General features: G+C 44.8%; 1 long non-coding RNA gene across 1 annotated transcript; it reads left to right on the top strand.

Annotated features, from left to right (window-relative positions):
• The first annotated feature begins 26,414 nt into the window (after positions 1 to 26,414).
• LOC123364654 lies at positions 26,415 to 39,722 on the top strand. Its single transcript, XR_006577194.1, has 3 exons — positions 26,415 to 26,513; positions 35,879 to 35,997; positions 37,692 to 39,722. It is a non-coding gene; the product is annotated as an uncharacterized LOC123364654 (long non-coding RNA).
• Positions 39,723 to 64,234: the final 24,512 nt, after the last annotated feature.

Below are 64,234 nucleotides of genomic sequence, written 5' to 3'. Positions count from 1 at the left end.
GAGCATCGGTCTGGCTCTAAATACCCAGAACAAGCATGTTTTAATAATGCAGAGTGAGATTGTCAATCACCCTAAGTGCCCCTGACGAGGAAGAATTGAGATTAAGGTGCCCCTGTTCTCCCCTGTGATAAGTAGTGACATGGGAGGGAAAGCAGCCTCCGCAGAGTCCCTGCTCTCCCTCCCTTCCAAGATGGGCAGGGAGCAGATGGAGCCTTGGCTCCTCCTCTTACAACATACCAGCCAGTGCAGCTGAGTTAGCACACAGGGGCAGTAATCCATGTCAGGCTGGCACATATGACTTCCCTCCCACACCTTCCCAAGAGCAAGGGAGGAACCATGGACCAGATTATGACACTCTGAGGCTAAAACCAGGTCTAGACGTACAGTGCTGCAGCCGTACCACTGCAGCACATCTGGTGAAGACGCTCTATGCTGATGGGAGAGAGCTCTCCTGTTGGTATAATAAAACCACTTCCACAAACGGCAGAAGCTGTGTTGACAGGAGCTCTCCTGCCAGCATAGTGTTGTGCCCACGAGCGCTTATATCAGCGTAATTTATGTCACTGGGGGAGGGTGGTTTATTCATATAAATTATGCCAGCATAAACTGTAGTGTAGACATAACCTAAGCCTTAATTCCTGGCCTGCAGCTGGGGCAGCACATCTATGCCTGCCCCACACACAGAGTCTGTGGCAAAGTCACAACCAAGTCCCTAATGTGGAAGTGTTAAAACAGGAAAATAATGCGCTGACCCCCTATCATGCAGGTGGTGAGACAGGGAGCATACTATCCAAGTCAGATATGTTAAACTTAGATCTACATCCTCCACTCCACCCAGCGTAAAACCAGCTTAACCATGGGGAACTAACTGCAAGGAGTCTGAGTGCATGTAGAAGACAGCGAGTGCTTCCTCTTCCTGTTCTCTAAACTCTCTGAATTGTCAGACAGGCAAGCCTGTGGTTGTAGAGTGTGTGAGAGAGTGTGGGGGAGTTAATAGGGATTATTGGAGCAGCACTGGGACAAGAACACATTCACTGTACAACCACAGATGTATACAAATAACATGCAAGTTTTACACCTTTTTCATCATAATTTTTCCATTAAACTCTCCATAATGAAAAAGCTGACCTGCTTGTCCAGGTTCAGGGGCAATATAACTAGCATAACTAGTCTGATATTCGGTGGTGCGTAAAATGAGTGTAACATGCATGCTGAGAAAGAAGAGTGTAGCAGGAAAAGCAGGAAGGTGTAGGATAAGATAGAAGAGTGGGGCAATGGGTCTGAGAACAGTGGCAACACTTCCTATTCTGCTAGGCCACAGACTCAATGCTGGCTTACTCTCCTCATATTTTATATTAAAAAATTAGGTTCTTGTTTTTCCTATAAGTCTCTATGGACAATTAGAGAGCTAGTAGGTATGTGACTCCACAGATACCCAAGGCAGCAATAGGTGATTAATTGAAAGAGGAAGTGATTTTTATTCAGATTATTTAAAACTCTTTGGGGCCTGATTCTACTCTCATATACCATGGTGTAAATCAGAATGAACTCCACTGAAAACCATGGAATTCCATCAGTGCAAAAGTGATACAAGGTAATAGAGTATCAGGCCTTCTGTTTTTTAACTCCTATTTAATTCAAATATCTAACAATGGGAAGAAAAGCTCTCTCTGTTAAATATTCAATAGCCACACGGAGGCACAACAGAGCAAGAAAAGGGAGCTGGTGGGGTAGAGCCAAGCATGGGAAAGCTTTTACTGCTTACACACACACAGGTCCTAGAGTTAGCACCAGCAATGATAGCAAACAGAGGAAGATTAGCAACATTCCTACAGTGCTACTTCTCATCCCCAAGCCCACCATTTGCCAGAGATAGGCGTGAAGCAGCACCCCTGATCTGAATACCTCTGCGCTTGGGGGTGTTGGAAATCTGGATGAGAATCTTGCACCGTGGGCGCACCTGTAATATTTGAGGTATAAATCATATCCCTGTTGTGCAGAGAATTAACTGCCTGAGATCTGAGCTCCACGGTAATATTCACATCACAGCAGGCTGTCTTGGCCCAACGCAGTGAGACAGCCAAAGTCTAGTCTAGTTCAAGTGTTTTCCTCCTTAAGGATCTGCCAAGTGATTTGCTAGTTCAGCTAATCTGAATTGGTGGTGGGGCAAAATAAGCACTTTTCCCTCTTAATTATAGTCTTTATATTACATGATTTAGGTTCCTCTTGCCATTGTTTGTAACTCAGGATAGTACTGCATAATAGCATGTAACTTGATACTGCGGCAGGAGGGGCTGTTCAGCCAAGGCAAGCCCAAGTAGAAAACAGCTCTCCTCCTAGCCAAACAGCTGAGCAGCAGCAGGGAAATCTCCCCATCTCCCCCCTCTTCCACTCAGTGCTGAGCTGTGCTAGCCACAGTAGGAAAGGCCGGTGGGCTGTCCCACACGCGATTCGTATGCAGCTAATTACGGCCAGGAGAATCTTGTTGGCACGATTGAACAAACTTCACACTGGTGTGTCCTGACTGAGCTAAGCCTGTTATGCTTGGCACACAGTCCCTGATCTGTGTGTTTGTTTATTTATTTGCTCTAAGAAAAATAAAGAGAAACTGCCCCCTGCGATTTCGGTTTTCAGTCACCAAGTGCCAAACATTGTAGCCTTCCCTCAGACAAAATTCCCACTTATTTCAATGGAGTGTTGCCTGAGTAGGGCCCAAAAAATCAGGCCCAATGTCTCTCAGCCCATATCTACACTACAGGCACTACAGCAGCACACGTAGAGTAAACGCTTCCTGTAGTGACACAAGGGATTTTTCCATTCAGGTAGGAACTAACCTCCCCGAGTAACAGTAGATTTCACCCCTGAGCACTGTAGCTATGCCGACATAACTTTAAGTGTACGACCAGGTCTAAAATAGGATGATATTAGCATCTTATGCCTGGGATAGTGATCGTTCAGTACTTCACTGGCTACTCGTTGTTCTGAACTGGGTAGGGGGAGGGAGGGGTTATGCCAGACAAAAATAAACTTTGATTTATATATCTACCCTCAGAGGCCTACATGAGGGAATCTGAATATGGAGCCTTGGGACAAATTCTGCCCTCATTGACACCAGTGCAATTCCATTAAAGTCAATGTGTTTGTGCCAGTGTAAAGCCTTCTCTGCAGACTAACTGCACCATTTTACTTTAAACTGGTTTAGTTAAAGCGGTGCAAACCCCTGGGTGGACACTCGCGTTTCAGTTTAAAAGTGATTTACTTTTGTTTAGCTCAGGGCTGATCCTAATCAACTTAAGCCAACCCTAAATAAATGTCCAAAAAGATGTTTGTATTGGTTTAACTAAACCAGTTTTAATCACTCCTTTAGCCAAACCGGTGAAACTCTCCCATATAGTCAAAGTCTTAGGTCGGGTCTACACACACTGAACTAAATTAAAGATATGATTTTAAACTGATTCAGTTAAAGTGTTGCAAACCTCTGTGTGGACACTCCTATTGGTCTAGACCTGATATGTAGCAGAGGTTACCTTACATCCCTCAGTCTACATTAAAAAGTTAGGCTGACCCAGCTACGTTGCTCAGGAGTGTGAAAAATCCATGCCCCTGTGCGGCATCATTAAGCCAACCCAACCCCCAATGTAGGCAGCACTAGGTCAATGGAAGAATTCTTCTGTCAACCTCACTACCAGCTGCCCTCTTGTTGTTTACAAAGTCACCAGAAAGTGAGAACAGGCATTTACATGGCACTTTTGTAGCCAGCATTGCAAGGTATTTACGTGCCAGATATGCTAAACATTCATATGCCCCTTCATGCTTCGGCCACCTTTCCAGAAGACATGCTTCCATGCTGATGATGCTCCTTAAAAAAAAATGCATTAATTAAATTTGTGACTGAACTCCTTGGGGGAGAACTGTATGTCCCCTGCTGTTTTACCCACATTCTGCCATATATTTCATGTTATAGCAGTCACAGATAATGACCCAGCACATGATGTTCATTTTCACTGCAGCTTTGACAAAACGTGAAGAAATGTGAGATTTCTAAAGATAGCTACAGCACTCGACTCAAGGTTTAAGAATCTGAAGTGCCTTCCAAAATCTGAGAGGGGTGAGATGTGGAGCATGGTTACAGAAGCCTTAAAAGAGCAACACTCTGATGCGGAAACTACAGAACACAAACCACCAAAAAAGAAAATCAACCTTCTGCTGGTGGCATCTGACTCAGATAATGAAAATGAACATGCATCGGACCTCACTGCTTTGGATTGTTATCGAGCAGAACCCGTTATCAGAAATGGTGTCCCCAGAAATGGTGGTTGAAGCATGAAGGGACATATGAAACTTTAATGCATCTGGCACGTAAATATCTTCCTATATTGGCTACAACACTGCCATGAGAATGCCTGTTCTCACTTTCAGGTGACATTGTAAAGAAGCGGGCAGTATTATCTCCTGCAAATGTAAACAGACTTGTTTGTCTGAGTGATTGGCTGAACAAAAAGTAGAACTGAGTGGACTTTCAGGCTCTAAAATTTTACATTGTTTTATTTTTGAATGCAGTTGTTTTGTACATAATTCTACATTTGCAAGTTCAACTTTCATGATAAGAGATTGCACTACAGTACTTGTATTAGGTGAACTGAAAAATACTGTTCTTTTTTTTTTTTTTTTTACGGTGCAAATACTTGTAATCAAAAATAAATATAAAATGAGCACTATATACTTTCTATTCTGTGTTGTAATTGAAATCAATACATTTGAAAATGTAGAAAACATCCAAAAATATTTAAAATAAATGGTATTCTATTATTGTTTAACAGTGCGATTAATTGCACGATTAATTTTTTTAATTGCTTGACAGTCCTAATAAATACATAAATAAATAAAAAACACCTGGCTCTGATATAGCGCTTTTCACCAGCAGATCTCAAAGGGCTTTACAAAGGAGGTCAGTATCATGATCTCCATCTTACAGATGAGGAAACTGACACACAGAGAGGTGATGTGACTTGCCCAAAGTCACCCACCCAGCAGGCCTGTGGCAGAGCCAGGAATAGGACCCAATACAGGTACTGATTCTGATTTCATATGGGGATTTAAAAAAAAGTGACATTAAGTTAAAGGAGTTAGACTGATGTGAATTAAATTAGAATCAGACCCCCAGAATTTTGCTCCACTCCAAGTACTCTCTGGTCCACAACTTTCAGACAAACCGTTTGTCTCCTTAATCAGAATTAGTGCTCTGTTTTCTCTGCCACTCATGAACTTTGTCCCACAGAGGGATACTGAATTCTTCATCAAAGAGGAGCGGACTAAGTCCAGTACTGTTCTTCATATTCTACCAATCATTAACTCTGCAGATGTCTTTCTGGTATCTTTCTTTTTTCTGCTATGTAGTCAGGATACCCCCACGCTGTCTTAAAAGCTTTTCTTATTTGTTGAGAAAACAGAATGAACTTTATAATGTTGATGAAGCTTTCCACAGGCACTGTTTGTTTGTGGAAGTGTGTTCTGAAGAGAGTAACACACTGTACCTTACTCCAAGATAACAGCAGAAGAACTCTTCTGCTTGGTGAGAAGTGTAATCCCTCTAAATCTACAAGTCAGACAGGGCACTGATAGCTTTCTGAGAACTGGATAGACATTATTACATGTCTGGTAGTAAACTAGAAGAAGTTGTTTCTGTGTAAGTTAGTTATCACAATAAAGAGTTTCACAAATAGATCTGTCTGAATTCTCTCCAAGACACTGGCTAGCCCAGTGATTCTCAGACTGTGGTCCATGTATCTCTGGTGGTCTGCTGAGTGCTGATTAGTCTCAAGGTACTGGCTTGGCTCCTTTTTTCCAGCTTCTAAACTGCATTAAAAGGCAGCTAAAAACACATTAAATTTTCCTAATAGGAAACACAAGCAGTTACCATATGGTAGGTGCCACAGGGACGTTATGTGATAGTCAGTGGGAGGGGAGATATGTGCTGTTGTGAGGGGGGAGAAAGAGGTCCTTAGTAGCATAAATGGGAGGAAAGGAGGTTCCTCAATACTCTCTCTGTAAAGTTGTGGTCCACATCATGAAAAGGTCTGAAAACCCTAGGCTAGATGGATTTTTCATTGCATATATAAACAATACACTGTAACGTGGCTCATAGCCAGAACTGGCCATTAGAGGGCAGCATGCACCTAGCACACATAGTAACAGTTTTTCTTTCAGATTACAGGATGTCCCAATAAGCAAAAACATAAGGGTTGAGGAAACCTAAAAAAAGGAAAGAACAATCTCCCACTAGAAAAGCCATTCTTAGTTAAGCACCTACTCACAGAGTACAGTCATACAACATCACATGTTAGGAATAAAAATGCTGTAATATCTTATCTTTAGATGAGCCAGCCACCACCCTTCCCCAGCTCCTTGAGATATAAGGGAGAATTAGATCGCTGGCGAACACCGCTGGCTTAATGGCTGAATGGATGTCCTCAGTGAAATATTCACTCCATAGCTCCTTCTCAGGCTCAGGTAATGAAAATAGAAAGAAATACCCTGGCAGGCATTAACTGGGACACTTGTGGCTGCAACTTTATTTGTTTTACAAGAAGCAATGAAACCTGATTGCACCTCCTGCATATAATCTTCATTGCTTTATACAATCCAGTTCTGACACTGACAGCTTGGCTGCTAAAGAGGTGTGTCATGCTCTGAGTACTGTATTAATAGACTGGCAAATAAGTAAACAATTGCATTTTCCCATAAAACAAATACAGACTAATGCTGCTTCTTCCTCAGTTGGATAGGACTGTTGATAGGAGATAAGATTCTGTATGTTAATGTGATAGGTTGTTCCTTTATTCCATCTCTTTTCATCCACTGACATGCAATCCCATAGGTGAAGTGTCTCATGTTATGTATGTAGGATACACAGAGTAGAAATAAACTGGGATTAGTGAGTAAGCAATGATTTTGTTCAGCATTTGCCCAATCACATTACCAACATTTTTGAGAACTTTTGGAGCATAGGTCAGAGATTTGTAGCATAATGTGATATAAATGATTTCAAGTGACAGACACACCCAGAAAAATCTTTTAGACTATGGGTTAAATCCAGAGGCTGTTCACACACCGAGCCAGGAACAAACTGCGCACAATTTAACAGGAACATTGGTGGATGTCAGGCAGGGACCACATGCTGTTCCAATCAAGTACTGGGACACTAGTGAGCCATAGAATACCAGATGTGTTCCATGGTTCTGGCCACACAGTGTGAGTGCGACCAAGAATAAAGGAGGTGTGGCTAGCTCACAGGCCAGCTTCTTCCACAAATAAACAAAAACCCTGGCCTGATATAACCACAGACATACCTCATACTGATAATTCATCACTTACTACAAACCAGAGTAAAGCAGCACACTATGTGCCTGGAATGTCTTTACCTCCCCACACCCCAAGTCTACCAGGTGAGATGGCAGAACAAATGGAAGAGGACCCCCACCAATTTAGGGCACAGCTTGGTGAGAGGCCAGTGAAGAATGGAAAAGATCTCCCACACACCCTGTGCTGGACAGAAGGACTGCTTGTTCTGACACCAAGCCCTCTGCCTCAGGAAGGTGGAATAATTCAACTACACATGTTCCTGTCCCACCCTCTACAGGTCAGTGGATTTTTGCCATGGAAGGTATGTCTACACTGCAATTAAAAAAAATACAGTGGCTGGCTCATGCCAACTGACTCAAGCTTGCGGGGCTCAGGCTAAGGGGCTGTTTAATTGCAGTTTGGGCTTGGCCTGAAGCCTGGACTCTAGGACCCTGTGAGGTGGGAGGCCCCCGGAGCTTCGGCTGCAGCCTGAGCTCAAACAATGACACCACAATTAAACAGCCCCGCAGCCCTAGCCCTCTGAGCCCAAGTCAGCTGGCACAGGCCAGCTGCAGGTGTCTAATTGCAATATAGACATACCATTACTGGCTAGAACGTAGGCCCATTTTTGTGCATGCCTCTGGAGAAAGCTCACTCTGATATCTACTTTACATTCCCTTTTGCATATAATGAGAATTTAGCCGTCACTGCATGTAAGGCACATTTTTTGAATGAGACACCACAAGTTAAACTCTTGTGAACATACATTCTTCTCATAGGAACACAGGACATAGGACTGAGAGGGACCTCCTGCATCACTGAGACCAGTGCCCTGCTCTCACAGGCAACCCCAGCATATAATCCCATTCATAAAATTAAAAAATCCATTTTAAAATTAGTTAGGTTTTTTTGCCTCCACTGCTCCTGTTCTCATGGCAGCCATATTACTTACAATGACTGCAACCTGAATATCTCCTGAAGGAAGATGTTGTCTTCTCTGCAGTCTGTGCCATGGGCTATGTGATAAACAATTTGGTCATTAGAATATCAGTGCTATTTGGTGACTTGGTGACTTGCCTGCCAGAGGCCACAATGGCAGATCTCATAAATAAACTAGAAAAACTGCCACTGAGAGCCCACAGTTATGTTACCTTGGTAACAGTGGGGTAAGGAAGTGTAGGAGACAGGTCCTGGAACCATAATTTCCAATGAATTTTACATGCAAAATAACAGTCTTAGTGCAACAGTAGGGTTGAAATGTTTAAATGTTCAAGAGTAAGGAAAGTCAGAGTTATTGTTCCATAGCAACCATACAATGATTTAAAAGTCCTATCAAGTTTAATTAGGAAAAACCAACAGGGCTATATAGAAATGGAATAGGTGCTATAGAAATTGATGACAGAATTTAAGAGTGCCATACAAGAATGCAGCCAATTATAACCTGTTCATCATCTCCATTTATCTGAAAAATAAACACATTGTCTTTGTCTCATCATACCACATATTGCCTCTGTAATTGCATAATCTTACTAACGTTACTGCTCTCCTTCCTCCTTTACACCTCCCCACCTGAAGGGGTCAACAAACATGTGGACAAGGGGGATCCAGTGGACATAGTGTACTTAGATTTCCAGAAAGCCTTTGACAAGGTCCCTCACCAAAGGCTCTTACGTAAATTAAGCTGTCATGGGATAAAAGGGAAGGTCCTTTCATGGATTGAGAACTGGTTAAAGGACAGGGAACAAAGGGTAGGAATTAATGGTAAATTCTCAGAATGGAGAGGGGTAACTAGTGGTGTTCCCCAAGGGTCAGTCCTAGGACCAATCCTATTCAATTTATTCATAAATGATCTGGAGAAAGGGGTAAACAGTGAGGTAGCAAAGTTTGCAGATGATACTAAACTACTCAAGATAGTTAAAACCAAAGCAGATTGTGAAGAACTTCAAAAAGATCTCACAAAACTAAGTGATTGGGCAACAAAATGGCAAATGAAATTTAATGTGGATAAATGTAAAGTAATGCACATTGGAAAAAATAACCCCAACTATACATACAACATGATGGGGGCTAATTTAGCTACAACGAGTCAGGAAAAAGATCTTGGAGTTATCGTGTATAGTTCTCTGAAGATGTCCACGCAGTGTGCAGAGGCGGTCAAAAAAGCAAACAGGATGTTAGGAATCATTAAAAAGGGGATAGAGAATAAGACTGAGAATATATTATTGCCCTTATATAAATCCATGGTACGCCCACATCTCGAATACTGTGTACAGATGTGGTCTCCTCACCTCAAAAAAGATATTCTAGCACTAGAAAAGGTTCAGAAAAGAGCAACTAAAATGATTAGGGGTTTAGAGAGGGTCCCATATGAGGAAAGATTAAAGAGGCTAGGACTCTTCAGTTTGGAAAAGAGAAGACTAAGGGGGGACATGATAGAGGTATATAAAATCATGAGTGATGTTGAGAAAGTGGATAAGGAAAAGTTATTTACTTATTCCCATAATACAAGAACTAGGGGTCACCAAATGAAATTAATAGGCAGCAGGTTTAAAACAAATAAAAGGAAGTTCTTCTTCACGCAGCGCACAGTCAGCTTGTGGAACTCCTTACCTGAGGAGGTTGTGAAAGCTAGGACTATAACAATGTTTAAAAGGGGACTGGATAAATTCATGGTGGCTAAGTCCATAAATGGCTATTAGCCAGGATGGGTAAGAATGGTGTCCCTAGCCTCTGTTCGTCAGAGGATGGAGATGGATGGCAGGAGAGAGATCACTTGATCATTGCCTATTAGGTTCACTCCCTCAGGGGCACCTGGCATTGGCCACTGTCGGTAGACAGATACTGGGCTAGATGGACCTTTGGTCTGACCCGGTACGGCCGTTCTTATGTTCTTATGTTCACCTCACTCCCCATGCTAAATCCAATATTCATGGTTTTAAGCCCATTGGGCCCTGGAATTCTCAAAGGGGGTGAAGGGGTCACCCTTAGTGCCACATTTGTGTCTCCTGGATTCTGGGATGGGAACTGTTTACAGTGCAATTTAGAACAGTCCCAGGGGCTGCTCTAACTTATGCTCATCTGCAGTAGCCACCTATGGTCTCTAGCAAAATATCAGACCAGCCAGAATGTAGTTCACTCTGGCCACACACCTTCATTCCTCCCCCCAGCACAATCTGTCCTAGAGCCCAACCAAACACGCTCCTACATTGGGGATGCAAGGGTGGGTGACATAGGGCTGTTCCATCAGACTCCACTGTACTACTAGAGACTCTTCCTTTTGCCAGGATATTACCCAAGAGGGACGTGCACCAGCTTTACAGGCTGTACATGCCAGTGGAGTTGGTGTACAGGGGATTCAGGGAATCCCAGAATCAGGGTCCTTGTCTTCTATCTGTATGGGGAGACACCTAGAGCTTTTCTGGCCATGTTAAAATGCTAAGTCATAATGATTAGTTTAATATTTCAAATCTAATATTGCCTCAGACTAGATTTTCTATTGATTTTCTCTAATCCAGAGGTTTGGTGTGTTTGCAAAAGATGACTCCCAGTGAGCACACACTGAAACAGCAGCACCATGACCCTCTGAAAGGAAGTAGAGTGCCCTTCCATCCATGCCCAGCCAGCTCAGCCACTGGTCGCTAGGGCCCACGCTCACAGTTGTTCAGCAGCAGCTAGCAGCTGTGACTTGTCATTGTCCTCCCCTATCTCTCCTCCCACTACTGGCTGCTCCTCTGCCCAGTGCAGCTCAACAGGGATAGCTGGGAGGGAGGCACCGAGAGCTGGTGAAGAGGAGGAGCAGAACCGGTGCTCATTGGAAACCTGGGGATGGGAGAAGAAAAATATGCTGCTACAACCCCTTCCCCCACTAAGTCTGTGGTGAAGATGGTCCATTGCTAACAAGGAAGATTAACTAGCCCTCCACTGTCCCTGACTACTCCCAGGCTTGAGGAGGTAAAAAAGGCCCCTACTCTTTCGGCCCTGCACTGAGATCTGGGAAATGGAAAGGGCTGGCATAGAAGTCACTGGGAATTATGGGTGCTCAGCTCCTCTGGAAAAATCAGACCATTTATGTTAGGTCAGGGGTCGGCAACCTTTCAGCAGTGGGGTGCCAAGTCTTCATTTATTCACTCTAATTTAAGGTTTCAAGTGCCAGTAATACATTTTAATGTTTTTAGAAGGTCTCTTTCTATAAGTCTATAATATACACCTCTACCTCAATATAACGCTGTCCTCGGGAGCCAAAAAATCTTAACACGTTATAGGTGAAACCGCATTATATCGAACTTGCTTTGATCCACCGGAGTGCGCAGCCCCGCCCGCCTGGAGCACTGCTTTACCGTGTTATATCCGAATTCGTGTTATATCGGGTCGCGTTATATCGAGATAGAGGTGTATAACTAAACTATTGTTGTATATAAAGTAAATAAGGGTTTTTAAATGTTTAAGAAGTTTAATTTAAAATTAAATTAAAATGCAGAGCCCCTCGGGCTGGTGGCCAGGACCTGGGCAGTGTGAGTGCCGCTGAAAATCAGCTTGCGTGCTGCCTTTGGCACACATGCCATAGGTTGCCTACCCCTGTGTTAGGTGCTTGAATACAGATGGAGATGCTGAACTTTAGGCACTTACATTTGAATGTTTTCCCCGAACTGACAGGGGCAGGAACAGCTCTTTGCTCTCCCACAAGTAACCCTGGTCAAGGGAAGATCCTCCACATTCCCCAACTTCCTACTCCATAGGCAGAGGTGGCCAACCTGAGCCTGAGAAGGAGCCAGAATTTACCAATGTACATTGCCAAAGAGCCACAGTAATACCTCAGCAGCTCCCCATTAGCTCCTCTCCCCTCTGCTCCCAGCACCTCCCACCCACTGGCAGCCCCTCCGATCAGTCCCCCACCCTCCCTGCACCTCCTGATCAGCTGTTTTGTGGCGTGCAGGAGGCTCTGGAGGGAGGGGGAGGAGCAAGGGCATGGCAGGCTCAAGGAAGGGGGTGGAGTGGGGGCACAGCCTGTGGCAGAGCCAAGGGTTGAGCAGTGAGCACCACCTGGCACATTGGAAAATTGGCACCTGTAGCTCCAGCCCCAGAGTTGGTGCCTATACAAGGAGCCGCATATTAACCTCTGAAGAGCCCCATGTGGCTCCGGAGCCACAGGTTGGCCACCCCTGCCATAAGGGATAGAAGGGTTGCATCTTTGGAGCTGCCAGTGAATGCAGGAGGGCAAGTGAGACCAGGCAAAACCCCACCCCCCAGAGAATTCCTGCTGACAATTTTCTGACACTTTGCTTAACATGGATGCCATCTGGCAGGCTGTACTTTCCCTGGCTCTCTCTCAGAGAGAGCCTGAAATCTGTGCTGTGGAGTGGGCAGGATGAAAAAGAGCATAGTGAAGGACAGCCTATTGGAGCAATAATGATAGAGCAAGATGATCTGGACACCTTGATAGAGGAAAAGAGGAAGGGAAGCAGCATTGCCAACTCTTGTGAGTCCTGCTCTCTTTGGTGGTTTTTTTAAAGCTCCAGATTCTGGAGTATTGTGATTATGCAACAATCTTTGTCCGGCTTGTCCTCGTCCATCCTTCCTGATGAACACAAGTCAACACCACACCATTCCGTTATGTTGAGAGCACGTTCTTTCCATTTCTGGTCATAGAGTTTTGTCATGGAATCAGCCCAGCACGTTTTCGGTCTGCCCAGTGGTTGCTTGTGGTCTCTAGGGTTCCAGTCACTGATGCGGGTTGTCCACCTATTGTCTTGCCTGAGAACTACATGACCCGCCCATCTCCACTTTGTGTCGTATATCGCCTGCACTACAACAGTCACTATTTGTTGCAAGTCACAACATAAGAACACTATCATCTGATGCAACAATCTTAGTTTTCATTTTTTTAAAGTAAGTTTCTGTCCCTCATGATTATATAGAAATGCTTGAAACCATAAACCCAAGAGATTTAAATATCAGAAGACAAATAAAAAGAACCCTAAATTTATTATTTTTTAAAATCTTGTGATTTTTTTAGACGAGCTCACGATTTTTGAAAGCTTTGAGTTGACAATATTGATCAAGGGTAGATGGAAGAAGTAAAAAAAAAATCAAACTAAACAAGATGTGTACCTACCGTCACCTCCAACATTTTGCTTATCTGTTTCTCCATTGTTGGTCTGTCTTGTCTATACAGATTGGAAGCTCTTTGGGGTAGCGACTTTGCCTATCTCTGTGTTTGTACAATGCCCAACACATTTTCAGCTGTAATATAAACAATAATAAAAATAATAAATACAAATAATTAAAGACAACCCTAATTTTACCTCCCTCTAAAATGGGTCTAATACTGTTGTGAGAATGGATTGGTCAATACTGTATCTGCAAAGTACTTTGCAGAGTAAAATTTTTGTGTAAAGTGATAATTATTACAACTTGACAAACCTGGACCAGGGCTCAAGAAGAAAGGGGCTTTGTTTATACAATTATATAACACAACAGTATAAGTTTCAATAAGAGATAGTGCATTGTATGCAATAGCATGTTTCTGTACTTCCCCCACACATGTTCATCTACATACATTGAAACTCAATATATGAGAAAAAATTTATCATCATAATGTAATCCCGTAGCACAAATCAAGATTAATTGACACCCCTCTGTCCACCACAGCTGCACACATAGTCCGGACAGCACAAATGGGGGCTGTCTGCAAATCACTAAGTAGCAAAGAGCAGACCTTGGATTACTGTGGTCTACAGTAATATATCACTTTCCATAAAAAGAAAAGAACATTGTGCTCTTTCGCTTTCTTTCCCACCACCGTTTCACCCCAGCTAATCAGGTTGCCACAGCAAACTCTCTCATCCCCCCAACACTAGCACTGCAGCATGAATACTTTTGAATCCTGGAGGAGTTCTACTGCGCAGTCGTAAAGCAAAACCAATAGGGGAGAGGAGAGGAAAAGACTCTTTAACAAAAACCCCAGGAGGAAAACTAATAAAAGTGTAATGGCCATTCTTTACTAATGGGTTCAAACTACTCTCCTAGAGTAAAGACAGATGCAGGAATACCAATATAAAACTAACAGCCAGTTCTACTAGAGCATGGGTCTTTTCTTAAGTCCCCAGTATTGTCTAGAATTCCACCTTCCACCCTCCTTCGCCAAACCTCACTGAACATTTTAAACATTCTCTGTGAGTTATAGCCCATTTCCAGTGATATTAACAATTTAGGATGTATGTAAAAATTATCTTTCAATACCAAGTCTAACTAGGAAGTTATATGGCCCTCATCACTATAATAACTGAGCACCTCATAACCATTAATGGATTTTATCTTCATGACACTGCTGTGACATTGGAAGGTACCATACCCATTTCATAAATGGGGAACTGAGGCAGAGAGAGACTAAATGACTTGCCCAAGGTCACACAGGAAGTCTATGGCTGAGCCAGGAATAGCACCCCACTCTCCTGAACCCCAGCCCAATGCCAAACCCACTAAACTGTCCTTCTTAACTCATTTTGTACTCATTCTAAGTACTGATTCATAGCAGTAGTAGCATAACTATACACTGCACTGTCTCCTAACATGCTTGCCCTAAAAGGCTTACACATCAGAAGTCAAAACACAGACATATTACAGCTAGGGAGATGGATCTGGTTTCTCGTGAACTTGGAAGAAAATTCAGATCGAGGACCACACTTGGTGGCTCAGACCCATTACAGAAGCCAACGAGAGAGGTGATATAATTCTGATCAGATTATGGACTGCCCTCCCTGTGTATCTCATCTGATTCACAGCATTATTTGTCTAAAAAAGGACAGAGGACCTATTTCTGAGCAAGATAGGCAAGACCAAGAAAGACAACTTTCTGTAGTGAATCCCATAGTAGTTCTTGTGCATTACAGAAAAGGTTTTCCTGTGCTTAGACGTTTTCTGTTTAAACCTCTGTTTGGCTTGATATGTGTGCACACACACACATACACATACACATACACCATCTGTTGTCTCACATTCGTCAAAGTTATTTTAGTTTCTGAATTCAGAATATAACGTGCAGGCTCTCTGCTGTGCAGTGAAAAGAGAATTTTCCTGGCAACTCTACTCTTGTGTCACTCACTACATCTGACCCAAGGCCCTTTCAGACCAAATTTCCAAACATGCTAATCACCCTCAGCACTCTCCATGGATACATCCCTGGAGAAATTCTACATGCAGCAGATCTGATAAAAAAAAAACAGCATGTCAGCTTTAACTCTCAAAGTACTTTTTCCTCCAAGTTCCATGCGCACACACACACACATGCAAATGCCCCAAGTGTCAAACAGTCCTGTCCCTTCAGAACCTGTAGCAGCAGAGAGAGGGGTGGGGATGTATAGCACAAGGTTTCACAGGGTGTAACTCTGAGTCTCAGGGATCAAGGGTTATGACATTTTTATGGTCTTTTTTCTCCCCTCGCATATGAATATGAAGCAACTGTAAGAAACAAACATCTGGTTTCACTTTTCTTTTCTCCACCACTGTTCCCATATGACACAACCTTAAAACTTGCCAGTGTTCTGGTCCCTGACAAAATGAACTATCTGTGCCAGCGCCCTGCCAGGAGCCAAGCTCTTTCTAGATCATCACTGTGAGTGTATGCTGCACTGGAAAAAAAAATACTTCCATCATTACTAGAATGGAGGGGCATCCAGACTTTGTCCAACCAACAGCTGCATTGGCAACTTGCCAGGAAGAAGACCAAGCCCTTCCTTTAATTTCCATAAAATAGAACGTATCGCAACTTTGTGGAGGTGCAGTTTGCAAAGGTCCCAGAGTGCAATGCTTCATCTTGAGCTGAATGGCCTAGCTGTATTTACATTCTGTGACCTGTAGTCTGCATGGACTGCATCTCCGTAACACAGATGAGGACAGCTACAGACCACACTGTGGAACTCCCTGAGGGGTAACCACACTTGGTGTAGCTTTAGAAAAGCAAACTAATAAATACAGAGTGGGTGAGGTCCACCCCTCCTTACCTTTGATTTACGTTTAACATTGCCACAACAGGAAGGGATTCTATGCAGCAACATGTCATGCTTTCCTCATTTCAGAAAATTGTCTGGCAGCCTACGATTTGTGGCCCAGATTCCCTTCTGAGGTCTGCTCTGTGCATAAGGCAGCCAGTTATGGCTCCCTGGTTCTTATTGCATATCTGCACCAGCCTTCACCCCAGCATAGGTTAGAACAGCCTAGGAACTTCTGTAACTTAACCCAGCTGGTAATGGTCCCCAAGAGACCGTAAACCAGCTTGGGCTGGTGGCACTCAGTTGTGCTCTGGCCTTGCCTCCCCAACACCACCATCTCCATTTGGATTTCAATTTCCCCAAAGTTCAGGTGTGTCCGGATGCATAGTTTAGTTCAGGCCAAGTCTATTCAAAGTGAACTGTGATCCAATAGAAAACCTGAAAGCCACTCAAGTGTTCCTCATTGCAGAGCGACATATTGCCATGCAGCAGAATTAGGAAAAGAAACTCAGAAGACTAGAGGCTCTGAGGCTGATCTGTTGAAGGTGATCAAGTTCTTGTTTCCCACGTATAAAAGACTGGTATATTGACATGGCAGAATTTGTTTCCATATGAACATCTTCTTCATCAGTTTAAAGGAAAAAGACAAAACTGAAATATGGGAAAGAATCTCTCTCTTATCCAAAGGAAACACAGATATACATATGATTGGCACATAGGACTGTTAGAGAGATATTATGTTTAGGGGCAGGGAAAGAGTTGGTATAGCAGTCCTGGATGGTTTTGTTGTTTATTCACAGTTTGATATATAATAATAATTTTGTATCACTGTTTTAAAATCAACAGATATTTCTGAAAAACCCCCAGTCAAATGGCCATAATGCTCAAATACAGAGCTGTGGCTTTGTTTGTTTCCTGAGGCTGGCCAGTCATCACTCTCCCCTCTCATGTTCAAATCCCTTGAGCAGACGAGGTGTACTCTTATTGATACTACAATATGACAGGAGTAGGTTGCAATCTTTTAGACAAGGTCTTCAAAGTGAATTCCCCTAACTTGGAAAGTTTACTCTCCAAAACTATCGAAAAGCAGCAATGAGAGGTTAGGCCTATAATATCCATCACATTGCCACCTCCCATGCTCCTCACTTCATTTCTCCCCAAACTGGTGAAAAAGAAATACAGATCTCTCCAGCCTTGAGATAAGCAGCTGATAGATAATAAGTTAACACATTTCTTTTAATTTGGAATGCTCTGTACAGCTTCCTGGTACCTTTGGATTTAGGAAACTTTATCATAGTGAAAAAGTACTTACACAGGGAGAAGATATCCGATAGTAGTGGAACTCTTTCATGTAACAGGCAAAGGCAAAATAAGATCTAATGACTGGAAGGTACAGTAAAAAAAAAATTCAGACCAAAAAGCAGACAACTAAACCATAAGAATAACTGACCATTTAATCAGGAACTAGCAAATTCATCATCACATGGAGTCTTTAAATCAAGTATGAATGGCTTTCTAAAAGATATGCTCTTGTTCAATCACAAGTGCTTCTCTTACATAGTACAAAAGAATAATTCCCTCCACTGTAATAATTATAGAGTGAAAATCTATGGTCAAGAGGTCAGAATAGATTGTCTGGCCTTAAAAAATCTATAAATCTATGAATACAAATGCAAGTTGCCACTGAGATGACAAATTAGTGGGTTTTTTCCCCTGGGATTAGAACAAAGATTTGGTAGAATTTTCAGTGGCTGAGAATAGCCTGACAAGGGCTAACAACTTGAAATGACAGCAATATGCTGAGTATCAGTGGAGAACTGTTGAATACTCTCATCTCCTATTGACACCCCTGGGAGTTGAAGGTCCTCAGCAGAGGTGCTGAACACATTATAGGACTGAGCCAAAATAAAGGAATAATACACTGAACATTAGAAACAAATCCTAACAGCTTGGGCCCATAGCCAATGAAATTATCCTCTGAGGGAGGAGATTGAGGCACTATATATTTAAAGATAGATGATGTAAAACTTGAAGAGCTTGTGCAAAGGGCAATCCTGCTTCATGCTGGGGGATAGAATAGAAGACCCAATGCATCTTTTCCAGCCCCATTTTCTATCTTTGACAGCAAAGCGTCCTTCTTGACTATGCCAGTTAAAAACACCACTCCCTACTCTAATTCTTGTTCTTTGTTTACTTTTTTCCGTCTTAGCAACTGCAGAGAGTTGGATTAATCTGATATTTCCAAGCACGCAAGATCATTTTTCTCTGAAGGCATTGGCATGAATCTTTATCACTGCTTCTCTCATACTTAACACGAGAGTAGTGCACAGCTGGAAATACGGCTGGACAGTCCTCCATTCATGTCAACCTGACCCTCACTCTTATATTTATAAATCCACTGGGTTACAAACAACACTTCATCAGCATTGTGCCAAAGAAAATAGGTGTGCCAGGTGCATTTCTGAAGAAAAAGCTATGGCAAGAGAGGAAAGGGGATAGGGAGATCATTTTAAAATCTCCCTGAAGCCGTTTAAGAGTAAATAGGTGAAGGGAAGTTTGGGAAGGAAATTACTATGCTCAGATACTGTGGTGATGGCTGACAATATAAAATCCTCTGGTAGACCAGAAATACAAGGAGGAAATAGAAAATGGAAAAGGAGGAAAGATGAGTGAGGAAAGGGGCACCCTGTTTCCATTTAATGGTAGCCACTGGTGTCAGAACATTGTATGACTGTGGTAAAGAGACCATACACCAGGAGAACTGGGCTTCCCATATGTCCCAGTGCCCAGAGAACTTATGCCTGAAATGGCCTCATTTTTCATATCCTCATTCAAAATGTTCCCTTCCAGCTATTTTTTTTAACTGCAAAATGTTTGTTCAAGACATATTGCTACGCTGGTATAAAATTTTTTGTTTCATGGTTTGTTTCACTCTCCTCACATAGTGAGCCTGTGTTTCATGCCAACCTTTGTTTAAAGCCAATGCTTGTCATAACTGTCAGGTGACATTATTGCATCATGGGTGAGTCACTGAACCAGTCTAGTCAGTGTAAAACCCTTGTTCTGGCTCCCAGAGAAGGAAGAGGGAGAGTTTATGGTCCCTCTGTCCCTCTCTTATCTCCTCAGCAGAACCACAAGGAGGAGGGAGCACAGAACAGAGAAGCCAGTGCGGAAGAGACAAAGCTCAGCCTTTCTTTGATCTGTTCCCCTGCTTCAGACAAAGGAAGTAGCCAGAGCACAAGCACTTGAGCAATTCACAACCCTTAAAAAATTCCCTAGTTTTTTAAACTGGGGCCAGAAAAATCTGTAATAATTTTAAAACTTCTTTGATGCCTCTGGTCCAGGACCGGTGTAACCACTAGGCAAAATAGGCAGCTGCCTAGGGTGCCAAGATTTGGGGGTGCCAAAAAGTGGTGCCCCAAATTTTTTTTTTACACTATTGCTGGAAAATGAATGAATAAAGAAAAGAGAAATGTTGTAAAAATAAATATTAAATATATGGAGATATACTGATCTCATAGAACTGGAAGGGACCCTGAAAGGTCATTGAGTCCAGCCCTTTACTAGCAGGACCAAGTACTGATTTTGTCCCAGATCCCTAAATGGCTCCCTCAAGGATTGAACTCACAATACTGGGTTTAGAAGGCCAATGCGCAAACCACTGAGCATCCCTCTCGCCCTTGGTTCAGAGAAGGGCAACTAAAATGATTAGGGGTTTGGAATGGGTCCCATATAAGGAGAGATTAAAGATGCTAGGACTTTTCAGCTTGGAAAAGAGGAGACTAAGAGAGGTATATAGAGGTATATAACATCATGAGTGATGTGAAGAAAGTAGATAAGGAAAAGTTATTTACTTATTCCCATAATACAAGAACTAGGGGCCACCAAATTAAATTAATGGGCAGCAGGTTTAAAACAAATAAAAAGAAGTTCTTCACACAGCGCACAGTCAACTTGTGGAACTCCTTACCTGAGGAGGTTGTGAAGGCTGGGACTATAACAGCGTTTAAAAGAGAATTGGATAAATTCATGGAGGTTAAGTCCATTAATGGCTATTAGCCAGGATGGGTAAGAAATGGTGTCCCTAGCCTCTGTTTGTCAGAGGGTGGAGATGGATGGCAGGAGAGAGATCACTTGATCATTGCCTGTTAGGTTCACACCCTCTGGGCACCTGACATTGGCCACTGTCGGTAGACAGGATACTGGGCTAGATGGACCTTTGGTCTGACCCATTACGGCCATTCTTATGTCGTTGAACTTTAATTTTAACTTGTCGTTCTTCTCTCGTATATTACAGCTATAGCCTATGCCAGCTCTGTGTTGCGGGCACAAGCGTACTGCTTCACTATGGTACAAAGTGACAATGACATCATTTTTCTCGTCGCGCGCAGCTATTACCCGTTCTGACAGGCTGTTTATAATGCTAAGTTTACTAGTTTTCGGAGGCTGTCGACAGAGGCTAACTATTTTTGTTGAGTTGTTTCAGATCTAAGACTCTGGCAATTGCTGCTGCATCATTTCGCTAATACTTTGTGTCAATTGTGTGTGTATGTTAAGTATTTGAGTGTATATGTCTATCATGTGCGAATATGCGTGTGTAGGTTGCTGAAATTTGTCATTTTGATATTGTCAGTTGTTGTTGTATGATGGAGTATCTGCCATTCTAATTTTATAAATTTTATTAATAACAATAATTGGATATTCTAAAGGTAGAATAAAATGTAGTAGATTTCGATATGAAAGAATGAAGGAAGGAAGTATACGTGACTAAAAGGGTGTATTTAATTTCATTAAATATGTAGACTAAATAATGAAATTAATAAATTTTCAAGCCGAAAGTGTATTAATTCTAATGAACAATGTCACATTATGCAGTATTCATTTTTGAAAGTTTATAATAAGTGATGCTCGGGAGGGCAGGAGGAGCGTAAGGTGGAAGTTTCGCCTACAGTGCAAAATATCCTTGCACAGGCCCTGCTCTGGTCCCCTCATCTCCCAAACTGTATGCTGACTAGATCAGCTGGCAGAGATTCTGCGTCTTGCCAGCTGATCCACAGAAACCACAGATGCTTCTAGTCCTCCCAGTGGCTGAGCTGATTTAGCGGAGCAGAGAAGTCAGCAGATGTAACCACAGCAAAAACCAGTATGAGAGTTAAACATTGGGTGGGGGGGGGAGGTTTGAAAAAGGCACAGTACTGAAGTCCAGTGGTACACATCAGGAGATGGAAATCAGTACTTCCAAAGTCCTTTCTCTCAAGGTTGTGGCTATAAAAACAATCACTAAAGCACAGAATGAAAGTGGGTAATGGGGATTTCACAAGAGAGAGAATTTGCAAAATTTGCTTGTAATTCAAACTACTCGGAGGTAAGGCAAGGAAGGGGAGCTAGTGGTCTTAATTCATTAGACACATTCAACATTTGGTATTTGCTTGCATTCTTCCCACTCCTCCCAAATAAACTACCGCTCTCAAGCATCATACCCTGGAGAATGACATTAAGACAAGGCATTGTAGAACACAACAGATTACAACCCAAATCCTTTCCATTTCAGAAAAAGTACATCAACAGAACATGTGATACAAGAACCATTTGCACAAGGAACAAATATTTACCATCACTCTGGATGGCTGCTACACTGCATTGTGTTCTTTTTGGCAAGCTAGAGTGGGACAAATGTTCTCGGAAACAGATAAATAGAATTCTGCCCTCACAAACTACTGACAAACACTGCAGGCCACTGAACCATGGGTCCTCCCTGCTTCTCAGAGAGCAGGAGGCCTACACTGGTGAGGACTAAACATAGAATTGGCTTCTCAAGTATTCTGAGAGGACAAAGAGCTACAGTGTGATATAAATAATAGTTATTAATAACTAACACAGATACCCAAATACAGTGAAACCTGCAATAAGGACCACCTCCAAGAGACATTCCCTTCTATTAACCAACCACTTTTAAAGAGCACCCTAGATTTCCATTGCAACATGTTTAACCTTTGGTTAAATGCCACATCTACTAGGCAAACTAATTTTTGCTCGCCTCTTACACTAGGTTTCATTATAGCATGTAAAGGGAACTATTATATGCTGCTCCATTATATTGGGAGTAAACTTTTTTGTACAAGTATTACAGACGGCAAGTAAAGGTTATGTAACTCTGCCATAACCAGGGCCGGCTCCAACTTTTTTGCTGCCCCAAGCGGCGAAGGGAAAAAAAAAAAAAGCTGCGATCGGCGGCACTTCGGCGGCTGCTTTCCTGCACCGCTTCATTCTTTGGCGGCAATTCAGCGGCTGGTCCTTCCCTCTGAGATGGACTGAGGGACCCGCTGCCGAATTGCCGCCGAAGACCTGGACATGCCGCCCCCTTCCATGGGCCACCCCAAGCACCAGCTTGCTGCGCTGGTGCCTGAGGCTGGCCCTGGCCATAAGCACTTGATGACAGCAAGAACCAGGATTTCCTGGTATGCCAAAAATGGGATCTGCTGCTGCTACCTACAACAAGGGGGTGGGGCTGCCAAGGGGTGTAACTGTTCTGGGTCATCTCTGTGCACCTCCATGTAGGGAGCAACAGATGTCAGAGCTGGTAATTTTCCTTCTTGCCTCATCTGCTCTAAACTGCCTCAACTGGATAAATGCCCTCCCAGTTCCTTCTTTGGCTAGTCAACCAAGTATGCACAACATGAGCAGCTGCCAGCTCCACTGGAAAATGGGCAGGTCTAAAGATCACCTGTGAGTGTGCAGCATCTGAATGCTGCATGTCTCCTTCATAGAGCTGTGCTGCTAGATTGTGTTTAAAAATGGTGACAGGAACTGCTGCTTTTACAGAACACAGCTGTTTGCAGTGCAAGCTCTCCAAACGCTGACCGCCAGAAGCTCAAGAGAGGCTGTTCCTCTACAATGCCACATTTAATAGAGAGAGGGGTGCACCAGCTTGGGTAGAATAGGAGACCATCCTCATCCTGAACCTTCACCCATTTTTAGAACCAAACTGTACTAAACTGCCTCCCTCAATACTTTCTAGTTTCACTCCAGCACTAAAGTCTGAAGTGTCAAAATATACCAGGAAAGGCATTCTTGGCCAAATTCAGAGGTGATGTATCAGGTGGTGTTATCTAGACTCTCCTACACTAACTTTGACAGTCAAATTTAGACCTACTTAATTTCACTGTACCCAAGCATATGCTCTTTGGCATATCAATTCCACAACTCTATAGAGTCCCTTAAGCAGCATTAGAGTGCGTAAAGTAGGTGGAGGGGAGTCAAAGCACTGGGGAGTCTCAGGGCTTGTCTACACTTAAAATGCTGCAGCGGTGCAGCTGCACTACTGCAGTTGCACCACTGTAGCACTTAGCACGTCTCCCAATGGCGTAGGTAACCCATCTCCCCCACGGGTGGTAACTAGGGCAATGGGAGAATTCTCCTATTGACCTATCACTGTCTACACCGGGGGTTCAATCGATTTAACTGCGTCAATCAGGGATGTGGATTTTTCACATCCTTGAGCAACGTAGTTATACCAACCTAATTTCCTAGTATAGGCCTGGCCTAATTTAGTGGGTCTACAAGTCACCTCTGAATTTGGCCCTGGAGGCAGAATTACCACACCTTTCATGAGAAAGCCTGTTTTCCTGAGATTTACAGACCAGCTATTCACACTTAAGAAGTCTGGATAGCCTGTAAAGCATCCCAGCTTTTAGCTGCTTATCCAAACTGAATGCGAACTCTAAATCTTTGAGGCTGCCCCATCCCTGGTCACGGCCCAACTGGCTTACGATTTCATGCAAAGAAAACTGATAAACTCACTTAGCCAGAGCTGTGGTTTACTAGAGCTTGGAGCTCCCCTAGTTGCCATAGCAAATCTGAATTGCATGTTCTCCCGCTTCCTTCCCCCTCACTTCTCCACCCTGTCGTCCTGTCTCTAGGTATTCACAAATGCATCTGGCCCCAGTCACACTTTGAGCCCTCACAAGAATGTCTGATTTGCAGGCAGTTTATTCATGTGCCGTTCATTCCAGGGAAAAGAGTAGCATCAATGTCATTATCACATTTAAAAGTTTCACTGAATTGTCCGCATTAATACAGCAAGGCTCGCGGCAATGTGTGATGCTGGAATGTTTTCTGAGTTGGGAGTGGCTAGCCCAGAAGCTTGTTTAACAAAGGCGGGAGAGACTATGTACTCACACCAAATGATTCAGCTAATTTATTTTTAAGTGCTGTATCAACCAGGGAGCCAGAGGAGTGCAAACCGGTGGAGATCTAGAAGCAACAATAATCCTTGAAGTCCTGCATCCCTTCAGTACTACTGTCTGCCTCTCAACTGTCTGTTTAAATGATTCAGCGAGCCTGTTTAATCAGACCCAGTTCCTGCCATCTGTAACATCTGAGACATTATAGGGACTGGGTATTGTACTATGCATAACAGAAATCCATTTGAATAACTGTACTTTTTACAATACATTACCCACTTGACATCATTTACAGAAGGCAAGGGTGATGTTTTAGGGATCTTTTCCCCTGGTGGGTGCAGTGATTCATAGAGATAGATTAGTGTGCTGTGTAGACCCTCTGCTTCTCTCAGCTATGAGTCAGAATCTTTGGGCCATAGGAGCATGCCTAAGATTCCAGACAAGCACTCTTCCAGAAACCTCCTCCCTCTGAACCTCTGCTCTGCCAGTATCTTTGCTAATGGATGCTCTGTACAGCGTGGGAGTGGGACAGAAAGGGGAAGGAAATGTAGAACTTCTGGAGAATCTGCAACCAGGGGCGGCTCCAGGCCCCAGCACGCCAAGCGCATGCTTGGGGTGGCATGCCGCGCGGGGCGCTCTGCCGGTCGCCGGGAGGGCGGCAGGCGGCCCCGGTGGACCTCCCACAGGCGTGCCTGCAGAGGGTCCGCTGGTCCCGCGGCTTTGGTGGAGCATCCGCAGGCACGTCTGCGGGAGGTCCACCAGAGCCGCGGGATTGGTGACCGGCAGAGCGCCCCCAGCGACGTGCCGCCATGCTTGGGGTGGCGAAATGGCTAGAGCCGTCCCTGTCTGCAACCAAACCCAGATGTCTGATCAAAGGCTCTGATCAGTTTGGTCAATGATCCCCATACACACAAAGATGCAGTAACATAATTCCAGGATCTTTAGTGCTGGAAGTTTTTAATATTAATATAAAAATATATTGGCAGCTCATGTACTCTTGTGTTCTCCAAGACTGATCTGTCAAAGATGTATGTCTTTAAGCACTTTCAATGTGCCTAATCACCATAGTCTCCAAAAAGATATGTATTTTACAAATCTTTATGTCTGGCTATTTTATCTTTTTCTTCCGGTGTGTGGGAGAGCATGTGATAATTTCTTGTCTGAAATGGTCCCTTCTGGAGTACGTGAGGTGCAGTAAGTGGTTTTTCTGAAGTCCTGCAGAGTTGTTTAGCATATTGGGAGTAATGTGAGTGGTCAGAGGGTTATAGATGGTGTGACCTCTGGGGATGATGTTTTGTTTCTTGCATTTGCACAGGAAGTAGATGTCACTGTTAAGTTTTGCTTCCTTTTTCTTCATGTTGCAGAGTTTCCATTTCAGATGCCAAGATTTTATATCTTCCGCTGTTGTATGCATGGTCCCAGGATATGAGAGAGGCAAGATAGGCAGGTGAGGTAATATCTTTTACTGGACCAACTTCTGTTGGTGAGAGAGACAAGCTTTCGTCTTACATCAAACCTGAAAAAGGACTCAGTGTAACTCGAAAGCTTGTCTCTCTCACCAACAGCAGTTGGTCCAGTAAAAGATATTACCTCCCCCACTTTGTCTCTCTAACAAGTTAACTTGCTTTTTTTAATAGCCAGCTTGCAACCATATCTGTATATAGAAAAGACATTTCTTGAAAACTAAAGCTCTGTGTGATCTCCACAACAATTATGCTGTTCTTTGGTATCAACAATACATCAATTCACTCTCCCATGTACCCACACCAAAAGTCATATCAATCAACACTAAACCCTGAGCAAAACAATGGCATAAAGCCAGCTAGACTTTAATACCTCAAAATCACAGAAGGGCATTCCATAGCTGCAACTGTAAATAATTACTGCCTTATCGGCAGAACATCAGAACTGGGTTACAGGGGAAAGAAGAGTACAGTTGCTCAATCCAGACAAATTGGAGGAGTATCTGGGACCAAAGTAGTGCTGCATGCAACTGAGAAAGGTACATTTTCTTTTCCTCTTTGAGGAAGCATGATTGATGAGGGGAGCTAACTGACTGATGTGGGGTGGGATTCTAATGGTGAGGGTGATGGGGGATTGGTGTTGCTCGGGATCAGATTGGATCAAGTACCCACCCTTTGGTGAACTGACACCCTAAGGCACTTTCCACAGATCATTTCAAAATCTGTAGACCCAGATATGTGGCAAACAAGTACCTGCAATTGCAAGAGAATCTCTGTACTGGCCTTGAGGTACAAATACCCATGCTGTGCTTGTGAAATATTCTCCTGGTAGCAACCCTGTGGTGTATTTTCAGTGTGCTCCACGGGCTACTGTTGCCTAATACCTCTAAACAGTAATCAGAATAGGAGCACCTTGCACCAGAGTCAGACATCAGCGTCAGTACTTTGAAAGCAAGGAGACTGTTCTCCAGTTCAGAGAGTCAGACACAGACAGTAATAAAATACACTTTAAAAAAAAAAGAGTAGACATCAAAGTGAGTAACCAAAGACCCAGAAACGAATGGATTTCACACTTGGTTAATTGCTTGAATTAATTAAATGGAAGGAGCTGCAGGCATGTCGGTATCAAACTGCTCACCAGCACAGATGGAAGCTCAACAATAAGTGAGAATGTCACATGAATCCGATTTTGTGGCTTGCACTATACATATCCGTCCCTAGCTCAGACTCAAACCCTGGCCGCAAGGTAAATGTCTGGATTTCATTTCTGTGGCCCTCTACAATGTGCTCAAATCCTTCAATATCAGACACGTTTGTGCCTGTTACCGTCCTACTGCTTTTGTTTTCCCTCGGGGAAGGTAGGGGGGAAGAAGAGACGTTGTTGGGTTTTCATTTCACAACTCTCTATGTAAGCCACTTTTCTGCACACATGCCATGGTTCAGAGTCTCTCTCAAGTCACAGTACCGGGAACTGAGTGTTTACACAGTTCATTATCCTCTTTGCAGTTGCTATAGCAACCACAAGGGGTCAGCTTATAGAAGGAGAGGAAGTTCACTTTGGGGGAGTTCAGCTTTCCAACTACAGAATCAAGCATGGCTGAAAAACAAAAGGCCAGACTCTGGAAACACATTTTTAAAAGTTTCCTATGTGTAAAACCACCCAAGCTTTCTAAATCACCAGGAGATGCCACATTCCTTTCCCCTTGGTCAGAGAGATGCTCTGGTATTGCTGATGCAGGAGCTACATTTTCAACAGCCCTTCTCACTCAGATGCCTGCCACCATTTTAGAGTAGTGCAGTAATAAATCAATAGTCTCCGTGCCACAGTTTCATAAATGCTTCTAAATTTGCACCCACAATTTGGTTGGCACAAGTGTTTGTGCCAGCAGGGCAGAACCTGGATGCTTAAAGGCTGTTTGCAGATATAAATGATGTAATTTATGGATGCAAATTATACAGGGCCAAATGTTCTCTGTAGTGGAGTTACACGACTAGAAAATTTGGCCCTTCATGTTCAGAGGTGCGGGTATCTATTGAGGGCCACATTTTAAAAAGAAGACTCACAACAGCGTGACTATGTTTGCACACATAATGATAACAGCGTGATCAAAAACGTATATTTTAATTCCTTCAAAGATCACAGGCTCTGATCCTGCAGTTTGCTACATCTGCATGGAGCCCTACTGAAGGCAATGCAAACACAGGTGCAGCAGTCCTCCCATGTGATGTCAGTTGTGGAGTGGATACATCATTAGGTGCCTAAACTGCCACCAATCCTGCTCAGCTATGTGCACACAGGTAGCTGGGATAAGATGGAGTCCAGCTGCATCTGTAACCCCCATTTCCCACTGTCCAGGTGCTCCAGCCCTCTGTGTCACTGCTGCTGACCAAATGTTCCATTCTTATTTCAACCTGCCCACTCCCGCTCACCCTTCCCAAAAAACTGAAAAATAAAAGGTCCTTGAGATGGTATCTGAGAACTCAATTCTGCCCCAGCTGTCCTGTTCAGCTCCCCACTCCCCATGTCCCCCTGACGGAGGGGAGTAGGTGTTAGGCGGGTCTGTGCAGTGCAGTTCACCCAGCATTAACGCTGCCCATGAGTGGAAGGCAGTGTGCCCATCAGCCAGCGTTCTATCATGGAGTGTGACAGGGTCAGTGCCGGGAACGGCATTTTGATGGGGAAGAAATAATTCTTTGCTCTTCTGTGTCTCCCCCCGCCCCTATCTACATGGGGAAAGTGACCGAGTTCTGAAATCCTTTTCAGCTACTGATTTTAACAGTGGTTCTCACCAGCGTGGCTGGAGCAGCGGATGGACGGCGAGTGGGTCTACTCAAAAGGGTCCTGAAAAGTCTGTTTACCAAAACTCTTTTAAAAGAAGCCCCTCCCCCTCTCCAGCAGCTGGCCCAGCTAAGTGAGCCCAGCCCAGATTTTCATTGATAAGGAAAATGGGTTCATACCTGATGAGTTTTCCAGCGTAGCTGGGCCCTGAACCCTCCCTTGGCCAAGGATTTCAAAGCACATATCCCCATCATTGTTCATTAACTAGCCCTCACACACCCTCAATGAGATATAAAGGGATCCGGTCCCCCAGCCCTGGCCTGGGACACAGCAACTGTTTGAGAGGACAGGGAATGAGGAGGACTCCTGTACTCAACTGAGAATGCAGAGGGCATGGAATGGAATCCCAGAGATGGAGCTTGGCCAGAACACCAGGGTGAGCTGCCAACTCCTGCAAACAGGGTGACTGGAGCTTTAGTAACTGCAAGGAGCTAGGACTTTCCACCCAAAGGGTGATTTCTGTTCCCAGACTTGTGCAAATGCGTCAGCATCGGGGTTCAGGATGGGGGTGACGCTCCTGGGAGGCTCTCATGTCCCACGTGAGGTCTGGGAAGATGCTTCCTCCCTCACACATCTGTGGGGAGCAGCAAGGAGCAGGGACATCAGTACATGAGGCCAAGAGAGCTGGGCCAGTTACTAACAGCCTGACATGTTCCAGCACCGTTCCCCCTCCCTGGAGCTCAGAGCACTTTACTAAGAGGGAGCTGAGGCAATGTAATTACTAGCTCCATTTTACAGATGGAAAATCCAAGATGGAGAGGGAAATGACTCATTCAAAGCTACACAATGAGTTACCAGCAGAGCCAGGAGTAGAGGCCAGAGTCCTGACTGCCAAACCGAACTGTCACCACTACACAAACTAAAAAAAACAACAGTGAGGAGTCCTTGTGGTACCTTAGAGACTAACAAATTTATTTGGGCATAAACTTTCATGGGCTAGAACCTACTTCGTCATGTTCTAGCCCACAGAAGCTGATGCCCAAATAAATTTGTTAGTCTCTAAGGTGCCACAAGGACTCCGCGTTGTTTTTGCTGATACAGACTAACACGGCTGCCACTCTGAAACTACACAAACTGCATCTCTTGATTCTTGCTTTTCTTGTTCTGAAGCCAACAATCTGCATGGTGACCTGGGATCCCACACGGGCCTGGCTGGGCAGATTAGAATCAGTTCAGACCCCACTGTCTCTCATATACCTTATCACACGAGATGATGCAACAATGCTGTGGTGTTAACTGCTCATCCCTGACATACTTCACCAAAGGAGAAGATGCCACAGTACCTGGATGCTATCAGTTCCTGCCCAGTCACTGCCCAGCAGCCTCACAGATGAGCAGAGAAAGGTAAGCTTGGAGAAGCCAGTATAAGTTCACTCAATAACCCACTGGAGTCTGCAAGGACAGGGATATGGAGAAAGCCTGGAGGGACTGCAGAGAGAGGATGAAATGACAAGAGACTAGAGTACAGGGCGGTGTCATGTGCAGTAGAGAGAAAACAAGTGATTGCCCAGAAAGAGGAAGAGGGATGGGAAGAGAATTCCTGGAGGAGAAGCTGTGAGGCACTGCGTGAAAGACAACAGAGAATCATAATGAATCGTGTTGAAGTGAAAAAGGAAAAGAGCTACTGCAAAGGATCACGCCGAGGAGGAAGAGAAGAGACAGCAAGAGCCTGCACAGAGGAGAAGGACAGAGCGTGAGAGAATGCACTGAGGAGGAGGAGGAAGGACCGTGAGGGATTGTGTCGAGAAGGAGGAGAAACCACAAAGGATCACACTGAGGAGGAGAAAATGTGAGGGAATGCATTGAGGAGGAAAAGAAGGACCACAAGGAATCATGCAGAGGAGAAGGCAGCACTGCTGCTCAGAAGAAGAGGGATGAGCATGAAGGTAGGTGCCACCACAGCTGAACCAAGAGGCCAGAGAGCTGGCAAAACAGCCTTCACAACATTTGAAGTCTTCAGATTCCCTGGCTCCCAGGCAGCCTAGTTTTAGCCCTTTTTGTGGGATACAGACTGGTCACATCGATCTCCTCATGGTGATGGAAAAGACCACATCCATGCTGATTCTTTTTGTGCCTGATCCTAAGCCCATTAAAGTCAACAGCAGTCTTTCTATTGATCGCTGCAGGCATTAGATGAGGCACTTTTGAGCCATCAGCTGCCTTTGATCCCAGTGATCATGAGGTGATGGCAATTCTGCAGACCTTGGCAGAGACAGATGTCTCTGCTCTTTCCTCTCCTAGAGGACCCGGATGAGCAGTTGCTCCTCTATTCTGAATTCAAAGCCTAATGTCAAGTGTTGAACCATGGAGTTTTTACTCAGGCAAAATTCCCATTACTGTATTTGTCTTACTGCAATGGGAATATTGTCTAAATAAAATATGGTCCATTGCACAATCCATGTTCACTATAACGAGACACTTCAGTGTTAATGGAAATGTACAAACTAATATGGAAAAAGTAGAGCAATGGTTTAGGAACAGAGACAATAAAATGCATAATTTGATTTAGCCACATCAGGATGGGAATTTTGCCATACTTACTTAGAATGTTGGAAAAATCTTTTCAACGTCCCTTAGTAATAATGTATTAATCAAAACCACCCCCAAACAACCAGGCCAGAAATTGGTGGCAGTTCTGAAGGCCCTAATATCTCATCCCTCTAATCCACCACACAGATACCACCTGAGGGAACAGTGAGCAGCAACCGCCTCACAGTTGCATTCATTCACATCAACAGACGAGTATTGGAAGCATGTCAGACTTCAATGGGACTACTCTCAGCGCATCTCCACTGCACCCTTCTTTCAATGGGGTGTAGTGTAGACACACAAGCAGTTCCCCTAGTACAGATAAAAACAGCAGGGTGGAAGGTGAGACATGAATAGGTGAGTAAATACACACTGGAGGGTATGGGTATGTACTTAAGCACATAACCTACCTGGATCTCTACTCACCCAAGCTGTGCATCCCCATCTATGCTGCTATTTTTAGCAGTGTAATGGCCCTGCCACCTCCCCACTGCTGAAGTCTTTCCCTACCACAGGAAAAGTCTCCAGCAGCAGGGAAAGGCAGTGGGGAAAAAGCACTGGAGCCTTTCCCCCACTGCCTCTCCTCTGCCAGAGCCTTTCACTGACATGTGTAGCTATACACAGCAGTGCGGACCCAGCCCGCTTTCCACACAGTATGTAGCTACACATACACTACTTACATTCTGAGGCATTGTGTACATTTATTTTTAAAAGGTAGTCTTTGGTATAACCCAATCATCCAGACATTTACTTCATATGTATGTAACCGCACAGTAAACGCCATTTATAAAATCATGTCAGCCTGTGCCAAATGCAGGTAATAAAAAAGGACTAGTCAAGATACAAGTAATGATTTTAAAATAGTGTTGCTGCCACTGCTTTATAGGAAACCAATTTTTTTGAGTTTACTAAACTGTAAGGATTATTCATACAGTATAGAAAAATTATCAGATAGGGAATAATAGTGAGACTATTATATCATCATCATATAAATCTGCGTATGCCCTCATATTAAATACTGTCTTCAGTTCTTGTCACCACCTCATCCTAAAAGATATATATATATAGCAGAAGAAGAAAAGGTTGAGAGATATAGGACCAAAGGGGTGTGGAAAGACTTGAGGAAAGATTGTAAAGACTGAAGACTAAGATTGAAAAGAGATGAAATCTTTGACCCATTGAAGTCAATGACAAAACTCCTATTGACTTCCTCCGGGCCAGTATTTCACCTTAAGACTCTTTAGAAAGGATCTGCATAAGACGGGAGAGGATAGAGGATTACAAAATAAAGAATGGTATATATGTCAGTGAGGTGCTTGTATTTGCCCACTCTAACAATTCAAGTACAAGGGGGCATCCATGAAGGCAAAAGGCAACCAATTTAAATCTGATCCAAGGAAATACTTTTTTTTAAGATTTTGAATCGTTAACCTGTGGAACTCACTGCCACAAGATAATATTCATACCAAGAGCTGAGTATGATTCCAAAAAAGATTATTCATTACATTAAATAGGGTCTGACATTGTTATAAAGGATATAAACCCTCACGTTTCAGAGTGTAATTCCAACACAGCTGATGGAGGTTAAGAAGAAGGTCCTTCTATGGGCAGGTTAATCCATAATTGTTCACTTTGTGACTCTTTGCACCTTGTTCAGAAGCATGTGATAGTGAATAGTATACAAGACAGGCTACTGGACTAGATGGCTCACTGGCCTAATCTGGTATTTATTTAATTATTACATAAATACTAGTAATAATTCCTACCCACTAACAAGAGTTAAACCTGCCCTGTCTACACTAGGGTTTTAATATGTGTTGGCTCACAAGTTTTAAAAACACACCTTTCCTCCTTGTCTAGACAAGTGCTTAGTGAGCGGTTTTTGTAAAGATACTTTATGCCACTTTGGATACTTTCATTGGTGCTAGGACCTTCCTGTCACTTCAAATAATCTGGCTTTGGCAGAGATGGGCCACATGCAGGCCCATCTCTAGTTTTGATCTTATTTGTAGGCAGCCTCCAGCTGCGTCCTGGCAAAAGCACTTGAAAATAAAGAACATATATTGGTAATTACTTCATTTACTGTTTACACTTGGCTCGGCCTAAACTGTGAAACTAAACTGGTCCATTTCCCTTTCTGTTTGGAGGCACTTTCTCTTTTTGGCTCTTATACACGGGAACAGTACAGTTATGTTTGGATTTCCAACTCTTAAATAATAAGCCAACAGGCTTAAATAATAAGATGTCTCCATTGCAGTTTTAATTTTTAAACCATTAGAGAGAACATTTATATCATATGAGGTGAGGAACTCACCTTCCTTTATTAAAAAATAAAAAAAATCAACTACATTTCTGCTTGTACTTCTTGACTGTGTCCTTTTAACACCACTCAACAGCTGTTAAATTGGATAATCCCTGGTTATCCTCATGTCACTAATTCAAATGCTAATTGCTCTCACTGCACCAGAGTTTATTCATCCTCTCCAGGGCCACCAGGTATGCTCTGTATGAGAAGGATGCTAAAGTAATTAAGCTCCCTCCTGGGATTCTGGAAGTATTTAAAGAAATGCTTCCCGATTAATTTGGAAAGGAGATAGTGGATAGAAATAAAGGAAAATAAGATGGGGAAGAAGCCAGTGTGGAGCACTTGTGTGTTTTGATGTGTCAAAAGTGATCCATTCATCACTCTGCTTTTTAGACATTGTGCACCAAATTCAACCCTGATGTAACTCCAATAAGTCAACAGAGTTATGCCAATGATGAATTTGACCCCAAATTTGAATTTACTATTTGTGCAGTGGTAGTGCTCAAAGGATGCAAGTGGGGATCAGAGTTTCATTGTCCTACATGCAGTACGCACCCACAGGAAGACACAATCCCTGCCTTGAGGAGCTTACAATCTACTTTGAAACAAGATGCAACTTCATAAGGATAAATCGACATGCTTTCTATTGAGTGGTTAACTACTTTGCTGTAGATGCTCATGTATGCGTCAGGCACGTTTCTCCAGCTGTGCTCACCTGGACCAAGTACTGAGTGGTCACCCTTGCCATGCAGACATTCTATTGGAACTCTGGCACATTTAAGGAATACTGTCATGCTCCAGTGCAGCAGAGAAGAGACTGTGGAAGCCAGCAGCAAAAGCCTCAAATTAAAATGACTTCCTATGGGCCAGATGTTGCAGCTAAATCCCTGTGGATGGACCCCTACACTCACACAGATCCAATTGCCAGATACGGCCCTAGTTAAATATGTTCATTCAGATTTCAAACAGATCACCTGGTAGACTGAGTCTGGCACTGATCCCACGGTAAAATGAACAATTCAAATCACCAAGCAGGACAACCCCAAAATACTCTCCAGTAAAGTTTATTCCTGCTACAGGAGTATCAGGCTACCCATTAATCTTTGTAATAAGCGTTAGAGTGGTGTCTATTCTTGGTGGTTGGTCTGACTGGGCCAGAAGCAAGGGGGACTTGTTTAGCTTTCAATTTGTAAAGGATTTGTCTACACTAGAAAGTTGTAGCCCTTTAACTATACTGGTGTATTAAAGCAGTACACACAATCCTAGTATGGATGCAGTTGTATCAGTATAAAGCTATAATAAAAGGGAAATAAGTCATACTGGTATATGGCTCCCTTATATTGGTATAATTGTATCCACACTATGGGTTGCACTGGTATAACCATAAAGGTAAAGAAACACACCCCTAACTTAAATAGTTGTACCATCCCAAAAACTCTTTCCTTATGATGTTGCTAATAGCTTGTTTTCAAGGTAATACATGGATAGCAAGTTGCTATCTGCTTCATGTGTTAGTTCCTCGCATTACACAGGTGCCACTGGAATACATGGTACCAGCTAAAGCAAAAATCACAGACCATATGGGGCATAACACATCTGTAGATTACATCTGCTGCCACAGCTGGCATTTCAGAAGACTTTACTCCCTCACAGGCACCTCAGAAGACCCCACCAGCCCCAGCCATTCTTGCGGCAATTTGAAGGAGAGTATGCAGATGCTGCATTGCTGCCATTTAACTCTCTAGACAGACACGTGAGAGTGGGATAGGACAAGTCAGTATAATAATAACCTGGAAGGGAAGAAACAGAAGGAGAAGATGGGAGCAGAACAGGCAGTAGAAGAGGGAATTGGAGCCATGTATCATACCATTAACAGGCACATTTTCAACTGTGAGGCTAACACATCACATGGAGGGCTGGTGACTTGATCTTTGCTCCCATGGTTTGATGACAGCCGAACCACTCCATGGGATTACAGCCCCATAGTGTAATTCACAGATTTCTTTTGTTCTGCATATGATTCAGATAGAACCAGGTTGCATGCCAAGGTGATGAAACTCCAGCCCACTCCCACAATGCTGGACAGATGCACTTTGCTGGTGAGCTAAGGGAAAGCGGAGAGTAGTTGAGGATGGGAGGTAAGGGAAGAGCAGTTCTCCCACAGAAATAAAGAGCCAAACTCTTAAGAATCTCAGAGCATTCACTGGCTATTTTCCTACTCCATCTGCAAGGTGAACAAAAAGGACAGAGTGCTAATCCAGTCCGCTGTCCATAGAGAAGACTTGAAGTCACCTGTCGATTTGCCCTTCTTTCGTGTGATTCTGTGGTGTTGACGTGAAGATACGCACGGGTGATTTTTTATTTTATTCTCTATTGCTGGTGTGATAATAAAGGAGGATAGCTTCTTTAGCCCTGACCCCACAATGAATTCCATGTCAGTGGATCCCAGAGCCCACACCGAGAACCACTAACTAGGATCTGTCTGCCCTGGCCTGACTGCAGGAGCGTGAGTCTCAGTTTGTACTGTAACTTGTGCTAGAAATATACAGAGCCAGATTTTCAAAAGCACTCAGGACAAAGCAGCTCCCATTGTGGCACATTGGATAGGTGTACAGCAATTAAACACCCGCAGCTCGGCCGAGGCACCTGACTCAAGCTCGCGGGGCCTTGGACTGTGGAGCTGTATAATGGCGGTGTAAATGTTCAGGCTCAGGCTCAGGGATCTCGTGAGGGGGGAGGGTCCCATAGCTCAGGCTCCTGCTGGAGCCCAAACGTCTACACCACAATTATACAGTGCTCCAGCCTGAGCCCCGCAACCTCAAGTCAGCTGACCTGGGCCAGACACTTAATGGCTGTGTAGACATACCCACTGGGCCAGACTATCGAAAGAACTCAACATCTAAGTGCACCCAATCTACGGAGCTTTTTTGAAAATTTAGCCACTTAACTTGGGTGCCTATATAGGAGCAGAGTTATTTTGAAAATCTGTCCCACAATCCACAGGGACGACAGTATTTTTTTAAGGAAGCCATTTACCAGTACATTCTGTCAATCTTGGCAGTCACTCTCAGTTCTTCCTCACTCTTTGAAAAGATCCTGTATTACAGCATGGCTAACCTCAGTATCGCCACCTCCCTCATTACTTGGTTTTCTTCTAGAATCCTTTTCAGTATGTCTTCTCCACAGTGGAATTATTTGAAGGCAAAACAATTTGTTAGTTGCATATTACAAAATCAGTTACCAGGACAGCAGCATGGGTTGCAGCCAGCAATTTTAGTTGCACTATGTCTAAAATGGTAACCAAGTTGACACCCTTTTTATTTCTGCCTTGGAAAGGAAGTAACACGGTTAGCTCAATTATTAATGCCAGGGCTATCCTTAGGCATACACAGCGTATGCAGCTGCATAGGGCACCATGGAATTTGGGGCACCAAATTGCCCCAGATTTCATGGTGCCCTAGGCAGCTGCCTGCTGCATACGTGGCAGCACCAGCCCTGGCGACCAGCCCTATCCCTTGGCCGCCCCCTCTCTCCCTCCCCCGCAAGGGGCAGGGCCGTCTCTAGTGGGGGTGCGGGGCCCCAGACAACTCCCTCCACCCTGCCTCTTATTCTTCCCCCCTGCTCCGCCCCGGACCGCCAACCATTCCCCCAGCGACCCCGCACTCACCGGCAGCGGCGGGAAGCAGAGCAACCCAGCCCCAGCCCGCTCTACTCCGCCAGCTCCCAGCCATAGTGCTCCACTTCCCCCCGCCAGTGCGTGCGGGAAGGTTGGGGAAAGGATGCTTCCGGTGAGTGGGGGGGGGGGATCCCTTCCCCCAAGCACCCTCCCCCAAGTAACACGGCTGGGGCTGGGGCAAGGGAAGCAGAGTGGGCTACTCCCTGCCCCCCACTAATACCCCAGGCCACTCTGGGCCTGTGGGGCCCCCAAAAGTGGCCCCCCACTGCCTCCCAGACCTTGGGGGGAGGAGGCCTGGGGGGCTGTGTAGGGCACCCAAATGGCTAGGGATGGCCCTGATTAATACTGGAACACTTTTTTTCCTGCAGTTCTGCAGACGACACCCTAAAAAACATGGATTGCCTCCTTGGTGTGGTATATCTGCTGCAGGAAGTGATCCAGTCTCATCTACAAGTTGTCATCAGAATCTGTCTGACAGCATTTAGCTGCAGTCTTGACTTTCTTGTGTCAGGTGGGGGTGTTTCCTACATCAAAGTGGAAGTAAGAATGCTGCCCACAACTCACAGACAAATTGAGGGGCTCAGAACACACACAAAGTTAAGCTTAAATTTGTTGCTTTATCTTCACATATTACACTTTGCAGCTCCCAAGGGTCTTCATGGAATCCAGTCAAATATTAGGTATAGTACAGAGAGGCAGTCTCTTACTCCTTTCAACTCCAATGGCACTTTATTCTTGGGGAGCGGGTATTATTTTAATATTGGGTTTTGTTGCAAATTTAATCACTCTTAGCTTCTAAACAGCCAAGTTTGAAGGCAACGCTTAATTATGAGGAGCTGATTACCAGTCAGGGCAAAGACATAACAGAATTTGAAAACAGAATCTTGAAAGACTAGAAAAATGGTCTGGAAACAAAACAAGACTCAACCTGGAAAAATAAGTAAACTTATGCCTTTGGGTACAATCATCCGAAACACACAACAGCAATGGGAAGGAGTAAAGAGATGAGCAACAAAAGTGGTTAAGGGGTTGATTTACAAGGTGAGAGGAAAACAATTAAATAGTATGTCCAATTTGGCTAAGAAACTGCTAGAGGAAGGGAAGACGTAAGAGTCTACAAATATTTGAAGGGCGTATACATCAAAGAGAGAACAGGATTATTTAGCATATTCAAAAGAGTAAGTAATGCACAAAGTAAATAACAAGTAGGAGTAATGGTATGACATTTTATAAGTGGAAACTTAGGCAGAAGAGCAGGAAAAACTTCCTGACAGAGATGTATTAGCCTCTGGAATCATCCCCCAAAGGAAGTCCTGGAAGCCTCATCACTTGGCAGATATAAGCTGGACTGGATAAAACGGCAAGTACTGGAAGGGCCTGATCCAAAACCACTGAAGTCAATGGAAAGTCTCCCACTGAGTTCTGTGGGGTTTGGATCAGACCCTAAATATCAAGCAGGGAACAATCCTGCAATGGAGAGGAGATGAACTATCAGTAGGTGACTTTACAAAAGGGATCCAGGGTGGTAGTAGCCGCTGCCTGCACCAAATAAAAAGGAAAACAAGTGCAAAATTAAGAACAAAATAAGGAATCCTGCTGCTTTAAGGCAACACCGCTGTCTGTGAAGAGCTGCTCTGCTTGGGCCAACAGAGAAAGAGAGAGAGAGAGAGTCAGGAGGGTTGAGGTTTTCATTAGCCCCTGGGAGAATCATGGGAGAATCAATTGCCAAACAAAGACAACTTCACTTTACCCAGGGCAGGACATGTGTGGGTGAGGGTGAGAGAGAGAGAGAGAGAGAGAGAGAGAGAATGTGTGTGAGAGAGAATGTGCACTGTATTTTTAAATGTGCAAGAAGCCAAGCTGGAGGGAGCTGGAGAAGGCTGGAGCCAAGCAGAGGGCAAGGAAGAATAGCTACACAGCTAATACAGTTTTCCTTATTCTAATAAAGTTCCTTGTTCAGTTTTAGAAGTAACCAACTCTTTGTGATTTTTGTTCACCATAAAAATGGACAGTGCACTGCTTCCTTCCCGAGAGCTCCTTAATCTACCAGCCCTATTAATACCCTTTCTTGGGCTGAGCAGCCATCTCTGGGATGAGACAGACCTCCTGCCTGGTTTTCATTGCATGCAATTAACCCCCTCCCTGCCTTTCTGTGTGGGGTACATACACTCCATCACCACTGTTGAATAGGGATATTCTGTCTCCAGATTCTATGGGCCAAAATCTGTTATCAGCTGCACCGGTGTAAATCTGGAATCGCTCCACTGACTTCAGAGGAATAACTGCATTCACACTGTATAAGAGAGCTGAATTTGGGTCTATGATTCTGTAAAACTTTCCTCTCTGGCAAATAAATATTTAAATTATATTTGTAATTAAAAAATAATTATCAGTTGAAAGTGTGTGTGTGTGTGTGTACCCCTTCCCATACACTCACACATTTCTGGAAGTAATCATGGAATTTGCCTTCCGTCAGTCATCGTTCTGCTTGTATGCATGCATACTGTATCCCTTTACTCTTACCTTTTGTCTGTACTGTCAGTTTAGATTGTAAACTCTTTGGGGGAAAAGACATTCGGTCTCTAATAAACCCATATAAAACAATTGAAAATGAAGTTAAGGTTGACAGTATATTTCAGTAATTTAAAGCCAAAAAACATTATGGGGATGTTGCAATTATTCCCAAACCAAATATTACAAGCCTAGGAAATTCAGAGTTAAAGTTACACTTTAAAAAAAATCCACATAGGCTAAGGTACAGAAATGCACAGCCAACCTTAACTCTGCTCTGCAGTGACACACAACCACACCATTATGATCGGGGTGAAAGTGAGCCGGTACGGGCCGGTACGCCATACCGGTAAGAACCCGCACCAGTCCATACCCAGCCCACATTAAAGTACTGCTGCAGCAGCGCTTTAATGTCCCTGCCCCTTTTGCCTCCCCTGGCTGGGGCCCTGCTGGTAGGATCCGTACCGGCAGGGCCACCGACGGGACGAGACCGGGGGGGGGGGGGCACAGCAACGTGCAAAGTGCTGCCACGGCAAAGGACCCTGAAGTGCTTTAACGTCCCTGTCCCTTTTGCCCCCACTCCCACCTGTCAGCAGCCAGGGGGGGTGAGGGGGCAAAGGGAGCAGCTGCCCTGGGGCCGGCGATTTAAAAGGGCCCGGGGCTCCAAATGCCGCTGCCGCCACCACAGCGGCACAGTCCAAGGGCTGGCTGGGGGATGCTGACCCTCAGCCACACCCCTTCCGGGGGCCAGAGCCACCCCCCCATACCAGTAAGTGTCCTCAGTTACTTTCACCACTGATTATGATTAAGGCAGGTTAGTGTTTGTTGTCCTCAATTAGATCAGCCAATTATTAAAGACACATTAGATTTTTTTTCCATACTTCCTCCCCCATTCAGAGTGTCACTACAGAGCAGAGTTAAGGTTGTGATACTTGTCACAGAACAAAGAAAAGGCCCTTGTCTGGCCTAAGGTTATTCCCCTCACTGAATTTCAAAGGACTCCTGCTAGCTATGGCAACAGTAGAGCTTCTCAATAAGACTGCACAAATTGTATCATGGAAAGTGTTAATCGGTCTACATATAGGTGTTGTTCCCTGCTCACCGTAATAAGTCACATGCCTGATTAAACAGTGCAGGATGGATGAACCAATTGGGCTGAAATAAAAAAAAAATGAACCTTCATCTAAGGTCAAAGGCCCAAGTACACGGCACAAAATCCTTGTTAGCTGAACTTTTTTTTTTAAAAAGTGGGTTTTAAAAAGCCCTAACGTAGTATTGAAAATGGCATTCATAGACATCAGAATCCGGCTTTTTCTCGTACACAAGTCTCACACGAGTTTAAAATGTTTCGGTCCCATTTACACTACAAATGTTCCACAGCAGCCCCGCTGGCAGAGGCTGCTGACGCACCATGTTGATTCAGCACATCCCTGGGTGGTCTGAGCTCTAGCCAGGCCCACTTACTTTGGGGGCTGGCTTGGCCCACTGCAAATCCCTCTAGTGCAAGAGACGACTTAGAGCTGCTTTGTGTGGCCTCTACCTCCCCAGGGTGGACTTTCCAGTTTGGGAGTCCTCTGAGTAAACCCTGGAGGAATAATCCTTCCCCTATCCCCGGTGCTCTTCCAGTCTCTAATTTTATTTCCCAGCTGGTGTTGGAAACTACCAGACATCAGAAGTTAGTATGTATCAGTGCATGTGGCAACGTGGTATGTGTATGACCCATGTCCCAATAACCTGAGCATGGTTATATGTTCCAAGATGAAACAGCCAGGGATACTGCTCAGCCCTACCACATTTAACAATTTCTTCCCCGACAACTACCACACATATCCCCAAATAGGTCTTTGCCTCATCATACACACACACAGTCCTTCAAAGGAGGAAAGACTAGCACCAAGAGAGCCTACTTAGCCTTGCACGCAGTTACAGACGTGTCATCTTTTGGCTGTATCAGAAAAATCCCTCAATTGCAAAATACCTCAGACTAACATTTGGCAGCTCCTGTGGTTTTGCAATGTGTGAAACTCCTAGGTTTAATAGTTAGCTTTGCAGCAGGTGAACATGTATTTTTTGTGGAGGGCGAAGGAAGGGGTTTTCCTCTGACATTTTATGGGGGTATAATCTTTGCTCATGTATTTCTTTTACCCGCCTGTAAAAAACCTGTTTTTAAAATGCACAGAAAATAAAAGCAGAAACAACAACAAAAAATTATCGCATAACCAATCACAGCCTTTGTCAAGGACGAGGGAACTAATCGAGTCCAGATTAGTGGATGTACATGCTCAAATGTACATGCAGTTGTTTCTACTGAGCTAGCAAAAATCTGATCAATATCAAGAGACAATTATGCCTTAAATTTGCCACCTATGTAAACCCACTGGAATAAATGGGGTTGCATGGGTGTAACAGAGGGCTAAATTTGGCCCCAAATATTCAGCTTGGCTGTGGATTTGTATAGCACTGTTTGACCTAGAATCATGTTAAAGTGACTTGTCTGTGCTTCAGTCCAGACTGAAGCAACTCTGCAGAAGCTGTATTTACATGAGAGTGTGGGTGGCCTGAATTGTCATGATGTGTTTAAATATTTGGCACTTAATCACAGCTGTCCGCTTATTTGCACTTTTGCTGCCGGGCAGTGGGACAAACTTGGAATTAGCCAGAATAAAATGTATTAACAAGTTAACAGAGGTTCTAGAGTTGGCAGACCTTTTGTTTGCACAAACACACATGCACAGACTTCTGGTGAAGTTTGCAACTTTTTAAGGACCAGTCTGCACCTTTTTTTCCCAATAGTGTTTCCTGAAGTAGTTTTAACACATGTCAAGCTTAAAGGGGTTGTAGTTTTTGTTTTTACATTTAGTTATAACTTTACAACACTTACAAAATTATACATTTTGCGTGAAAAAAACACCCTGTTCTTACCAGTCTCTAGAATTCAGTATATGTATGGGGGAAAAAAACCCCAAACAAGCTCAGCTTAAGAGAACCATTGTTCAATTATTCTTCAGTAGAGCCAAAACCCATCATCCTCCCATACAGAGATCTCAAGTAAGCATACTACCAAAAATAATTACAAGCAAAGCTCTCCATATACCTAAGGTACTTATATGCCCCCATTACAGTAGTATCAAAGCACCTCACAGTCTTTCAAATATTTTTCCTCACAACACCCTCTATGAGGTAGCAAAGCACTATTATCTCCCATTGTGTAGATGGGATAAGCGAGACTAAGTGACTTGCTCAAGGTCACACAAGCAGCCTGTAGCAAAGCAGGAAACTGAACCTTGCTCTCCTAAGTCTCAGGCTAGCATCCTAACCACTGCACCACCCTCCCTCTCTATCAGTAGGGAAAGCTGATAAACAGTAAAATACACTACAGTTATGATTTAATAACTGCAGCCAAATCCACACACTGCTCAGGAGGGGGAATTTTCCAGAGAAACTCAGACCTGGGCTACACTACAAAGTTAGGCTGACGTAAGCTGCCTTGCATCGACCTGTTGTGCATGTGGCTCCACTTAAATTTGTCTCCCACTGATGTAAACACCCAGTTATGGTGACAAGGTCACACCACCTCCCCAAGCAGCACTGAGACATGGTAAATGTGCTGAGGCAGATGCAGCGTGAGTGTATACACTGCGTTATCTATCTCGACCCTAACAGTCCTCCAGCAGCTGTCCTACAATGCCCGATACTGACAGCTCTTGTCACAATTGTGAACTCCACTGCCCAGGGGTCACGGAGACCAGAAGACACACACCCCACAAATTTTTGAAATGCCTTTTCTTGATTGTCCAGCTTGGCAAGCATAACTAGCAGCTCTCCCTTGTTGTGTGCAACTGCCCAACCAGCCATAATGGCTACATGCTCCAGATGGACGCCGGGTCGGAGTAGGCAGGAGATATTGGATCTCCGGGGCCTGGGGGGAGAAGAAGCTGTGCAGGCACAGCTACAGACCAGCTGTAGAAACATGGACCTCTACGAGGAGATTGTATGGGGGATGCAGGAGAAGGGGACAACAGGGACCTGCAGCAGTGCCCCATGACAGCAAAGGAACTGCGGCAGGCGTATCAGAAGGCCAGGGAGGTAAACCATCAATCCAGTGCTGAGATGCAGGCTGGCCACTTTTCTAAAGAGCTGCGTGCCATACTCAGCAAATACCTCACCAGCACTCTGTAGAGCATGGAGGATACCTCTGAGGAGCCCGAGTCACAGGCCTCTGGCATGAACACCAAGGTCAAGAAGGTGTAGGAGGAGGATGGGGGACATACAGCCGGTGGGTTCAGCTATGACACAAACTCCACCACAGTCTAGTTGGTCCTGGCAGTTGAGCAAGGGCAAGTCAGATGCAGGGAAAAGAACCTCGGGTAAGTGTGTAATTGTATTTCCCATTACAGTACTGATGGTGCCCCCAACTTAACTGGACGGAGCTATCGACTTATCATTAATTTACTCGTACTAGAAGAGATAGCAGTACAGCAAAGAGAGGTAGAGTTGTTATCTGCTTTTGATTCTTCTGGAGAATTAGGTGGGTTATCAGGCGCAGTCTGTTTATGTACACACAGATGTCCCTTGAATCCTCCTGAGAGATCTCGATGAAACTTTCGTGGAGGTACTCTGCAATCCTCTCCTGAAGATTTCTAGCCATGGCAGCCTTATTCCTTCCTCCACAGCAGGACACTTTCCCACGCCAGTCAGTGATAATTTTGACAGGCATCACCCCAGTATGCAGTCTTTGTTACCCTCAGGGGTGAGAGAGCTAAAATCACCACTGCCTGCGGAAAATGGTGCCAGTATTCAGTGCCATTGCCCTATACTTAGAGTTTTATGCAGCTGAGCGATTCCCTCCTCATTTCCTTCACCCCGGCAAGCCATACTCACCATTGCTGGTGCTGTGAGTGGCACTGTGCACAAGCACTCTGAAGCAGAAGTGTCAATAAGCATGTCTTGTTTAAAACTTTACGGGAGCAAGGGACAGGAATTCTGAGTCTCAGCTTTCACTTTCCATTGTGACTATACTGACTATGGCACTTCTGTGTGTTTTATCTGCAGCTGCTGCTGTTGCAGTCTTGAGGGGCCTCCTTTCCACACCTGTGGATCACCTGAGCCAGAAGAAAGAAGACAACTTTGGATGACATGTTCAATGAGATCCTGCAATCCAGTGCTCATCAGACCCTGAGCAGAGGGCCTAGAGCAGAGGTGGGCAAACTACGGCCCGCAGGCTGGATCCAGCCCACAAGCTGTTTTAAGCTGGCCCGCAAGCTCCTGCTGGGGAGCAGAGTCTGGGGCGTGCCCCACTCCGGTGCTCCAGCTGGGGCGCCAGGTCTGGGTCCACACCATGCGGCTCCCAGAAGCCACAGCCTTGCCCTGCTCCAGGGCGCAGGGTCGGGAGCCGCTCCACACATAGGAGCCAGAGAAGGGACATGCCACTGCTTCCGGGAGCTGTTTGAGGTAAGCGCTGCTCGGAGCCCGCACCGCTGAGCATCTCCCCACGTGCCAACCCTTCGCCCCAGCCCTGATCCCCCTCCTGCTCTCCAAACCCCCTCGATCCCAGCATGGAGCACGCACCCTCCTGCACCCCAAACCTCTCATCCCCAGCCTCACCACAGAGCCTGCATCTCCAACTGGAACCTGCACCCCTTCCTGCACCCTTGCCCCAGCCCTGATTCCCCTCCCGCCCTCTGAACCCCTCGATCCCAGCATGGAGCACGCATCCTCCTATACTCCAAACTCCTCATCCCCAGCCCGACCCCAGATCCCTCACCCCCTCCCGCACCCCAACACCAATTTTGTGAGCATTCATGGCTCGCCATACAATTTCTATTCCCCGATGTGGCCCTCGTGCCACAAAGTTTGCCCACCCCTGGCCTAGAGGGTGAACACTTCAGACAGCCTGGAGAAGGAAAGAGCAGACAGGAGAAAGGCCCAGGAGACCCTGAAGAAAAAGGAGAGGGAGATACACCAGGGCATAATGGGGCTTATGTGGCAGCAAACACAGATGCTGCAGCCTCTTGTGGATCTACATGTTCAACCGTCACAGGCTCACCTCCCTTTGCAGTCCATGGAGAACAGCATTACAGCACCTCTCTTCACCCCCCACCCTCAACATTCCATGTGGCATCAGGGGCTGCATCCCTACCCTACCACCCTACTCCTAGGGACATTAGAGACAACTACAGCTTCATATGCGCACTGACCTGTGAAAGCCACAGTTGCCATATGTGTTGCTAAAAATGGACATGAACATTCTTTCCCCTTGTTCTGTTCCATTAATTTATTAAGGTTTTATTGAATTTGCTTTTACATTGCACAGATTTTTCTTTGCACTGGTTTTGTTATTGAATAAAATTCCATTATTTGGGAAATAATTCATCTTGATTACTGTACAGTGTGACCCAACTTACAGGATCAGTGACAAACAGTGTAATAATAATAATAAAATTACAGAAAGCACCTCGAAATTAATAGGTGCATGGACATGGTTATGTTCATCGATGTACACCAAGCACTACACAATTCTTAACAGGCCCCAAAGCAGCAGGGCCAGGTAGAGCACAGTACACAATGCATTACTGTGGCTCACTGCTAGCCTCTTCTGTCAATGCCTCCCTGAGCCTATACCGCCTCACTGAGTTTTTCTAATAGCCCCTGTGTCTGGCTGTTCAAACTCAGCCAACACCCACTCCACCTCCATCCCAGTGACAATTCTCCCCCTTCTGCTACATAGGACAAGCAGGCAGCTATAACTATTGGGATGTTTTTTTCAGAGAGCACCAATCCTGTGAGTAAACAATGCCAGCATCTCTTCAACCTACCAAAAGCACATTCAACAGTCACTCTGCACCAACTGAGCCAGTAACTGAATCTTTCCTTGGTGCTCTCAAGGTGGCCAGTGTATGGCTCCATGAGCCAGGGAGCAAGGGGTAGACTGGATCTCCCAAGATCACTATTGACATTTCACTATCTCCAATGGTAATACACCAGACAGGAAAGGAAGTCTATGCTTGAAGCTTTCTGAACAGTCCTGTGTTCTTAAAGATGCAAGTGTCACACACCTTCCCTGACCAGCCCACACTGATGTCAGTGAAGTGTCCCTGGTGAGCTACGAACGCCTGCATAACCATAGAGAAGTAGCCCTTTCTGTTGAGGTACTCTGGGCAAGGTGGTCTAGTGCCAAAATGGGGATGTGTGTGCCATCTATTGCTTCACTTCAATTCAAATCCATGCACTGTGTCCTGCACGTTGCCAAGAGTCACAGTCCTGCGTAGCAGGAGATGATTAACAGCCCTGCACACTTATATGACAGTGGTCCCCGGAGCGGATTTTCCAACTCCAAAGTAATTTCCCACTGCCTGGTAGCAATCTGAAGTTTCAGGTTTCCACAGTGCAATTGCCACTCACTTCTCCACCGTCAGTGCAGTTCTCATTCTGGTGTCCTTTGCTGGAGGGCTGGGGTGAGCTCGGCACACAAAAACGTGGCCTTGCACATCCAAAAGTTCTGCAGCTACTGCTCATCATCTCAAACCTGCAGGATGATACAATCCCACCAGTCAGTGCTCATTTCTCAGGCCCAGAAGCAGCTCTCCACCATCTGCTGCTGCTCTGTGAACACCACTAACAACCTTCAAATGGTTTTCACTACATCCCACAGCAATCTGTCCTCCGAGGAATCATCATGTCCCCCGCTGATTCTGTTCTTCTTAAGGCTCTGCAAATACTGGAGGAATGTGCATCCTGTGCTTGCAACACTTATGACAACAGGCAGAGCTGTGAATCAGAGATGCCGGACAGTGAGAAGGGCCGCATAGGTTCATGGGATTTTTTAAAAAGGCATGAAAATTATGGGATATAGATGACATTACAGGATAGAGACAGCTGCACCCTAGGAAGTTGATTCCTTGCTCCTAGTCACACCTGCGTGACTCATTTCTGCCCCGTCATGCATTGTCAAAACTTCCCAAAAGACAATGTGCTGGACATTGGCAGTGCACATTAGAATACCTACCTATGGGGCACCACAGTGTGCAATGATACAAGCACTTGGTGTGAGTACAAGGAGCACCACCACAGAGCCAAGCATGCACACACAAGTGATATACTAACTGTGGCAGCTTTATGCTGATGTAATTTGCATTAGCCAAAGTTTGTAGTGTAGACATGGCCTTAGAGAGATAGGAAAACCCCTCCTGTCACTGCAGTAAGTGTCAGGGTGACCAGATGTCCTGATTTTATAGGGATAGTCCTGATATTTGGGGCTGTGTCTTATATAGGTGCCTATTACCCCCACCCGCACCCCGGTCCTGATTTTTCACACTTGCTGTCTGGTCACCCTAGTAAGTGTCTACACTGAAGCACTTCAACGGCACCACTGTAGCATTTTAAAGGTAGACATAGCCATAGTTATATGCATGGAAGCTGTTATATTGGTATAAAGGTACCTTATACCTGTATAGTTATTCCCACCCCACTACAAGACTAAGCTATGCTGCTGTCAGCACTTTTATACTGGTATAATTTGCAGGGGGGTTGTACTGCTTTACCTATACAGGTAGAGTTGAAGTAGTACAACTTTCTAGTGTAGACAAGGATTTGCATTTATGCTGCCAGATTTGCCAACACATCCCATCTGCTTTGCACAGCTCTCATGACACACAGCAGCTGTAAACCTGGTTTAACTGGCCAGTTAAAATGGGTTTTGTGCCAAAGTGATGCACAGTGGTCAGAGGATACCAGTGAATCTGGACCATTAGCTCTTGGCATTGTATATTCTGGTCAAGCTAGTAAATTAGATGTGCTGTGCCATGAACAAACTGTAGGGTGCCTGATTCTGATCTCACTTGTAAGTCAGAAGTAATGTCACTGAAATCAACAGAATTACACCACTATTAAACCTTTGTTAGCTAAGGTCAAAGTCAGGCCTGGACTTTTTAAAAATGGTTTAAATGCAATTTAGTTTCCTGGTGATGCCTAGTCCCTCAAAGAAAAGCAGAACAATAGAACAGCCACAAAGTATGCCCATGTACTCCGTGATTAATTAAAACCTTGTTTTTCTCACTGCATAAAGAACAAACCCAACCCTCTGTGTTCTTCTGGCATATTTAAATTGTGAGTCAGAGACCACAGAGGAGATACTGCTTGCCTAGCCTTACAATGTTTGAGTATCATATGCCAAATAGCAATCACTGTGATTATTGCTCTGTCACTCGTGAGTCCTGTTATTTCCGCCTTCCTATGCATATAGAATATACTGCCTCATTGAGAAGGTACAAGTAATTCTTGGTATATTTTAATTCTGTTTTCTATTTGTACTCTGATGGCACCCAGAAACCCCAGTTGGGATGATGGTCCCTTGTTTACTCTTCAGGGATTTTTGCACCCAAAAAAAATTAAAAATCTGCACACAATATTTTAAAATTCTGCAAAATTCTGCATATTTGGTCAATAAATAAATGTGGAGGCTCCAGCATGGCAGAGGGGAGCACAGGCCACTGGCTGTATGGAGGTGGGAGATCGGCCTGCAGCCCTCCCTCCCCTGGGATACGAGCTCGGTGGTGAGGCTGCACCTAACCCTGACACAGCACAAGGGCCTGGCTTGACTCAAACACATCGGGGCACTGCCCCTCCGGGCCAGGTTCACTGTGATAGTGAGCGAGACGGACAGAGTGTCATACACATGGCCACCTCTGGCCCCCAATCCAGGTGTGGGGCAGGCAGACTCAGCCCAGCAGTATCCAAGTGTGGTGGGGCTTACTGTAAAGGGATCTAGATGTGGGGTGAGAAGATTCTGTGTGGGGCAAGCTGGATGCAGGTGGCTCGGTGTGGGGTCTGAATGCAGGGAGGGATCCAGATGTACAGGGGCTTATGGGGGAAGGTGTTACGGGTGCAGGGGGAATGGGACTCTGCAGGGAGACCCAAGTGAAGGTGGTTGGGGCTCAGCATGGGGGTCTGGGTGTAGGAAGATGGGGCTCAGCAGGGTGGTGCAGGGGGCGCATTGGGTAGTCCAGGTGCAGGGGTGGGGGTCCAGATGCAGGGGGGATTCCAGGTGCAGGCAGGTTGGGTGGACAGGGGAGGAGCTCCCCCCGGAGCTGGGAAGCAATGGGGGCAGGAAGCAGAGAGGGAGGTGTGTGGAAATTCCTGAAGTCAGGGGAGGTTTCTGGGGGTCAGTCTGACTTGGCCTTGGCCACTCCTTGCAGGGGAAGAGAAGTCCCTTCCTCCCCCAGCTCAGCCAGGACAAGCAGCCGAGCCCAGCGCTGGGTAGGAGCCACTGGCTGGGGCGTCCGCAGACCTGCCCCCCTTCCAACCTGGCAGTTATTTACCTCTCCACCGGCTGCTCTGGGTGCCCAAAACGACATGCCTGCACTGCTGGGGAGTGGCACATGACCATTCTTGCAGCTTCCCTTTGCTTCCTTATCGGAAAGTCATTTTTCTGTGGGAAAGCAAAGAAATCTGTGAGGGACATGAATTCTGCATGCACACAGTGGTGCTGAGTTCCCCCAGGAGTACTTGTTCTGGGTGCTGCACAAACACATATGAAAACAAATTCTTTGCTCCAAAGAAGTAGCAATCAAACCAATGAAACTGGAATGAGATTCCCAACAGTAATATTTCAAGGACAGGCCAGAAAAACTTCCTCTTTGAAGGCCTGCTCTAACGCTCAATGAAATCAGTGCAAAGACCTCCACTAACTTCAGTGGACATTGGATCAAGATCTCAAACATAATCATCTTTGGGCTCACTCTTGGGTTTTCTTCTAATAGCTACTGCCTCTTGAGGGGATAGATTAATGACAGTGATGGGAAAAAAAACCTTCCATCACTGTAACAAGGGTCTACACTACAGCACTACAGTAGCACAACTGCAGCACCATTGCTGTGCCACTGTAGCATCTGTCATGTAAACAAGCCCTAAGTGTCATATCTACTCATATTTCTGGCCAAAATAAGTTTTCGCTGCTCTTTTCCCGTTAGCCCTGTAGAGTCAACACAACTAAGAGACAGTGAGCTGGATTCTATTCTTTCTTGTGTGTCATCAGAACAATTCACCAAGTTCCAGTCAGTTCAAAAGGTGGGGGTGACCGTCAGAATACTGAAGCTATGAGTTCAGTATCCCTTTCAAAATATGCTGGTCTGTGATGTTGCCAGTCATTAAACAGGAGAAGAAAATTACAACATCTTCTAACAACAAAACAATGAAGAGGCACAAGTTAGTCCAACGCTACCCAAACTCCTCTTCTGCCCTGAACTTTTTCTTAAAAATTCCCACTGCTGCACCGGTGGGAGGTCTAATGTAATCCAGCTGCCAGGCAGCATTTCAACTACTGTGTCAGCTAGGCCTGCTCAGAGCAGCATTAGGTGGTATAGTAATAAACACACCACCAGCCATTCTCAGGAGTGCCAACTTCAACCATTTAAATATCACGAGCCTTGCCCCAAAAAGCACGAGATTGGCTTAAACATCATGAGATTTAAAAACAAATAATAATAGTACATTTTGGATTCTTTTTGTCTTCCAATTTCTGAGCCTTCGGGGTGCGCTTGCTTCACGTTTTCAACCTCTTCTCTGCAACCATGAGGGCTAGAAAATGTACTATTTTTTTAAATGAAAGCTGAGATTCTAATGCAAATTCATGACTCCCGTAGTGGGGGGCTTTATGAAAAATACCAAATATCACAAGAGTCAAAATAAAATGAGGAGAGTTGGCAACACTGCAATTCTACACTAGCTCTCCTGCTATTGCTACCACCAATGGAGTTGTATGAGCAGGAGGTGCAAGGCTGGGGAAAGTTCAGTGCAGCTACAGTCAAAGATTCCAGCGTTGTACTAGTATGTTGTCTTTGCTGCTTCACTTTATTTTAGTTTAATATTTCCTACAACTAGAATTGCATATTTCTTCCTAAGGTTCATGCTCATACTTTTACAAAGAGATCCCTCCATTGTCTTCCCCACCCTTCAGAGCAAAGGGTTAAGCAGCCTATTGCATCCTGTAACGGGTCGGACTCACCCCTGCGGCGCCTCCTGCTGGTGCTTCTGGGAATTAGCTCAGTCCAGCGCTGGAGCGCCCTCTGCAGGCTGGTGATCCACCTGTCTTTAGGCCCCCGTGTCCCTCCCTGGACCCGGGGCCCTTTTACATGGGGTGCTGCCCCCTGGCAGTAACCCCTTTCTCTTAGGGTCTCCCCTCCTTGGGGAACCCTCACCCTCTATCCCCACCTTGCCTCAGTATTGGCTACTGACAGTCATTGTCTAGCCCCACACTCTGGGGCAGACTGCAGTATCAGCCTACTCATCACAGGCAAGGAGGGTTTGGACCTGCTGCCTTGTCCTACCCCTGGGCTGCCCTCTGCAACCCCCAGTACCTGTTAGCCCTTCGCTAGGCCACAGCCTGGGGCTTTCTAGACAGCTCCTCAGCCTTTCCCCAGCCCTGCTTCACCCTAGGTACCTTGCCTATAGCCCTGCAGCCAGGCCCTTCTTCCTCTTCAGGCAGAGGAAGACTGTCTTGGGCTTCTCTGGCTCTTATAAGGCCCTGGGCTCAGTTTGGGGCATGGCCCCAGCTGCAGCCACTTCCCCAATCAGCCCAGCCTAGAGCAGCAGCTCTCAAGCCCTGCCAGGTTGCTTTTAAACCCCTCACAGCAGGAGCAAGGGTTCACCCTGCTACACATCCCTTTCTGTGGTTTAGACAGTTGGGTTGCAACTCGGTTATGCCTGGTTCTGAGGCATGTGAGGAGGAAAGAGATAATTCTGTGCTTCTAATCTTGCTTTGCAGGAGCACCAATTTTTGCCTCTTTAATACCAGCCAGTGGGAAAGAAACATCAAAAAAGATTTACTCACATCCCTATTGCATGATAGTAAAAATGATATAAAGGAGAAAAAGATGAACAATTCCAAGTGGGCCTCAGAGAACTAATGCAAATGTTACACTTTTAAATCTTTCTGCTTCCAAAAGGGAGAAGGGAGTTAGATTGAGTTTGTGGCTAAAATACAAGATTGAGTCAGAAGATCTGCGATTCTATTCCTGGCTCTGCTGCACATGTTCTATTTGACCTTGGACAAGTCACTTGATCTCTCTGTGACTCAATTTCTCCATCTGTGATGCTGGGATAATGCTTATCTACCATGTTCAGGCCTCCGGGAGGCCTTTTTTCATTAATATTTGAAAAGAGTTTTGAAGTGCTCAGATGGAAGGTGCTATAAAAGCACAGTTTTGTTATAATTATTTAAAAGGTCAATCCCCATGCCCAAAAAGGAACAAAATTAAAAAAATATCATTTTCTAACAGTGTCTCCCTAACTCCTCCAAGCCTTTAAAAAAATAGTTCCTGCAGTTAAAATCACCCAGACATTGATGCAGCAACTCTGTGGCTGCATCAGACATCCTCCCACTTGGGCAGCCTAACTCATGAGCATGCTTATATCTTCCTGAAGGGTGACTTGCTCCATGCCTGCAATGCAAGCATTCATCAACACTTGTGATTATCGTCCTGTTGTTCTAACGCTGATCACAGCCAACTGATGGAGTGGAGTTAACTTTCAGCCCATACCAGTGTTTTGAAGAATCAGGAGGAAAGCAGCATGTGGGGAAGCAGAGCTATAGCAAAGGCTGTGGTCTATACTGATTAGCGAACTGGTAGGAGAGAGGGGTAGATTTCTCCAGGCTTGGAGGAAAGTTACAGATATAGCGAAGAGAAGATGTCAGGCCTGGAACATAACTCTGAGGAGTTAGGCAGGAGGAGCAGACAGAAGGTGATAACCATGACTTCTAGGGGCTGGGAGAAAAGCAGTGGATGAGTGGGGGACTTGAGCCAGGGTGGGTAATTTTGGAAGGGGGCACTAAAAAAAATAATGTATCAGTTGGGTGTAGAGACAGGGGAAAGCAGTCCAGATGGAAATGACTGCCTAGGAAGGAGTACTGCAGAAAGGGATCTGGGGATCACAGTGGATAACAAGCTAAATGAGTCAACAGTGTAACACTATTGCAAAAAAAGCAAACATCATTGTGGGATGTATTAGAAGGAGTGTTGTAAGAAAGACACGAGAAGTAATTCTTCCACTCTACTCCGTGCTGATTAGGCCTCAGCTGGAGTACTGTGTTCAGTTCTGGGCACCACCTTTCAGGAAGAATGTGGACAAATTGGAGAAAGTCCAGAGAAGAGCAACAAAAATGATTAAAGATCTAGAAAACATGACCTCTGAGGGAAGATTGAAAAAATTGGGTTTGTTTAGTCTAGAGAAGAGAAGGGACAGGGACAGGGTAACAGTTTTCAAGTACATAAAAGATTGATACAAGGAGGAGGGAGAAAAATTGTTCTTCTTAACCTCTGAGAATAGGACAAGAAGCAATGGTCTTAAATTGCAGCAAGGGCGATTTAGGTTGGACATGAGGAAAAACTTCCTAACTGTCAGGGTGGTTAAGCACTGGAATAAATTGCCTAGGGAGGTTGTGGAATCTCCATCATTGAAGATTTTTAAGAGCAGGTTAGACAAATAACTGTCAGGGATGGTCATAATAATTAGTCCTGCCATGAGTGCAGGGGACTGGACTAGATGACCTCTCAAGGTCCCTTCCAGTCCTATGATTTTATGATTTAGGGGCCATGAAGATAGGTAGCAACTACTGGGCTACAGCATTTGGAGGATTGGTAGAGGCTCACCAATTGAGGGTAGATGCAGCCAGAATCAACGCTGAGACTAGAGAAGAGAGATCAGCTCCTCTGCAAAAAGTGACCATGTAAATTGAAAATGCTGATAAAAAATAACAGCTATAACTAGCTGTTTTCATCATTCCTGTTCTACTATTAAAAAGTAACACTGCTCCAGCTGTGGCAGTATTGGAATGTGTCACCATAACTACAGAGAGATGTTTTCCTTTAGTTTTACCCTCCTATCATGAAAGGAGCTACTCAAACTACCATGGTTCAGCTCTGGCATAATTTCACCACATGATTTTATCTATCTCAAATACTGCTCTTGTAGGGTTAAAGCTCTCTTCCAATGGAACTTTTGCCATGGACTTTAATGGGCCCCAAAATCAGAGCCTACTGAAATCAATGGGAGTCTTTCCATCAACTTCTATAGCCTTTGGAAGCCAGGGAGGGAAAGCAGGAAGTTTGGCAGCTGGGGAGGAGACAGTTGGGTTTTCTGCAACCAGAAAGGCATGGCAGGCGGTCTGGGAAGATTGCAAGGTAAGCACTTTAGCAGGGTGTGTCTAGCAAAATTAGCAGCAATGTGATAGTCAGTGCTGACATTGAATTGTTGGGCCTGATTCTCATTTACACTAAGGTCACATCTACACCATTCAAACAGTGTAATGGGGCCAAATGCTTTTAAGGACCCTTTATACTGCCAGAGTGATATAGATGTGACATTAGTATAAAAGAGAATCAGACCCATCATATTTTAATTTTAGAGCTAACAACCCATTTATACAAATGGGAAAATTCACACCTCTGCAAGCGACCGTCTCCAGATGTCTGCTGACACAGGAAGATGACAGTGTTTTTAAGGTTTTCGGTACAACCATAAGAGAGAGAAATAATATTTGTACTGCGGGGAAGCTTCGATTCTGGGGCGCAAACTTCAGCTAGAGGTGGATTTTGCAGCAAATTTTGTAGTCAGGGAATCATAGAATCTACAGGGTGATATTTGTAAATTGTTACTAATATCACAAATACTAATTTTCTTTAAACTTTTTCCCCCTTCTGTGCATCGTTGTGCACTATGCATGTTGGATGACAACCTCCCATTCCAGAGGTGGCTATATTACAGTGGTACTTTATGTATACTTATATTTCCTGTGTACCCCAAGAGCCTCCCTGAAGTCAGAGTTTCGAAGTGAACAAGGATAAAAAGATGGGTCTTATAGTTTGTAATGGATGAAAGTACTATACGGGCCGGATCCAAAACCCATTAAAATCAATGGGAGTCTTTCCAATTACATGAATAGGCTTTCGATCAAAGTGTTAAATATCATTATAGCAGGAATATATTTTACAGGATCAGCAGAGAAACCAAGCACTGAATGAAAATGAAGGCTGCACTATCTGCTCAGCCATCAAGGTGATCCTTTCAAGACAGAGATGAGGCACACTGAGGTGGCCGCATGCAGAATCTCATTCTCAGTGCTGTTTGTGACTTCATATCTCCAGGCCTGGTCAATCTAACATCCTTCGGGAGCAATACAATACATTCATTAAAAAAACTTCAAAGGGCTATGAGGGAGACTTGCTAAAATAGCTAAAGCTGTACATTAGAGACAGGAAGAAGCAGTGCGCAATTTATGTTCACAGTAAAATTGCAAAAGACATTAATTGTAGCATGCCTTGCTTCTTAGTTAAATTGAATGGTACCCATTAGCCATGCTTGCTAGCATAACAACCTCCCTATAATGGTCATCAGCACAGATTGAACCTGGGATCATCAACGCTGCAACACGGGCCTCTGTCACTTGAGCTGGAGGAGTAACTCCATTTGCTGGTACCAGTAGTAGGCTGGACCAGCCACTGGAAGAGAATGCAACGCACACACTTTTCCAGTGTGTTTCTCTAGGGTACAAACATAGGAATAATATTTCAATAGGCTGTACATACTTTGCAATGCTGACCTACAGAAAATTCAGAATATGCCATTCCCAGAAATCCATATTAAGAAACCTATGCTGCTATCTTAATCTATGCACCTATTCCCTTTGACTATCTTAATATACTGTAAAACAGCTACAGAAGGAACCACAAATGTACCAAGCAATCAGAGATACAAGCTATCATCGAAGAAGTTCCACCATATATTTGTTCCTGTGCTCCTTATGCCAGGCAGAAGATACACGACAGCAGCAAAGATGTGAACCTTTTGTTATATCTTTCTTAACCTGCCAAGTGCAGAATGCTATTTGCAGGGATTACACCCAGAGCTGACAGCACACCCAGGTCCTTTCCCCAAGTTGTGCCTCCTGTGTGCCACTTGCTGGGCTGTTGGATTGTCAGCTGTTATTTAGCAGTCCAAACTACTAGAGTTACAAAATCTGGAAGACATAATATAACAAGCTGAAACTGGAGAAGCTGCAAACAAGGGCCAGCAGTCTCCTGCAGCAGCTTGGGAAACGCAACCCAGTGGGAGTAACTGTTATTTAGGACAAGCCAGATTTTCAAAGATGTGTACACAGCAAATGTATGTGCACATGCATAACTTACACACACAAACATCTAATATGAACAATTGGCTTTGTACATGTGCAAATTACACAACTGCATACAAATATGGGGTAGTTGGGGCATAAGTTAGGCATGCAGTGGTAGAAGTTGGGCTCAGCTAATTTGGAAAGACTGGTCTTGGATGTTTTCTGGTGACATCAGTGTCATAGTTCAGGGCAACTGTACCTATATGCCCCCTCTGTGGTCCCTCGAGGACACTCCTTCTAGGTTCCCAGCTCCTCAGCCACCACTTTTCTTGAGCAGAGACTAGTCTTGCCTCAAAGGGACAGTGTCTGCACTTTGCTTTCTCTCCAGAGGTTCTGAACAGTGCAATTGCCAGCAGTTATAAGTTACCACACAGCTCTTTATAAGCAAGCACATTTGTTCTTAAGGTGAAAGCATGACAGACAAAACATTAAAAACAATAAAAGAACCTACGCGCATGCTAAAAAGCTTACCAGAGATCACTCCCAACTCCAACCTCAGGCTCCGGTAGGGGTCAGTCCTTCAAAAACACCAACTAAGTTTTCCCAATAGTTATAAGTTCACAGCTGTCTCAGATTCAAAACCAGAACCACCACAAGTAGGTCTGCTTTCCTTCATACAGCTTGGGCCTTTGATCTTGGCCTCATGTAACAAGTGATCAGCAAACAGAGGCCCACTCTTCAGGTGTAGCTTCAAAAGGCTGGGTTTTTACGTAACTTTAGATATTCCCCAGAAAACTACTTCACACTTATTGTCCCAAAAGGCCATTCTTGTCTGGCACATGGTTCAATAAAGTCCTCACATCTGAGGTTACATACAATCCCAACCCACAGCAATATGTCAACCATTCATTTGATAAAATGGACCCCAAAGATATTTAAACTTAATTCAGTAAGGTCTCCCAAGGATGTGGCATGAAATTGCAACATCTGTCACAATCAGTACATGTAATGGGTAGAGAAGGAAAAATTATTATTAATTATCATTATATTATTATTATTATTATGGTAGCTCCCAGAATAGGGGTCTCAGACTTGTTTTAATGATGCCCTGGCCATGACTTATTTTTTTAACTTGGAGGGGGCCCCCTTGCAAAATGGGACTTCCCAATGTAATACAGATGGAACTGCGGCCATTAATACATTAATTCCAATAAAGAGGACTCTACTTTAACTAAATCAGTCCTTTGATCCTGCTGTCTAACAGTGCCTAGGCTAGGAAACCTTTTAAATGCATATACCTTAATATCCACAACGTTTTCAGGGTAGTATTTCTCAATTTCTGCATAGAAGAATACTAGTGCAGCCTGGAGCACAGGTCACTTGTTGGTCTGAACTAGAGTAACTTGAAGTCTTTAAATCAAGACATGAGGACTTCAGTAACTCAGCCAGAGGGTAAAGGCCTACTACAGGAGAACATGGGTGAGGTTCTGTGCCCTGCAATGTGCAGGAGGTCAGATCAGATAATTATGATGGCCTTAAAGTTTCTGGGTCTAATGGGCATTGTGACCACATAGAATCATAGAATCATAGAATCTCAGGGTTGGAAGGGACCTCAGGAGGTCATCTAGTCCAACCCCCTGCTCAAAGCAGGACCAAACCCAACTAAATCATGCATGAGGTTACAACGCCACTCACTCAAATTGGCTGGCCACTTCTCTGTTACGTGTTGCAACCCCATGAGTGAGTAGAAGTCTTGGCATGCCTGGCCACAGAAACTCTGACATAGAATCATGGAGTTAGAAAGGACTGCAAGGGTCATCTATTCTAACCCCCAACATGCCCTGCCCCAGTTGAGAAACACTGTCCTAGAGGCCCCAGCTGAGACTGTGACCATGTTGTGCTCCATGGGGTACAAACACATAGAACCGGACAGTCCCTAAAGAATTTACAATCTAAATAGACAAGACAAACAAAGGAGGGGAGATAGGATATATAATTATACCCATTTAGGGAATGAAGAACTAGTCACAGAAATTAAATGGCATGCCCATGGCCACATGGGAAGTCTGTGGTAGAGGCAGGATTGAACCCATCTCTCCTGAGTCTCAGTCCACCGCATTACCCACAAAACCAGGCCAGTGATGGTGTGCTCCAATTTGCTATAGCTTTTTTCAGTTCATTCCATAACTTCCCCTCCCCCATTCCTTTTTTCCTTCCTTCCCCTTTCCTCCAAACTAGAAGCAGTGACAAGTGTGACTGTGGAAAATACACCCATATCCACCCTCCAGCATTTTGACCATTCAGCCATTTAAAATTCTTAATATAACCTAGCAAACACACCTTGCATAGTAGCAAGTGAATAGAGGCTCCTCAGTTTGAGTCAGAAACTGTATAATCTTTAGCCCCGCTATAAACTCTGAACACTCCTTTGTCGGTTTTGGTGACACACTTTTAAGTATCTCCCGCCTCCATTGGCAAACATGTTCCATCCTTAACACTGTAAGCTCACTGTACTGTGATAAAGAATGAATGGTCTGTTAAAAGGTATTTATTTAAAGCACCATCCACACCTATGTAATAAATAATTGAGAACAGCTTATGAGGCAAAGGTCTAATGCAAGTTTGACTGTAGTAGGAGTATTACAGGAAGCAAAGGGAAAAGATGGAACTGGACTCACACACGTTCATCACTCAGAAGCTGCCATTCTGGATTGCTGGAAAAGGGATGGAAAACTGGAAATGAGATCATGCAGCCCTGACAAACAATACAGTCATGTGAAGAGCTACAGAGCAAATGACACGTCAGTTGTTCATCCGGAGAACAGGTTTCACTAGCTTGGATTAAAGTGCTTCTTGCTGCTATGAGACAGAAAGGAGGAAGAGTGAACACACTGCTGCACAGGGGCCTGAACCAAAAGCCCAGATCCAAACACCATAAAACTTTGAGGAAGTTTGGACCTGCATGGAGTACTGGACTTTAAAGCACTCCTTTAAAGGAAGCATTTCAATGCCAAGGAGTTAAAATTGTTAATGTAAAAGAACACACCGTTGAATTATTGACGCTATATATTTTGATTCAGGTTACTGAGGCCAGATGGACTATCCAACAGACTGAATACATTTCTCAGACTGCTGCTTGTTACTCCTACGAGCACACACAAAGTAGAATGCAGCTTCACTGCACCTAGATGTCTCAAAATACATGTGCAGCTGTGAGAGACTCCACAGTATTTAGTGCAGTGCATTCACAAAACCAACACTGATCAGCTCCCTTAGGAAGTAATTGCAATCTACCTCATTCCAGGCAATGAGCACGTGCCAGGTTTTGGACACTATTGCTATCCTGTCAGAAGGCAACGTGGCGGAGAAAGAGATTTACAGGACAATGTGTAAAAACACACTGTAAACCATGCAAAAGTAGCATGTGAGCTGTGTTTCCCTCAGCAGTAACAAATTATTGTATCTGTTATCAGCTCTGCCAACGTTATTGTATTTGCATCCTTTGGAGTCCCCAAAAGGCATATTCCTGCTTGACAACCAAATCATCATACAAAAATATTCCACTATATTAGATATATAATATTCCACAGCTTCCTAAGCTCATAGGCACTGACACTGTGGGTGCTCTGGGGCTGGAGCACCCCATGAAAAAAAATTAGTGGGTCCTTAGCACCCATCGGCAGCCAGCTTCTCCCCCACCCCCAGCGACTCCTGCCCACCAGCAGCCCCACCGATCAACTCCTTCCCCTCCCTCCCAGCACCTCCCACCCGCCGCGGATCAGCTGTCCCGCGGTGTGCAGGAGGAGCTGGGGGAACGGGATGACCGGGGACGGGGCATGCTTGGGGGAGAGGGCGGAACTGGGTGGGAAGAGGCAAGGCAGGGGTGGGGCAGGAAGGGGTGGAGAAGAGGCGGGGCCTGAGTGGGGGTTGAGCACCCCTGAGTGGGGGTTGAGCACCCCCAGGGAAAGGAAGAAGCCAGTGCCTGTAGCACTATTTCAATAAGGAGCTGAACTTCCATTTCAGTGCAACAATACTGCACCTTTTCAGATTCTGCAAGGACAAACTGAGACCACAATATCCTGGGTGACACATCATACTGGACCCATCTTGAATATTAAAGAGGCAGCATCATCTAATGCAGTGGTGCCCAGACTTTTACTCTCGCATCTCCCCTTACCAGTAATTGAATGTGTCCACACCCTCCCAGGCTGGGAGCGGAGCTGCAGCTGGGAGACGGGTGGTGGCAGTTGAAAATGGGAGGCAGGGACCGGGAGCAGAGCCAGGGCCACAGCTGCGGCACAGGGTGCGGCCGGAGCAGAGGTGAAGACAGACCGGGGCTGGGTGGCATTTTCTCTCCACCCCCACGTGGGGGCTAGCCCGGGCTGTGCCACACACCCCGGACGTTCCTGCCCCACAGTTTGGGGATCACTGATCTAATGAATAGGGCACTGGACTGAGACTCAGGAGACATTAATTAAATTTCTAGTTCTGCCACTGACCTGCTGTGTGACCTTGAGCAAGTCACTTCACCTCTCTGTGTTTCAGTTTCCCTCTCAATCTTTGTCTATCTTATCTATTTAGACTGTTACCTGTTACGGGAAATAATTGTCTCTTACTCCATTTCTGAAGAGCACCTAGCACAATGGAGCCCCAATATCAGTTGGGCTCTGTAGGCACTATCCTAATACAAATGATAATAATTCCAATTATTTATTCTTTGTATTGGGGTAGCACCTAGAACTCCCAGTCATGGACCACGATCCCATTGTGCTAGGTGCTGTACAAACACAGAACAAAAAGATGTAAGAATAATCTTCACATTCTTCCCTGAAACTACAAACACGTCACTCAGAATAGAACCTGTGTATTTGTGAGCAAACAGAGGTGATAATCCAATGAAAATAGCCCTATGTGCCCATTTCATGTGCTGGCCTCTTCGTTGGCAAAGAATACCAGAAAAGAATCCATGGTCTTTCAGAGGGAAAACTAAGGATGGGGAGGTCAAAAGAAAAAAATCTGCACCAGGTGTCCAAACTGGACCCCAGTTTCCCCAGTATAAGGAGCAAAGGAGGGACACAGACACTCCCCTCTACACCAGTTCCTGAGCTGAGCTGAACTTCAGTGTATGGATAATTCTGGCGCATGGTATCCAGGATTTTAAAGACTCCTCCAAATACAGTACTTAAGTAAACTAATTATGAACTACTCTGGATTTCCATTCAATTATACTCAATCGGAAAACTTTTTTCTTTAATCATTATTCTATTTTTTAAATTATTTTCATAACTCTTTATGGGAGTGAATGAGAGTTGACAAACAAATGCACCAATGATCCAACCATTTAAAATGCATAAATGCACATACTCACAGTCAGTGGACCAGATCCTTAGCTGGTGTAAATCAGTGTGGCTTCACTAAAGTCAAAGGAATCATAGAATATCAGAGTTGGAAGGAACCTCAGGAGGTCATCTAGCCCAACCCCCCGCTCAAAGCAGGACCAACCCCCAACTAAATCATCCCAGCCAGGGCTTTGTCAAGCCTGACCTTAAAAACCTCTAAGGAAGGAGATTCCACCACTTCCCTAGGTAACCCTTCCAGTGCTTCACCACCCTCCTAGTGAAAAAGTTTTTCCTAATATCCAACCTAAACCTCCCACAATGCTACTTGAGACCATTACTCCTTGTTCTGTCACCAGGTACCACTGAAAACAGTCTAGATCCATCCTCTTTGGAACCATCTTTCAGGTAGTTGAAAGCAGCTATCAAATCCCCCCTCATTCTTCTCTTCTGCAGACTAAACAATCCCAGTTCCCTCAGCCTCTCCTCATAGTCATGTGCTCCAGCCCCTAATCCTTTTTGCTGCCCTCCGCTGGACTCATTCCAATTTTTCCACATTCTTCTTGTAGTGTGGGGCAGGGGCGGCTCTAGCCATTTCGCCGCCCCAAGCACGGCAGCACGCCGCGGGGGGCGCTCTGCCGGTCGCCGGTCCCACGACTCCGGTGGACCTCCCGCAGGCATGCCTGTGGATGCTCCACTGAAGCCACGGGACCGGCGGACCATCCACAGGCACGCCTGCGGGAGGTCCACCGGAGCCACCTGCCGCCCTCCCGGCGACCGGCAGAGCGCCCCCCGTGGCATGCCGCCCCAAGCACGCGCTTGGCGTGCTGGGGCCTGGAGCCACCCCTGGTGTGGGGACCAAAACCGGACCCAGTACTCCAGATGAGGCCTCACCAATGTTGAATAGAGGGGAATGATCACATCCCTTGATCTGCTGGCAATGCCCCTACTTATACAGCCCAAAATGCCGTTAGCCTTCTTGGCAACAAGGGCACACTGTCAGCTTATATCCAGATTCTCATCCACTGTAACCCTTAGGTCCTTTTCTGCAGAACTGCTGCCTAGCCATTCGGTCCCTAGTCTGTAGCAGTGCATGGGATTCTTCCATCCCAAGTGCAGGACTCTGCACTTGTCCTTGTTGAACCTCATCAGGTTTCTTTTGGCCCAATCCTCTAATTTGTCTAGGTACCTCTGTATCCTATCCCTACCCTCCAGTGTATCTACCACTCCTCCCAGTTTAGTGTCATCTGCAAACTTGCTGAGAGTGCAGTCCACGCCATCCTCCAGATCACACACCAAATTACACAAGCTGAAGATTTGGTCCTATGTATACATTATACACACACAAATGTGCTAAAAGAACATTAAGGCAGCCTGTGAAACCTTAATTTGGCCCAGTTGTATGTATGTATTATGATACCATCTTTAATTACTTGATATGTTTTCCACAGGACCCTGGTCTCATTCCATGCACAGGACAAATGGTGCTCACTGAATGAGCAGCTAGTCAACATTTTGTTTTATCTTCATTGTTCTGTGTGCTGCCCCAAGCTTTATTTCATGCACACTATTCAAACCCTCTCTGAATACAGAATTATTAATTGTCTCCTGGGCTCTTTCATGTTTGCACAGGCAGCCTTATTTCTGACCTTTCCTAGCTTTGGAGTGCTTAATGTTATTTTAAGGTAAGTGTTGGGGAAAGGGAGAAGAAGGTGCCTAGATTAAAAAAAAATGAAAAAACAGAAAGTCCATCATGTGGCATCATACTGACACCCACGTGGTTCATCAGCAAGGCTTGAATCTTTAGATCCACTGCACAGACCCCTGCCACTTGAGCTAATGGCATAACAGACAGCAGTACTAGCTTGTCATCCTCTGTGAGCACGAGCACTAGAAGGAGATGGGACACACTTTGCCAGTGGGTTTCACAGATATTTGCTGACAACCAAGGAATAGT

Source organism: Mauremys mutica, chromosome 2 (genome assembly GCF_020497125.1).
Source record: "Mauremys mutica isolate MM-2020 ecotype Southern chromosome 2, ASM2049712v1, whole genome shotgun sequence".
Taxonomy (NCBI): domain Eukaryota; kingdom Metazoa; phylum Chordata; order Testudines; family Geoemydidae; genus Mauremys; species Mauremys mutica.
This window is presented reverse-complemented; position numbering and strand designations above follow the sequence as displayed.